Raw genomic sequence first — 72,089 nt, 5'->3', positions numbered from 1 at the left:
TACTAGCCATAGATTCATCAAAATAAGCAAACAACACACGAAAAACAGAATCTGTCAAAAACAAATAGTCTGTAGTAATCTGTAACTAGCGCAAGATCTGGAACCCAAACAATTCTAAAATAAATTGCTGGACGTGAGGTATTTATCTATTAATCATATGCAAAAAGAATTAACTAAATAGCACTTTCCAAATAAAAATGACAGCAGTTCTCGTGAGAGCTAAAGTTTCTGTTTTTTACAGCAAGTTCAATAAGACTTTCCCCAAGTCTTCCCAACGGTTCTACTTGGCACAAACACTAATTAAACACAAAAAAACAACCAAAACAGAGGCTAAATAATTTATTTATTACTAAACAGGATCAGAAAGCAAGGAATAAAAATAAAATTGGGTTGCCTCCCTACAAGCGCTATCGTTTAATGCCCCTAGCTAGGCATAACAAGCAAGAATAGATCTAGGTATTGCCATCTTTGGTAGGCAATTATTCAATGAGGCATCTATGTCCCTTAGGAATTTATTTCTTTATGTTGATTATCAAACTCTTAGGCACAAGATCAAAAAATGCATTTGTAGCAATTGGTTCCTTAATGATAGCAAAAAGATTGGGATGAATACTTATAGATTTAAGATCCGCAGTTTCCTTACTAGATGGTTCACCCTTATTTTTAGGGACATACATAAGCTTGGCAATTTTAGTTGGAGGACTTGGAGTATTCTTTACGGAAGAAAAAGCGGTTCCCAAGTTCGTAATGATACCCTCAAGTTTATCGATTCTAGTAGAACCTAAGTTTATTTTGTCATTAACTATGGGTTCCTTTTCCTTAATATTTTTCAAAGTCATTCCTACCTTAGATCCATATTGGGTAATTTGATTGTGGATCTTTTTATCTAGATTTTCAATTAATTCAATAGTAGCAACTTTATTTTCAATAATTTCAAGTCTTTGCTTAACATGCTCGTAAGTTAACATAGTTCCATTAACCAAAAGAGGTGGTGAGCCAAATAAATCTAACATAGCATTATAAGAATCAAAAGTATGGCTACCCAAGAAATTCCCTCCGGCAATGGTATCAAGGATATATCTATACCAAGGACTAGCACCTACATAAAAATTGCGGACAAGAACTGAAGTAGATTGCTTCCTAATAGATCTATTTTGAGCATTGCAAATTCTATACCAAGCATCTTTTAGATTTTCTCCCTCCCTTTGTTTAAAATTTAGAACTTCATTCTCGGGAGACAACGAAGAAGATATGAGACTAGCCATGATGACAAGCAAGCAAACTAACACACACAAGCAAAACAAAAAGCAAACGGGCAAAAAAGAGGCAAATAGAGAGGGAGGATAGAGAGAGGGCGAATAAAACGGCAAGGGTGAAGTGGCGGAGAGGAAAACGAGAGGCAAATGGCAAATAATGTAATGCGGGAGATAGGGATTGTGATGGGTACTTGGTATGTTGACTTGCGCAGACTCCCCGGCAACGGCGCCAGAAATTCTTCTTGCTACCTCTTGAGCACTGCGTTCACTACAAAAAAAAAGACACATCCGTGACATTTTGGGCCGAACAAAAAAAAATTCTGTCATACATATGACACTTCTATGACGATAATTGTGACAAAACCCGGTATCATCATAGATGTGGTGGGCTCCTACTTCTATGACAAAAAATCATGACAGAAAATGGGCTTTTCGTTCTGGGCCGGCCGGAGACGCAGTTGCATGACATTCTTTGGGCCGTCCATGACGGAAAAAATCGTGGTAGAAGCGAGGGGGAGGAAAATTTCGGGGAGTTCCCGGTTACGGTGGGAGGTCGAGGGCCGAGCGATGCGCGCTTCTCTCGTACACGTACGCGCGTGTGTGTGAGGCGTTGGCTCTAACTAAACCCGAGCGAGGCGTTGGGCTCTAACTGAACCCGGGCGATTGCACTGCAGGCTACGCGTTACTGAACTAGAGCGATCGATCGATGGCTGTTAACTGAACCCGATCGAGCGATTCCTTCGCTACTGCTGCTAACTGAAGCCGATCGATGTTGCCTCTAGATGAACAGTGAGCGTTGCGGGGGGTTTGGATGAACAGTTCCCAGTGGGGGTGGATGAACAGGACCCCGTGGTGTTGCCTCTGGATGAACAGGACCCCGATCGATCGAGCCGGTTGGGGCTAGATGAACAGGACCCCGTGGAGGGCTGGATGAACAGGACCACCCCGTGGAGGGCAGGATGAACAGTAGATGGTGGAGGGCAGGATGAACAGTAGCCCGTGGAGAGGGCTGGTTAAACAGTAGCCGGTGGAGTAGCGCGCGGTGGAGGCTGGATGAACATGAGCCCGTGGATGAACAGTCGCAGGTGGAGGCTGGAGGAGGTCGATGGTGGATGAACAGTAGCTCGTGGAGGCTCGAGGGGGTCGACGGTGGAGATGAACAGTATCTCGTGGAGTACCGTTTTGCGGTACGCCACGCCCCTCCCGATGAACAGGACCCCCGTTTCGACCGTAGCGCTCCCACACAAGTCCGTTTCGTCAGTTTTGCGGTACGCCACACCCCTCCCGATCAACAGGACCCCCGTTTCGACCGTAGGAGGTCCGTTTCCTCCGTTTTGCGGTATGCCAGACCCCTCCCAATGAACAGGATCCTGTTTCGAACATGGTCGGTTGAACACAAGGCCATTTCCTCCGTTTTGCGGTACGCCAGGCCTCGTTTCGATCGCCTGTTACGTCCAAGCCCTCCCGATGAACACGACGCATTCCGTTGCCTCCCCATGAACATGACACATTCTGTTGCCTCCCCATGAACACGACAACGACGATGTTTCTCCGTTCCGACCCAGCCATGTACACGAGCCCTGGTCGTACGTATGCGTGAGTAGGCGTGTGAGACCCCGCCCGTATGTACACATACGTGGCCGTATTTTTCTTTCTTGCACCCTGGCCGCTGTACGTACGTGTACATGCTACGTGTGTGCCTCTACTACGTCACGTGCGCGCCTCTACATCGACTAGTATATATGTACGTACACGTTCGTGACCAGAATGACAACGCTACATACGCTTCGACCAGGTGGGTCCCGACTGTCAGGCACTTCCTTGCGTGCGAAGATGTAGCTGGTGGGTCCCAGAAGTCAGGGGCAAACATTTTTTTCGCGAAATATGGTGGCCCATCCGATGGGTCCCCGCTGTCAGGTGGAGGAATAATTATTTTGCGCGTAATAAGGAGGCACTTCCTTGCTGTGGCAGTGGACCCAGCTGTCAGCGTCTCCACGCACAGTACTCTTCCGATGGAAGTCAGTCGTTGACCATATTGACCACGCCGCGCCGAGAGCACCACGGCGGTGGACGACGGCGAGGCCTAGGAAGGGGATGACCCGGAGCCGGGGAAGATGCGGTAGTGGAAGCCCGTGTGGAGAGGAGTACGAGGGTTCACTGGTTCGGTTGCGGTGTGAGGCTGCCGTCGCCGCAGGTCCTGGCCAATGGTGGGAATAGTAGGGGGCGGTGAGGCCTCCGCGGTAGCACAGCCGGCCACGGGAGGCAGGAGCATGCGGCACGACCAGTGCAGCTTTGGGCGGCTGGAGCAAGAAGACCAGAGGTTGAAGAAGCACTACGGTCGTTGGATGGACATCGTATGGTTAGTGGAGCTAGAATCGTTCATATTGACTAAGTTGACAAAGCCCTTCATCCCCATCAACTTAGTAGGCCCACAAGTCAGCCTCCCTGCAAGGTGGGTCCCAGCTAGCCGGGGGAGTATTCATTTTTTAGTACGTAATAAGGAGGCACTTCCGGTGGGTCCGAGCTGACAGCGGGGGGACGTTTTTTTCGCGAAATACGGTGGCACGTCCGGTGGGTCCCAGCAGTCAGGGGAAACGTTTTTTTCGCAAAATACTGGTGGCCCGTCCAGTGGGTCCCCGCTGTCAGGTGGAGGAATAATTATTTTCCGTGCAATAAGGAGGCACTTCCTTGCGGCTGTCGTGGACCCAGCTGTCAGCCTCTCCACGCACAGTACTCTTCCGATGGAAGTCGGTCGTGGACCACATTGACCATGCCGCGCCGAGAGCACCACGGCTGGTGGACGATGGCGAGGCATAGGAAGGGGACGGCGCGGAGCCGGGGAAGACGCGGCAGTGGATGCCCACGCGGAGAGGAGTACGAGCGTTCACCAGTTCGGCTGTGGTGTGAGGCTGCCGTCGCCGTAGAATAACAGGGGCTGTGGGTGAGTAGAGGGATGCCCTGGCCAGCGGTGGGAGTAGTAGGGGGCGCTGAGGCCTGCGCGGCAGCACAGCCGGCCACGGGAGGCGGGAGTAGGCGGTCCCACCGGCGCTGCTTTGGCGGTTGGAGCAAGAAGATTAGAGATTGAAGAAACACAAGGGCCGTTGGATTGACATCCAACGGTTACGTCTGCTAGAATCGTTTGTTGATGTATATAATAACTAAAAAAATCTTGCATACGCGTCAACTAAACAGGCCCACAAGTCAAACACCTCCCTCTTTTTTAATAATTTATATATAGCTCATGGCAACTTCTTATGCAATTTATTGCAGTCATTTTTTTTGGTTGGCCAGGGCCAATTTCGCATATTTCTGTGGGTTCCAAACTATTTTTAATACCGAAATGTCCAGCCAGATTTAAAGTACTTTGAAGATATATTTAAATTAGGTTAATGCCCAGTGAAATAGGAATCTGGATATGTAATAAAATTCAGAAATTATGAAGTAATTGCCGATTTGTCATCTGTTTTTATATTTACAACCCATTTCATATTACTTTCAAGATTTGTAGACGTCTTGAAAGAGTTGCAGCCCATCAGGGCGTAGAAAAATAAGTAGGCCTGGATTGGGTATTCTTCAGAAAAAATAAACTGGGCTCATTTTCACAAAGAAAAAATAGCTGGGCTGGTCACATGGTGAACATAAAATATAAGCCTGGGCTAGACGGGCCACAGCCCAGTTCAAACCCTGCTCCGTCTCAACAATACCAAACAAAAAACTACTGCTCGAGTAGCTACGTCCTAGGTGTCAGCCGATCTTGTGTTGTTCTCTTGTCTATTGACTATATACGCTCATAATGTCATGGGTCCCAGATGTCAGGAAAACACTAGGAGGAAGCATTTTATTTTTCCATACGCTGACGTGGTGGGCCCCTACTGTCATCCTCTCCACGTACTTCTGTCGATTCCTGTTGTTTGTTGACCATGTTGACAACGCGAGAGTGCGGCGCCGCGGCGAGCGCACCAAATCGCGCGGAGGACATCGGCGTTAACGATTTAGGAGACGGTGGGGCAGCGATGCGTGCGCTGAGGCGCAGCCAGCCGTGGGAGGCGAAAGCAGGCGGCCCCGCCGGTGCTGGTTTGGCTTTGGCGGCTGGAGGAAGACAGGACTAAAGAAACATGACAGAATGTAAAAGCAGCAGGAGTACTTAACTACCTTAACTGAAACCAGCAGGGGCACTTAACAACCAAAGCTTAAAGCGGTATGAGTACTTATACAGGTTCAACCATACAAAGCACGCCTCGAACAGTGCTACTTTGACTACAGTTAACCAAGGGTGAGGCCGCCAAGCCCCAAGACAAGGCCCAGGTGCCACCCCGCGCATCCACAACCTTCTGAAAGCGGCTTCATCTCGCAACGTGGTCAATAAACAGGATATTCGCTTTAGAGCCATGGAAAAGCATGAACATAATCTTCTGTCCTATTCTCCAAGATGGACGGGCCTTCATTATTTGAGACCACCCATGAATAAGTATATTTTCACCTCCAAGGGGAATTGAGTAGGTCGACATAAACATCATGCTGTGAGCAAGCGCAAGTCTGACCGGACCATGGTCAGGCATCTGTATGACCTGTTCAACGAGTGCAGCAGTGGCACACATATCCCACGTGGCCTTCCACCATTGAAACGCCCCACAAGGACCTCAAGACGATCAATAAAGTGTAGGAACTTGTGGATGTCGATCCAGTCAACTTCAGTGCCATTAGTAACAGCCGAGTTATTACAGAGTAATAAACGAGCAGACTGCTTAACTCTGAAAAAACCTACACGTGCCACCAATTATAAGAAAATATTAGTTAGAAGTAGCATCTTCGTGAGAGATTCATTGCTACTTCTAAAGTTTAATTGTGATTAGTTAGACAGAATAGGTGGATTAAGAAGTAATCGAGGCAACAAGCAAGAACCAGATACAAAACTAACATGGATGAACAATTGGAATGATGGGGGGTGGAAGATCGCAGTGAAGATGAGACCAGGTTCTGCTATTTCCATCAACATTCGTGCGCCAACTTTCAGTCGGTAACACTTGAGAAAGTTTATCCAAGTTCGGCCATAAAAAAAGCAGTGATCTTCTTGGTTCATGAACCCAACTCGGAACTTATATCCATGGCTTGTCTTCACTGTGACCATTAAACTAGTGTATTCAGTTATGGCAAGGCCGAGCATCTTGAGTACATGTGTTCTGGCAGAGCAAATAATACACTGTAGGAAAAATAATATGAGAACACATCATGTTCAAAAAAACCCCACCCTCCCAGATAGAAAAGAGGATTCTAGGAACATACTGTGTGCGTTTCAAAATGCTGTGTTAGGATGAGAAGGAACAAGTGTGGCGTCTCGCCAAGGGCGCAGAAACCTGTAGGGTACTCGCACTTCGGGCACTGCAAATGAAACACACTAGATTTAGTAGGAAGAAAAATGCATCAACGGCGGCGGCTGCCATCCTAGGATTACCTGCGACCAAGGGACTTGGGTTTATTGGGGATGGATGAAGAATTCATACCTGGTTCTCCATGAGAAAACCCTATGCAATCGCCGAGAGGGTTTTTTCTCTAAACAAGCAGACGAGGGAGAAGGGGATTCAGGCCCAGTGAAATATTGCAGCTTCGTCCGTCCAGCTTACTGCTAAAGCTGGAAAGGGGGGTTGTGATTTGATGGCTCATTGGGCATTACTGCGGCGCTACGACCGGGGTGTGTCTACCATGAAGTTGTGCACTCTAATTTGTGTATATGGCATGTGGACCCCGTTGCCGGTTACCCCACATATCAGCGAAAGGAAGTAGAAAGACAGGAGTAACTAGTTACACATCAATATATATTTTGACAGAGAGATACTCCCTCTGTAAAGAAATATACAAATCTTTTATATCATAGGCTCACCTTGCCGAGAAATATACTCCCTCTGTAACGCACGGGCATTACGGGGGTTCAGCTGAGAATATAATACTCCGATTTTTTTTTAGGGATAAAAGCTGCTTTATTGAAGATTAACAGTCATAGGTATACAAATAATTTCGGGGGTTCCTATGAGCCAAAGATGGCGTCCACAGGGCAAAGAAGTAGCAGCTTTTGCGAGCACATGCACTTCAACATTACACTCGCGGTTTTCATGTATGATCTCCATGATTTGGAACATATTCTTCTTCATCTTGATCTCGTCCATAATAACTTTGCTGGGCCCCAAGTATGCCTCTCCGATATGCTTGACTGTTGCTGAACAATCAGTGCTAATCTGAACTTATTGCAGGTTTAAGTCAAGAGCCAGAGATAGCCCCTCGCAACATGCCATTGCCTCTAGGATCTCTGGATCAGTAACACTTTCGCACACTAGTGCCGATGCTCCCAGGAAGAAGCCTGTATGATCCCGGCTCACAACTGCCAGGGCTTCCCTTTCACCATTGCGAGATAGCGCAGCATCAACATTCATCTTCGCCCAACCCACAGCAGGAGGAGGACGCCACTTCTGCACTGAGCTAGTGCTTCTCGAAACCAGGTTCTAGACTTTGGGCCGCAGGCCGACCCTGCATGTTTGGGGGGCCATGTTTTCTACCTCAGCGCTTTTCCTATTGCAAGTGATTGGTACGGCGCTGGTTTTAGATGCTGTCGCAAGGCGAATACACAAAATTGAATAAAGCACGGCAGCTGTTGGAATGAAATCGAACGACAGTTCCTAACTAGCAATCAGAGTTGCAATTCTATCAACGATATACCATGTGATAAATAATACTATCATACTACTTATACACACAGGACACTTGTTTCACCATGCCAGATTATTACATCAAAATCTCTCGGAGGATAGATCAGTTAGGCAGTTGCGTGATGCTACGGAAGAATTTCAAAGTTGATTTGGACCAGCTCTCCTTGCTGAGAAAGTTCGATTTTGACATCATCCCCTACCGCAAGATATGATTTAGATTTGAACCTTGACCATCCTTTAGCATCAATCATCATGCGACCATCCTATGTACTTACGATATATTGAGCAGGTTCATTCACACCAAGGCTGCGCATGGTAAGAGAAACTTGGCCGCGGTCGCCCGGATTGTTGAACGACTCCCTCATTGCTCCAGGATTTCTCTGTTTGCAAACAAGAAGACATACCCAAAAAGTTAGATCAACACAGTGAATCATGTGAAACAACATGCAAAGAAAAAAGAACGAAGCACTTGGGCGGCCAATGCTTACCAAGAAGGTGGACATGTCGGTTTTTGTAAGGACTTTGGTATATGAAGTGCGAACTGCAGCCCAGTCTGTTGCCGGTGCAACTGCACGGGCCGGAGCAGATGCAAGTGCAAGTGTTGGTGCAGGTGCCGAAGCCGCTGCTGCTGCCGGAGATGGTGCTCCTTGTAGAGCTGGTGCCGGTGTCGGAGCAGGAGCCGGTGTCGATGCCCGATCCTCCGGTAGATCAGACTGATGCGCTGACGTGGTTGGTGCCCAATCCTCAGCTGGATTAGACTGAGTTGCTGCCGCTGTCAGTGCTAGAGCAACTGTCGGTGCTTGATCTGTGCGAGACAACGGCGATCGTGTCTGGTCTGCTATGATCAACTTTCTAACTTGACTAGGATCTGTGAGCGTGATCCAGTTTTTTTCTTCATTTCTTTTAAACGCGAGAAGGATTAATTGTGGCGTTTTTGTTAAACCAAACTACAGTTCATCATAGGGATTCAGCTTGTACTCACACAACAGATTGATCCAATTTTTTCCAGTAATATAAGTGATGGACAGTGCCTTCGTTACTGACACGACATAAGAAGTGAAACCTGCAAAAATAGCCATCATACAGCAAACCAAACGGTTTATTCTGTGATGAATGTCACATGGCAAAACCTACATCGTAAAATTGCAGGAAAAGAAAGAAAACATGGCATTAAATCAATAAGATTTAGACAGTAAATCAATAAGATTTACTTGATGTGACACGAGTGAATCCTTACCAAGAAATCACTATGTTGAAGTACTAAACAGAAGATTGATCGTCCAACTACGCGTGGCATGCACGAGCCCCGCCTACTCCCACAAGCAGGACAGTCCAAAGGTCGTGACAAATCGTATGGACCGAACATCCATGGGGCTGGAAATCCTGGTGGGTGCGATAAACCTTGCAATGCATACAGATAATGGAGTGTAACCATAATTGATAGACCGTCCTCACAAAAAATATGATATGGATACTTCAAAATATACAGACTGAATTGAGTGGACAGACATTAACATAGACCGTTCTCAGGACTGACCACACACCAAAAGCGGCAGTACTAATAAACAATACAGGGTTCACAAACACAAATCAAGTACTGAACAATAGTACTTACTATAGACAAGCAAAGTTGCACTAACTAAACTCTGCAAACTATTTTTTGCCACCGACCTACGGGATGAACCCTGCATAACTGACTAGGCCATGGACTTTGTGTGAGATGTCTACATGCACCATCACCATCTTGTCAACCTTGGAGAACCTAACAGAGTGGTCTTTCCACTCATAAACATGATGATGAAGATAAGCTGCATCAGATTTGTTGGGAAGCTTTACAAGAACCACACCCTTCGTAAGCGAAGGCACAACGAGGAAATTGTTGTGGTCAAGTACAGCCTCAAGAACACGCCTGACAACAATGCTACAGGAAAACACTAGTTCAAGACACGTGGCGACAAGGACACAGCAGCTGGATAGTTCAGCAGTAGAACTCATCATCGGGTCTTCCAGTTCACACGGCATGACTTTGAGAACTTCATCTCCACCGCAGACCTGGTTCTAATTCAAATGGAAACCATATTTTATTACTACCTCCGTTCAGAAATATAAGATGATTTTTGATATTATACTCCATATATGACTACATATACACACAGAAATGAGTGAACAAAGACACTAGAACATGTCTTCAAAGGCATGAGAGCAGAGGGATTACATGCAATATCCATAACACAAGTTACTGAAGCAAATATACCCTCTTAAAAGGTAGCATTGATGTTCATAAAGTACTCCCTCCGTCCCAAAATTCTTGTCTTAGATTTGTCTAGATACGAATGTATCAAGTCACATTTTAGTATTAGATACATCCGTATCTAGACAAATCTAAGAAAAGAAATTTGGGACAGAGGGAGTAGTTGAAAGTAATCTATAAGAAATCAGTGTCAACCTCTCGCATGTTTTGGTCAAAAGAGGAATTTAGAACCGTCATTTGGCACACAAAAATCACATGCAAGATCACCCACAAAGTTGTACTACTAGTACTAGTACTGCGTGTTAGATGAAAAAACACGATCAAGATCGAGAAAAAGATCGTCAAGAAGAGATATTACCTGGACTTGCTTAATGAGGGATCCCGAAGAGGGGGGCTTGGACAGGGCGATGGCTTTGAGCTTGTCTGCGGTAGTCTCAGCGGGGTGCTTGCGCTTCTTCGTACCATGAGCCTCGACGGTTTTGGCCGGAGCCATAGACATCACTTCGACCGGTGCTCCAGCGTCCATCAAGAAACTATCAAATAGAAATAAAAGAAAAGAAACCATAATCACAAACCCAAAAGAAGAAAAGAGAGGGAGTTATAGGATCAGTCTTGGGGTTGCAAGACCGGGCTTTGGCCAGAATCAACACCATTGATGCGCTCACCTTTCCTTCTTTGGGAGAGAAGAACAATGGCAGAAGCAGGTCGGGGTTTTGTTGAAGAAATGAGGAACAAGACGAGGCAGAAGAAAGGGTTGGGTAGAGGGGGAGCTGAGAGTGAAGAGTGAAATGATGGTTGCTTCGTCCGTCCAACTTACTAGTGGAAAGGAGGGGGTTTCGTGATTTGACAGCTCATTGGGCATTACTGCGGTGCTTCGATCGGGGTAATCTACCGTCACTCTACTACGGAGTAATTTAGTGCATGGCTGGTGGACCCCGATGCTGGCTGGCCCACACATCGGCGAAAGTGAGTAATTTAGTGCATGGCTGGAGGAGGATCTGCACGGTAGAGCGTGTCCACTGTTTTTCAGAAGAAAAAAATGATTACAGCAAGCGTTTCCACTATTACGACGAAGGAGTGTGAAACACGGCAGCCACTTGAACATACACAATGCTCCTACTACTAGGCATGTGCAGTGGTTCATACTTCAGTACTACACAATCTTGTTGCTAGTGTAGTAAGATATGGCGATAACAAATGATGTTGTGCGCATGTCAAATACTCCTATATGTAACATAGTACCGCTTTTTCGACTGTCCGGTCGAGAATGGACGGTGAGATCAATGTTAACAGAACTAGGTCCACAGTGCACGGAGAGTACGGCGCTACAGTACTCCACGAAACATGGACCATATGAAGCACGAATAGTGTTAGGCAGGGTGTATGAAGGGTGCACGGGATGGGAGCAAAAGTTCCCTTCTCGACCCACTTTTGGGTGTTTGGCAGAGTGCATGAAGGGTGCATGAGTCCACACTAGTAGGTTGACAAAAATACACGAAGAGGAAACAACTATATTGAGATGAGAATGCAACCAAACACACCCACACGCTTTGTGCTACAGTGACTGATCTGCACCGTCTGAGTTTGATCCAACGGTCATGTTGCGCCGAGACATGGACATGCCCATGCAGAGGGCGCCTAAACACCACCGAAGTCCCTCTGCTTCTCGAGGCGCACGACGTTGGTGATGCAAGGTGCAACCGCCCGCAGAGCCCGCTCCCGGTCGATGGGAGCCAGCTCGTCAAAGACGGCGTCCAATGGCACGAATGGATTCCGGTGACGGAGCCCTGAAAGGATTCGCCCGGCAACGTCGACGATAGTCCGCAACCCCTCCTTGTCCAGCTCAGCCCCCACCATCGCGTGGAGACGGCTCAGCTCCTCGGAGATATAGGTGAAGAAGGAGACCAGGTCAGGAAGCCGCAACTCGTTGAAGTCGACCGGGTGGTCGAACGGGTTTAGCCCGACGGCCGGCATCGTCGCGCTGACACGACGGTAGGCATTTCTCGGCCGCAACACGTGTGTGGCAACTTGGTTCACCAAGTGGTTGAGGCGATCTTGGACCTCGTCACGATCGGCCCGCTCGCGCTCCAACCGGCTCCCCTGACAGCCTATCGTATCTCCCGCTTTCTGCAGCAACGCCGCCGACGGCTCGAGCATCTTTGTGGTGGACTCCTGCCGCTTTTGAAGCTCCGTGAACTCCCGCACATAATGGAGGAGCATGGCACTCCTCTCCTCCTTGAGCTCACGGAGCTCCACGTCCTTGGCCCTGAGCTCCGCATCCTTGGCATGGAGCTCCTGTGTCAGGAGCCTCACCTCGGACTCCATGATCTGCTGCGCCGCCATGGCACCAGGTAGAAGCAATGGGGAGAGGAAGCAAAGGGGGCGAAACGGCTGAAAGGCAATGCAATCTACGGGAAGGCGGAGGGAGCGGGGAATCTTTTGGTTTTCACCACGGTAAAACACCAGCCGACGACTTCTCACATCAGGGAGCAGTGGGTACAGGCGGAGTCATCGTGACTAATTGCTACCGCGCCTGCTCCCGTCAATCAAAAAATTAAAAATCCTGCCGCACCCAAACACCAGAGCAACGCCGCGGTGGATATTTAAATTTACCTGCCGGCAAGTAGATAAAAAAGGGGTGAAAAAACAAAAGTGGCGGCGGCCTAGCTAATCGGTCGAACTAGCCCAACTAGGTAGCCACCGTGCTTCACTGATGTACTCGGCGGGAAAGGTGGTCTTTCGTGATTTGACGACTCATTTACTTGCTTCGGTGCTATGACCGAGGAGGACCCAGAAAACGCGCGGTAGGGCGTCGTCAGGAAGAATATATGCGTGCACCACCCGGGAGGACCCTGAAACCGCGCGGTAGGGTGTGCCACGTTTCGGCACGGAGGAAAAATGTGCGTGTAAAAATATACTATATCAGACGTAGTACCTATGGTTCGACCTCGGGACCCAGCCAGTCGGTTGAAAACAGCCCACTAGCCACACAGCTTCATCATGCAAACGTGGCATGGAGGATAGATGTGGTTAGCTCCGTCTCGACCAGCCATAACGTCTCTTGTTCTAGGCGATTCTTCTATTTTCCAAGTTTTTTTAGTTGTAATAACACCACGACAAGCTAGCGCCGCTCTTCGTGTGTGCCCGTGCAAAGGTTAGATGATGGAGAGAAGAGAGATTGAGATCGCAGACCTAGGACCCACCAGTAAGTGAGATAACGGTCATGCACGTGTTGACGAGGCACTCCCTCTACTCTACTCAACGCAAGTACTGTATAAAATCAAGTTATGGGACAAAGCCAACAACCGTTCGTTTTTTCAGGCTATCGACTTACACTTTGTAGTCCAGGTTGCCAGTTCGAATCTCGTCTTTCAGGTTTGTTAGTTTTAGGTCCAAATTTGATTAATGACAAGTGGGACCCCCGTGTGTTGTTCCGATATTTCAGTGTAGGATGGTTTTTTTGAACAAGCACTTTGCGCGGTTAGACAAGTAACGGCACGAGTTACACATTTTTTGCAAGTTTACAAACAAAAATGACAGTGGCATAGAATATCACATCCACCCCATAGCTTAGATACTATGGTGATACGAGTTTTTAAACCGTTGGAAGTGAGATCCAATGGCTTGGGAGTAGTCTTCGTAATTATGCACAATTTCCAAACTCTCTAAAGGTTTTTTTTGCAAATAAAACATTCAGGCCTCGTGTGTGCCGCTGCATCTTTGATCCAATGGCTCCCCGGTGCTCATATTAGGTGCTCCCCGTAGCTTAATTACCCGCTATGGTGATTGGAGTAGTTGTGGGCCGAATGCTACGAAAATATAATCTAAACCGACCGGAATAAATGCCTACACAAATTAATCCAAGGTTGGAGTGCCCCTCGCAATGTAAATAGCTCCGGCTTTGCGAGGGATGGAGAGGTAGTAGCTTCAACGCATGGAAGATACGGTGTGAGAAAGCGAGGTCAATCGAGAGACATATAGATAGAGAGACAAAGTGAGTGTGGTCCGACATTCATTGAACAAATATATATGCTCTGGAGAGATATTGTCCGATTGAGCTTTTTGGCAAGGGTGGGGGTTGTAAGATAGAGCTTGAGAGATGATCCAGTCACAGACGTGTAGATATATTTTGTGGTAGGAGGAAGCAAGATCAACCGATCACATAGGGTCGCCGCGCGATCGAAAGAGTGAGATGGGTTGGAGAGAGTGACCTAGATAGCCGATGTGCATGAGAGAGTATACAATGTGAATAGGTCGAATTGGGCTCAAACATGGTTGAGGGAGTCCTGGATTAGGGGGTGTTTGGGTAGCCGGACTATACCTTCAGCCGGACTCCTCGACTATGAAGATACAGGATTGAAGACTTCGTACCGTGTCCGGATGGGACTTTCCTTGGCGTGGAAGGCAAGCTTGGAGATGCGGATATTCAAAGATCTCCTACCATTGTAACCGACTCTGTGTAACCCTAACCCTATCTGGTGTCTATATAAACCGGAGGGTTGTAGTCCGTAGGCAATCAACTCCATACACAACAATCATACCATAGGCTAGCTTCTAGGGTTTAGCCTCCTTGATCTCGTGGTAGATCTACTCTTGTACTACCCATATCATCAATATTAATCAAGCAGGAGTAGGGTATTACCTCCATCGAGAGGGCCCGAACCTGGGTAAAACAAAGTGTCCCCTGTCTCCTGTTACCATCCGGCCTAGACGCACAGTTCGAGACCCCCTACCCGAGATTCGCCGGTTTTGACACCGACAATGGTGATATATCATTTTTGTCCGAGAAATAGGGAGGTCAATCGAGACATACGGAGAGAGAGAGAGAGAGAGAGATTGAGTGAGCGTGGCCCACCATGAGGTCGAAAGAGTGGTGGCGGCTTGGATGGACTGACCTAGATAGACAATCTGCGTGAGAGAGTATAGAGTGTGTCGGTCGAGGCCCGAACAGGGAGATATATCATTTGTGTGTGAAAGAAAACGAGGTTAAATGAGACTCGGATAAAGAGATCGAGATTGAGCGAGTGTGGCCCGCCGTGCGGAAGAAAGAGTGAGACAGTCTCGAGGGAGTGACCTAGATATACAACGTGCGTGCGTGCGCATGCACGAGAGGTTGGGGGCTAGATAGGCAATGCATGTATTTAGCGCGAGAGGGTGAGAGGGAGAGGGGAGAGAGAGAGCTCGGCATGGGGTGCAATGGCGGGTGTGTGAGGTAAATACATTTGGTAACAGAGTGGAAAAAGGGGTTCTATAGTTGAGAGACTTAGAGATCGAAACATGGAGAGAAAGAATGAACGTGTGCTGGAAACTGATAGCTTCCTAAGGTGGTTAGGAGAGGAAGATTGACCGATACAGGAAGTATGTAGCGTTTGTGCGGGGGGGCTAAAAACAACATTTGAATGTACATAGTACAAGACTTAATATTGATGTTTCAATTCGGTGTACATTGTAAGATTTGAACCAAGGACCAGGCATACGGGTAATTATTTCGAATTCATGCCATACTAAGTTTCGAAAAGTTGACATTGACTCAGTTTGTTGTACTATTTTGTAGGTCATATGTTTGAATCCATCCAAAAGTTTTCTCACTACCATGGTGTTCATCATATACATGTGAATTTGTATTTAAAAAGTAGCATGGATATAGTGAAATGCGAAATCCACGTTAGAATTGGAGATCGCTACGTGACACACACTCTAATTCAAATAACTAACTACGTGACACACACTCTAATTCAAATAACTAATTATGTGACACACACTCTAATCCACGTTAGCGTGGGTACCGTTTCGATTTTTTTTCAAATAACTCCTCATTAATTAATTTATAGTACTCCCTCTGTTCACTTTTATAAGACCTTGAAGACATTTCAGACAATGTGCAAAACAGTTCATTTTAAGTTGTCTGAAATGACTTACAAAAGTGAACAGATGGAGTATCTCATTTCGAATGACTAATTATTGCAAGGAAAACACAGGCATGGTAATACATACAGATTCGTTTGCAAATGAAAGAAGATTCGTTTGCATTCTCAAATGTAGGCGCACCAGGCAAACCAGGGTCGTGTCGGGGTGGACGCTGCTTCGGTGCCATAAAGGCAACTGCCTTTGGGTCACTGACATGTGGGCCAGCCACCTGTTGGGCCCATATGTCATGGACACAAAGGCAGGTGCCTTAAGGCACCGAAGCATAGTCCTGTCGGGGTGGTCGCGTGTGTCGGACGGACGCGTAGCACCCAGCCACCCACCCCCTCCCACCCCCCCCAAAAAAGGACGACGACAATATAAGTTCACGCTTCCACATTTCGGATTGAAATATCTGGCATCCCCAATTCCAGCCCTGCAAAATCTCTCTTCTCCACTGTCCCCTTCCGTGCCCAGATTGCTCAAATCCCTAATTCGCCGCCAACCCTAGAATCACCGCTCGTCTCGTCTCTTTCCCCACCGTTCCCCACCTTTGTGCCGGACGACGACGACGAAGACAACGGTCGCGCTTCACCACCGCACCGGAGCTACCTCATCTACGCCCTCGTCCACCGCACCGGGTGGTCCACCGACAACGTCAGCCGCCGCAACCGACGTGCCTCACAGACACCGAGTTCCGCCACATCAGGTGCGCTTCACCGATGTCGTATCCCAGCTCACCGGGGGCTACTTCACCGAGCACATCGTCGCACCTCCGCCCCCCCGAGGCCGTTGGGGCTTCACCAACGGTCTCGACCACCGCATCGTAGCGCTCCGCTGCCACTCAAGATCTGCATCCGTGCGTGGCCAGCCAACGCCAGCGCATCACCCTCAACGGCTCTGAAGTGACCCGCACTCTAGCTAGGCGAGCATGCCCAAACGCCGACCCGAACTAGGTATCCACACATCACTCCCTTGTGCACTGTTCCGACGATGTTTGGACATCCTTTCACTGCTCTCTTAGCTTACACGCCTATGCAACTCTGACCTTAACTCTTATTTCTTCTGGAGATAACATCTGAAGCAAGCAAATCCATATTTTAGCGAAGCATGACGGCGCTACGGGATCTGGTACACATCCTGCACACCCGTATAACCTTGTAATTATCTGTCCTCCGGTACAACATCAAGGTCGATTCCTCTTATTTGATCAACCATTCGCCGTGTCAAAAATGCAGAGGGGGATGCAAGGAGCACAAGGCCTGCACATCCAAGCAAGTGGTAACATGGACTTGTACATGGAACATCCCAAGCGCAAGTAGAGCTACAGTGAGCCTGTACAACAAGCTAGCGTAAGTCCCTGCATTTCATTTAATTCGTACTTGCATTCATGTATGATTTGTGTGCAGTGGCTGATCCATGAATTCAAGTTACCAGGGGCGAACATTTAACTTAAAAAATACGAAGGCACTTGCACTCCGAAAATCAACATAACTTGAGAAATGTGAAGCTACATGCACTTTGAAAACCAGCTAATGATCCAAAGTAGTTCAGATTATAAACACTAAATGATGCAAGCACCAAAAAACACAAAATGCAACATGGTGTACAAGGACTACAAACATGGTCTGTACCTGCTTGAATTATTCGTTCTCTGGCTAAAAATATCGAAGTGTAATTGCACGTATAACCAGTGCGCAAACTGCATATCAATATATCTATCCTGCACAAGTATGCCAATAGTTTCAAACAATAGATTAGAAAAGTATTTATGCTATGTTGTCATGATACGGGGACTTTCTGGTAGATGGCCTCGACGTTTCCTCAAGCTATGAAAATGCACTATAATTTGCTTGTCATCAATGCCTGCAAATCTCTGTCTCTCTCAACATAGTAGATCATCATTAGACACTAAATCCTTCAATGAGCTTGCAAAATGCTTGCATTAGATCCCTTATTAGACACTATATGTTCATCACCAGGAGCATGTAAAATGTTTCCATCAAATCCTTCATTAGCAGTCTGTTCATTAGACACTTCAGGCTCAAGAACAACATGAGCTTGTATGTTTGCACCGGAAACTTGATTAGATACATCAGATTTAGTTAGTTCAGTATTGATTGGGGGAGTTATAAAATAAGTAGAAATTGGTTTCATTTTCTCATAGATTCCCTACATACAAGCAGTTTTACAACACTGTCAGGTTTAACTATTGGCCAGAAATTGAAGAGTTGAATTAGATATAATCAGGGATGTGATGTACCTGCTCGTTGTCCATGCTACTCTTGCAAGTTGTGACTGTCCGTTTGCGCAAGCTCGATGCCATGCCCGTGTTGCCGCCGCTGCCTCCCACGCAGGCTACAACCAGGGTTGGATCTTCATCTTCTTGTCCTTCCGTTCGCTTGAAGCCCGGCGACCGCCCTCCAACGAGGGCGCGAAGAAGTGCTGTGTCGGTCTGTCCAGCGGCGGCTAGGTTAGGAGCGAACCAGACTGGAGGCTGGAGCGAATGAATTGGGATTTTCCTGGTGTCAATCTATATGGGAGGCGCTCGTTTGGGCCGCGAGCCTGCTATAGGGCCTGCCTTGCACTTATGTTATTGGTCCATCCAAATTGAAACATTTTTCTTCATTTTTTACATTGCCTGCTCGTGCGTTGGGACGAACAAAACTAGCATGGGACAACCTGGACGACTCAAACTAGGTGCACACTTTCCAGCCACCTGAGGCGGCCGCCCATACCAGCCCCTATGGTGGCGTCGCCCCTTTTTGCGTGTATGATTGGATAGTGAAAAATATTCCAGTGGTGCTTTTGATTTACCCACAGAATGGTTGAATTGCTTGTTTCTATGAACTGAGTTCGCCAATAATGTGAAGAATGCCAGTCTTTTCATCCTATTGTAGATTGCTTAGATCTCGATATGCCAAAAGTAATCGCATGAAATATACAGTAAAAGCCAGTGTAATGTGTTTGGCTACAACTAGTCTGACTACACGTCCTCATATAACATATCAAGGACACACCATCTTACCAGATTAACCATTCGACTTACCCATGCAGTGTGGGAAGAAAGAAGTATTGGGACTGCGTATCCAAGCAATTGATGCCATGGACTCCTTCGTACAACCTTGTAAGCGAAAAAGAAGTTGCAGTGTGCCTGTACAAAGAACTAGCGTAAGTTCAGTTACCTGCTTCTCGGAATTTTAGTTAGCCACTTATTGCAAAATTGCTCAATTACGTTTCTTGGCTTAATTTAGTTTGCTACTGATTACATAATGGCACAGCCTGTTAATCATATTGTAGACTGCGCCTATCTATGTGTTTGATACTTACTGTTAAGAATTACCTGTTTGCCTTAACTTAAATCTCTACTTGTTTGTTTAACTGATTTGCTGCTGCAACAGCGGGTTACAATGATGTTAATAACTACTTTTCAACATTCAATTGAAACTCTTTAATTCCTTGTTTGTTTAACTAGTTTGCTGTTATAACTCCCAGTAGAGATGTTTTGCTAACTTCAACTTTTCTAAATCCAATCGAAACTTTAATGGCAAAACAGGTTAGCCCAAGATCAAAGAGCGAGGTCCCCATGGACGTTGCATCATCCCACAGCAGTGGCACCGGCCCAATCGTGCATTATGAATTGCCAACTGCTGATGCTCTAGAGGCTAAACTAGTGGTAGAAAGAGATTCTGCTTCTGCACTTAGAGATGAAGTTGACATGTTGAGGAAGCAAACAGCACAATCACAAGCAGTACTCAAGACAACCATTAAATATTTGGTGGATTTCAAAACGAAGCAAGCTGAGACTGACCAGATTGTTAAGGTCCTGAAGGAAAAAAGGAAATTAAATTCCTACTTGGTAAATCATAGGTGAAATGTTCTTTCCATAGTTGAATAACCTTTGTGTTGTCTGTTCATGTAATCAATCAAACCATTTGTTTTAGAGATCATGTAATAATTGTTTTTTTGTTTGTAATTTTATTTGAGCACAAGTCTGTATTAATTGATAAGACTCGGAGACATTTCATTTGGATTGTTGTGCCAGACCTACAAATATGCCAATCGGGCTGAATGTGCATTCAGCAATAGTAGTATAGATGGACCATAAGTGGCACGCATCGGAAAGGGCCAAGATGCTGGCTAAAAAAAGGATGCTGTTGTAGCCAAAAAAGGTACAGCGGACTGGCTTATGTATGTTAGTTGATATTATTGATCCATATACTCTATAAGTGTTTATATGTTTGTTAGTTCCGTACATTCTTGGTTGATTGACTCGGTATTTGAATCTTGATACATCGCTTGTGTACATATCTAAATGGGAGTACACATTACGCTGCGTATGACATTTGAGTTGGACATGAAGTGTTCCAAATATTCGAATTCACCGTAAACTGGATTCTAGTTTCTGAATTTGAGTATCGGCATTTGTAAACCATATTCATATATGACAGTGGAATACATCTTTGTCGTCCTTTTGAAGATATATAAAAACACATAGAATGATTTATAAAGATTCATATAGGAATACAAAATGGATTCGAGTTTAGTTGCCAGGGTAAACGTGGATGCTTATTGTCCCAAAATTCGAAAGAAATAGCAAAATGTCCACTCCCACATCGGCTGCCCGAAGCCAAGTGTTTGGGAGATGGAAATTACTGTCTACCCATTACACTGACAATCCATCGGCCCGATTTCCACTGCTCTAAATGGGGGTAGGTTAGTAACTTTAATTAGACGTGACACGACTGCCTCTGAGCCCATTCCGACACGGTGGGCGGAAAAACTCATTTGATTCAAGCTCGTCCGAAAGACCTCTGTTTCTCCCTCCATTCCTCATTCATACACAGTGGGCAGCAAAACACCCTCTCCTTGTCCGAAATAGATGTAGGCTAATATTTTAAATAGGGGCAGATGTGTAACTTCCATCAGACGTGACACAACCGCCCTACCTGTCAGCCCCGTTCATACACCATGGGCGCCAACCGTGGGCGGCAAAACACCCTCTCCTCGCCCGAAATAGTTACTGGCAAATATTTGGGAGATGCAAGATTACCGTCCTATCCCCAACCGATGAGACGTCCAAATTTGAAACAGGGGATAAGTTCGTAACTTTATAATATTTCAGACAAGCGCGTCCCAAAAACATGGTTCCCCGTACCTCTCCCTCCATTTTCCCATTCATACATCGTCCGCACTAGAACACCCCATTCCCACACCAGCCTCCGTCCGCCACCCCATCCATCGCCGCCGTCCTCCACCACATCCATCGCCATCGTCCTCCACCATGCCGGAGCGCCTACCAAGACCGCGTCGTCCACTGCTAGAGATGGACGTTCCTCATCCACGGCGACGGACCAATAGCCTTGCATCGCGTCCTCTCGCTTCATCGGTGTCGTCGTCCTCTTTGCCGGGGCCGCTCACACGACCTTCTCTTCCACCGCAATGGGACTTATCCCCCGATGCATCCGTCTACCGTCGCAGATCTGCTTCAACGCCACCGACAGCCATCGCACCCCCGATGCCTACACGGCGCCGCAAGAGAGGTGGTACTTCATATCTCCTCAACTTTTTGATCTCAACCAGAAAATAGATCTTAACTTGGTTACTCTGCTTTCTTTTCAGCTCTTAGAATTTAGTTCTTAGTTCGAAGCAAACAATGGATGCTAAATATCATTTCTCCGGTTTGCAGCTTCAAATCTGCCATGGCACAGCCATAATACGGTTTAATTGATCATGCTTAGGGTTTAATTCATCATGTTGGTTCCGTGGTGGTTTCTTTAATAGAAATCAGAGGGGAAACCCTCTTTTGCTAAAAAATATATGCTTAGAGTTTCCCCCTTTTATGATCACTATACAATCAGAATACATGCTTCGTGTCATAATAACACTGCTCCACCTCAAGCTAAACAAGCTTAGTTGTTCAAATACGAATCTGATATTATTAAAACAGAGTTGTTTAATGGTCAGCTAAATGTTCCGAAATTAGTTTCGAAAATGCATGTTCTCCGCTCGGGTGTGTGTCTCTGTGTGTGGTATGGTCAGCACGGTTGGGGAGGTGAACTTTGCATATGCAGGGGTATATAGGGAGACACTCTCCGAGTTGAAACCGCAATGCATTCCATAGATAATCTGACTACATTTTATGTTTTCATGAATCTCAGATTCTAAACAGCATCATAATGATTATGAGCTTGCGCGCATGAAAAGAATAAAGCAGAACAATGCCATGGCTGTCAAACTTGGCATTAATGGACTGAAATCAAGTCTGGATGCAATGCAATGCAAACACTCTCCACCTATAGATTCATGCTCAAAATGTGATCCTAACAGTGATTCTGAGCTAGAGGGAGACCTAAGTCAATGTAGCTCCCTAGTGGAGGAGTCAGAGGAAGATGCCCTATCTTATTCACCCATCAAGGTACTTTCTCTAACTTTCCAAGGTTACATTGCTCGCACATATCTTGCAACTGATGCTTTGCATTGCTTCTACTTTGTTGAACTGCCGTTAGCTTAGTTTACACATAGTGTATGTGAATACGCCCTGCCTATCCATTTTCAGTACATATTCCATCTGTCATCATACCATATTTATCCATTCAAATGTTGTTCTTGTGTATCAGACATTCAAAAGGAAGAGGGCAATTGCTGATGGTGGAAGAGCACAAGCAAAGTATTTGGAAAAGGTAGTGGCACCTGATAAATCAAATAGCCCATTAGGTGTAGTTGCAATATCACCTGACCCACAAAATACCCCAACTCTAGCAGACTCTAGCCCTACTACACTGGTCATTTCTGATGCCCCAACTCAGCAGACCCCAGCTGCAGCAAAAAGTATGATTATGCCAGTTGACATAGCACCAGCTGTACGACGCAAAACCCCCATTCCAGCAAAGAGTACACCAAATCCAGTTGCCAAATCCCTTTACGAACCAGAGAGAGCCCCAATTGCAGCAAATAGGACCCCTGTTCCATTTCTTCCCAGTTTAGAAGACGAAGCTTATGTTGTTGTCAGGAACTTTGTGCGCATCTTTCCTTCATGGAAAGATTATACCACAGACACAGAACAATTTCCAGTCTTCCTTCGCAACTTACGCGTAAGTAATGTACTAATGTTATTCATGGTCATTACTGCATATGTTTCTGCTGACAGAAGACACAAGATTTCATTCTTTTAAATAGGCAAGGCGCAAACTGGATTGTGATGACGAGCAAGGGTTGGTTGCGCTTTTCAAGCACTCGTTGATGAAGTATCGTTCCTACCTGAGGCAAGCGCACTTCGATGGCAAGCCTCTGAACGAGATTTCTGTAAAGTCTCCGGTGCTACATTTATCCGACGGTGACTGGAATAATCTTGTTACACATTGGTCTCGGCTGTAGCGTAAGGTACTGTCTATGATATCACATCACAATTTGAACTACATTTCTGCATTTCCCTTAATGTCTCACTTGTACGAAAACTGTTAGCAGAAGAACATTCGTTCTCAAGGGACCATGGAATCTCACAACTATACTGCACACTGCATTGCTCTTGTGAGTACCTCTTGCCCTGTATGACCATACTTACTTTCATAGCTGTTTGATTATGTAGCATCACTGCACATGTTAGCCTCGTAATCGTCCATTTGGTGGACATTATAAGATCCATATGGACTCTTACATAAATTTAGAATCAACCCAATGCTTTTGAAGAGGTTTAGCTCTGCAGTCCTCTTGTAAGGACTGAACGTGGTCCGAGGAGTATCGTATCAGATAACAGTTTCGTTCCATGACAACAGTAACGAAGTTGGAGACCGTCAATTCTTTGGACCAGATTTGATTAAGGAGTCTGAATGGAAGGTTAAGTTGATTCGCGATAGGCTCAAGGTAGCCCAGTCTAGGCAGAAGAGCTACGCAGATTCTAAACGCAAGGAGATAGTTTATGAAACCGGAGACAGAGTTTACCTTCGAGTATCCCCACTTCGAGGAGTTAAGAGCTTTGGAGTTAAGGGAAAGTTAGCACCGCGTTTCGTTGGACCGTTTAAGATCGTGAAACGTATGGGAGAAGTCGCTTATAAGTTGGAACTACCAGAAGGACTGTCAGGAGTTCATGATGTATTCCACGTTTCTCAGCTGAAGAAATGTCACGCCGAGATGGCGGAGGTACCGCTAAGAGATACTGTACCATTAGAAGCGATTCAGTTAAAGGATGACCTAACATATGAGGAGAAGCCAGTCAAGATTCTCGATGTTGCCAGTAGAGTTACTCGCAGCAAGGTTATCAAGTTTTGCAAAGTTCAGTGGAACCACCATTCAGAAGATGAAGCCACCTGGGAGAGAGAAGAAGATTTGCTCAAAGACCACCCTCACCTATTTTCTAGCCAACCCGAATCTCGAGGGCGAGATTCATCTTAAGGGGGGTAGGTTTGTAACATCCCAAATTTTCAATTTGGAATGTTATACACTAGATCATATGCATATCATATTTTCTTGCATTTTGGTTGATCCTAGAAATTTCACGCAACTCAAGGACCCTCGGAGAGAGTTGGAGATTTCGTTATTTTCATATTTGAGAGTTCTCTCGAATTTTGAAAATAGGATCATTTGATTTATTTATTTTATCTTCAATAATTTTTCCGGTGTCAAAATATATGAGAGGGAATAATATGACTTTCCCAAATTTAGGAAAAATGAAGATATAATAAATAGATCAATTTTGCTTTCCGGTGTTTATTTGCATTTTATTTGGATAGGGAAAAATGCGCGTTTTCAAAAATTGCATTTTAGGTCCGGAGAAAAGTTCATTTTGTTCGGCTCATTTTTAGGAGTCGGGGAAAATTTACTTTAGATTTTTCGGAGTTCGTTTAGATCCCTTTTTGTTTTTTTTTCTGCGCGAGGAAACTATTTAAAAAAAAATTGAGCAGCGCCTTGGGCCAAAGGCCCAAGCCAAGCCACCTACCGCCGCGCTCCCAGGCGCCAGGCGCCGAGCCAGGAGCCGGTCGGCCGCCGCCGCCTCTTGCTAGGACCGAATCCTTTTAGGATTCTAGGGCGCCCCCTTGTCCCCTTTTCCTTATTTCGTTTTCTTTAGTCCTACTCCGTTTATTTTCTAGATCTTTCCTACTCCTATTCTAATTCCTTGTCCTCTACCCCAAGTAAACCCCTCCTCTCCCCAATATAAATACCCAAGCACCCCCCCCTCTAAACACATCAAATCAAAGCTCTCCTCCACACCGCGCCTTGCACCGCCGCCGCGCCGCATCACACCGCGCCCTGCGTCACCGCCGCCGCGCCGCCTCACCCGCGCCGCGCCGCCACCCCACACCCGCGCCGCCGCCGCACCGCGCCGCCGCCGCACCTTGCCGCCGCCGCCCCACACCCGCGCCGCCGCCGCACCTTGCCCACGCCGCCGCCCTACGCCGACGCCGCCGGAGCCCCTCACCGGAGACCTCGCCAAGGTTGCCCCGCGCTACATCTATTATTTTCCTCGGATCGTTTTCTTCTAATCGTTCCGATTCTTTTCTTCTCTAAACCGTTCCGGTTTTCTAGATCAGTTTTTCGATCGGTTTTCTTCTCCAAAACCCTAGATCGGATTCGTTTTCTTCTCCGATTTAGTTGCCTTTGGACCGTTCGCCGGACCGTTCGTCCTAACGAACGTGATCACCGGATTCTTCTAGGTTAACGACGTCCGTTCGTTTAACCATTCTTCTTTTTCTTTTCGTCGGATTTATTCCGCGATCGCGATCTCAGATCCGATCTTCTTCCTAGTCTATCTTTCCGCTCGCTTATCGGAATCAGGTGATTCAAGCGCCTGGAGTTTCGTCTCGAAACCGCCGTTCCGTCTAATCAACTTGAACAAGCTTTTGTTACAGTAAAATTTTGACCTAGATTCAACTTGCTAGAACCGAGTTGTTTTCTTCCGCCGTTTGTTTTTCGTTCTTTCTTTGCAACCGGAGTTCTTAAGTTGAACTACTTGGTTCGATCTCTTGTTCGAGTTTTACCTGTGCATTAGATGAGTACTTATTGTATGCTTGTTGTTTGTATGCGATAGATTACCCGGATTGCGCCGCTTGTTACTTCGAAACCCTAGGACTCGCGGATCATCAGCAAGGCAAGTAACACTTTGATCATACCTTTTCTACAACCCACGTTTTACTGCATTAGATCAATCCTCACACACTGCATGATTAGGATCTAATTAAATTGTGGGATGGGAAGTAGATGAGGTAGTACCTATTACCTGTATTATTATGAAACCTTTGGGAGTTACTTCTACGTTTGCTTATTATGCCATGCTATGCTAGTAGACGTGGATTGGGTGAGTGATATCCATGACAGATGTGAGATTGATAATTTTAATGGTTTATCTAAGGTGGCAACTTAAACACACATCTGGGTGGATTGAGGCACCTGATGTCTATCAGGACTTGCCTGTTTTTTTTGGACCGCCACCCAGGCTCAAAGGGATCATAAGATAATTCATGCTAGAAACTTCCGTGTGCAGCCACATGCTACTATGGGCTCTAGCATAGTTGACTAAGTCGTGCGAACTCTTACGGGGTGGACTAGCAGATGTAGGGGATGTAGGTGTACCGGTCTACCCCACATGTAAGGTGCTAGTGCTTCTGAAAGACTATGTCTCGGTCATCAGTTTCTCAAACACCATGTAGTGCGAGAAAACAAACGGAGGCGATCGAGTCATGTGGGGAAAAGTGCGCAACCTCTGCAGAGTAACAAACTAATCATGATTAGCCGTGTCCCCGGTTATGGACAATTTGAGTATCTAGTACTTGAATATCATTGTGAATCTCAACATGTTACTTCTAATTAATGTTGTTGGGTTTTTAATTACTTTTAATTGGGATTGAGAATGCTGTCAACCATTCTCAATGTTTCACAACCACCATGATAGTAAATAAAATTTATTCCTTTGCAGTAGGGAAAAACTGGCTTTACGCAAAACTGTAACCATAGAGCTTTCCACCAGCCATATATGCATATAGTATAGCTGTTTCATTCCATTACTCTCTATGTGTTACTTTGCCAGCATATTCCATGTGCTGACCCGTTTTCGGGCTGCAACTTCTCATGTTGCAGACTTTTCAGACGACGAGTAAAGAGCGTTTAGGTCGTGGCCCTATACTCAGTGATGCCGCTGGAGTTGATGGACCCATTTATCTTCCAAGTCTTCCGCTGTTATCTTTAAAATATGGCCTTAAGTCATATTTATTGTAATAAGTTCTTTTTGAGCCATCGATGTAATAAGTGTGTGATTGCAACTCTGCTATAAAACCTCGATGTACTGTGTGGTGTCAGCATTACTGATCCAGGGATGACACCGTAGCACAGTAGACGTGATCCATTCGGGTCAGGTCGCTACATATTATGGGAAGAGGGATTGGTTCATTTTGTGGCATTTTGCATCTTATCTCCCTCGCCCACCATTTACTAAAAAAGATCAGATCTATATTTAATCTTACCAACAAGTAGAATACACAGACAATGCCAGTGCAGAAGTGTAGTCCATTGCTTTTGTCAGTACATTTTGTCCTGTAACACTTGTACTTCCAGGGATTGGTAGTTGATTATGTAGCATCAATCTGCATCTTATCTTCATTATCCTCTATCCCTTCCAGTATTATCATATCTATAATTATTCTCTACAAAATGTAGAGTACAGGCAATGCTTATGAAGAAGATTTTGTGCTGAAATTCTTGAGTTATCCTTCCCTTGCCATGGAGAAGGGCATTATAAAGATGGTGTTAACTGTTAATGTAAGTCAGTCCTTCTAAAGCCTTTATCCTTAACTGCTGTTTAATTTGCTCATACTCCCTATCGTTTACTGCTATTTAGTTTGCTGTTTCTACCAAAATGCATGTTCTTAAGAACTGTAAGTTCTAAGTTTTACTTGTAAAACCAAATTCCTTATTCATACCATGCACATTACTTAATACTCCCTATATGTATGCTTGTTTTTGTGGATCTATAATCCAGTGTGTGGTGAAGCAGCCCACGTTTGCACCTTGTCATCTCCTGTTTTATCTTACTGATGTGGCTGATGATATGAACAACATGCCATGCACATTATCCAAAATAGATACAATGATTTTCTTTGCCCTTCATCTATGCTTGTTATGTTGACATGGTAATCCAGTAGTGTGGTGAAGCTCCCCGCATTATGAACAATGCCAAATTATGCTATTGATATTTTGAACATACTCTTTATTTTCTAATTTGAAATTGGATAGAATTGACAGAACAGTTATCATCTTTGTTTATACACGTGCAAAACCTGTCATCTCTCTGCTTTGTTTCAAGGTGATATGCCTGATGGCATGCACAAGTCTGTTGAAGGCTGTGAGACAAACCCAACATATATTGCAGCAAAGAAGGCAAAACATCTTGAAGATAGCGAGACAACCCCAAAGTCTTGTCTTGATGCAGTGTTAAAGTTACTTGAGACTAACAGTCAGACAAGCTCACAGAATTCGTTGTCTGAATCAGTTCGACTTCTTTAGTCCCAAGTTCTAGCAGAAAGGCATTCTGCAACTCAACTTCGACTTGAAGTCCTATCTCTAAGAAAGATTGCGGAGAACACCAATGAGAACCTCATCGCTAAACAGCTACACCTGGAAGCTATGACCGACATGCTAGGCCGGTCTCACAGCCTTGCTCAGCAGCTTGCACAGCAGTTCCCCCGCAAGGCTAACCTTTCTTGAACTGTCTTGGAAGTGGTCTTGGTTCAGTATTATTTTGTTACGCTGCAATGGTTCCCAGTTTTTGTAATCTGCTTCTTCGTTGCGCTTTATGATCACTGGTGGCGAACTTTGATGCCCAGTGGATGTAATATACCTTAAATCCTTTATTGTGTAGTGTAGGTTTATTCTTAGTTACTATGCCATAATTTCTTTATTGTATAGAGTAGGTTTGTTCTTAATTCCTACTAGTTACGCAGCAGACCGATATGAACCCCGGCCCATGATTGTGCAAATCAAATCACGGGCATTTAACATGCCAAAATTGTTTGGGTCCTTGTTTGGCCCAATCAGATATCGGCTGCGAGCAGGCCGGATGCAAACCGGGCCGTAGTTAGGCCCAACTATATGATGGGCTTTTAACAGGCCGAAATTAATATAGGGCTGAAATGTTAAACGGGCCCTTAACAGGACAAAACTAATATCAGGCCGAATTACTAAGTGGGCCTTTAGCAAGTGGGCCCAAAAGCATAGTGTCTAGTTGACGGGCCGAATCTGATATGGGCCATAATTGAGCCCAAAGCCTCTTAAAGGGTCGGACCTGATCTGGGCCGTAATTTGGCCCAGAACGTGGTAGGCTTTTAACGGGCCGGATCTCATATGGGCCACTATTAGGCCCGGAGCGTGGCAGGCCATTAATGGACCGGATCAAATATGGGTCGGCATTTGGCCCAAAACATGGCAGCCAGTTAATGGGCCGGCCTACTAGGGTCCTCAAAATCTTGTGGGCCTACAGCTGGGCCGGCCCATTAATGTCGGCGAAATCTCGTGGGCCTTTAGCTGGGCCGGCCCATTATGACCCGCAAGAATCTTGTGGGCCTTTACCTGGGCCGGCCCATTATGGCACACAAAAATCTTGTGGGCCTTCACCTGGGCCGGCCCATTATGGCCCGCAAAATCTTGTGGGCCTTTAGTGGGCCAGCCCATTATGGTCCACAAAGTCTCGTGGGCCTTTAGCTGGGCCGGCCCATTATGGTCCGCAAAATCTTATGGGCCTTTAGTTGGGCCGGCCCATTTAAACTTGTTGGGTTGTGCCACATGTCGACGTATCATAGGCGCCTTCTGTCCAGTGAGTGGATGACATCTGTCCCGACGATGAGCCGACACGTGTTTCCTCTAGCCAATGATGATTTTACACGTGGAAAATCCCCATTGGTCGGGGCTGTTAACGGGTTATCGGATCCAAAACCCGACCCGATAGCTTAACGGCGTTCCGTTACGGTGGATGCCACGTGTCGGTCACCCTTGATGAAAGCACTTCTGTGACGCGCGATTTATCGTCATGGAAGTGGACACTTCCGTGATGATAATTTTGGTAATGTCATGGAACACTTCTATGATAGCACAGGTATGACTATCTTGATTCTGTCATAAATTTGTCATGGATGTACATGCATGACAAAAAAAGCGACCTATTGTCACAAACACGTATCATCACGGAAGTGTATTTTTTTGTAGTGGTTGGATTTCCCCGAAGAGGAAGGGATGACGCAGCAAAGTAGCGTAAGTATTTCCCTCGGTTTTTGAGAACCAAAGTATCAATACAGAAGGAGGCTATGCTTGAGTCCCTCGTACCTACACAAAAACAATAGCTCAACGCAACCAACGCGCTTAGGAGTTGTCAATCCCTTCACGGTCACTTACGAAAGTGAGATCTGATAGAGATGATAAATAATATTTTTTGGTATTTTTGGTATAGAGATGCAAAGTAAAAAGTAAAAGCAAAGTAAAAGCAAAGCAATAATAAAGTGATGGAGCTTGATATAATGAGAAAGAGACCCGGGGGCCATAGGTTTCACTAGTGGCTTCTCTCAAGAGCATAAGTATTCTACGGTGGGTGAACAAATTACTGTTGAGCAATTGACAGAATTGAGCATAGTTATGAGAATATCTAGGTATTATCATGTATATAGGCATCACGTCCAAGACAAGTAGACCGAAACGATTCTGCATCTACTACTATTACTCCACTCATCGACCGCTATCCAGCCTGCATCTAGAGTATTAAGTTAAAAACAGAGTAACGCCTTAAGCAAGATGACATGATGTAGAGGGATAGTTTCATGCAATATGATAAAAACCCCATCTTGTTATCCTCGATGGCAACAATACAATACGTGCCTTGCTGCCCCTTCTGTCACTGGGAAAGGACACCGCACGATCGAACCCAAAGCTAAGCACTTCTCCCATGGCAAGAAAAACCAATCTAGTAGGCCAAACCAAACTGATAATTCGAAGAGACTTGCAAAGATAACCAATCATACATAAAAGAATTCAAAGAAGATTCAAATATCATTCATAGATAGACTTGATCATAAACCCACAATTCATCGGTCTCAACAAACACACCGCAAAAAGAAGATTACATCAAATAGATCTCCACGAGAGAGGGGGAGAACATTGTATTGAGATCCAAAAAGAGAGAAGAAGCCATCTAGCTACTAACTATGGACCCGTAGGTCTGAAGTAAACTACTCACACTTCATCGGAGGGGCTTGGATGATGATGTAGAAGCCCTCCGTGATCGATGCCCCCTCCGGTGGAGCTCCGGAACAGGCCCCAAGATGGGATCTCATGGATACAAAAAGTTGCGGCGGTGGAATTAGGTTTTTGGCTCCGTCCCCGATCGTCTGGGGGTACGACGTCGGTGGAGCTTTGAGGGGCCCACAAGGTAGGGGGCGCGCCCTAGGGGGGCGCCCTCCACCCTCGTGACCACCTCGTGGCTTTCTTGATGGAGGGTCCAAGTCTCCTAGATCTTATCTGATGAGAAAATCACGTTTCTGAAGGTTTCATTCCGTTTGGACTTTGTTTGATATTCCTTTTCTTCGAAACCCTAAAACAAGCAAAAAACATCAATTCTGGGTTGGGCCTCCGGTTAATAGGTTAGTCCCAAAAATAATATAAAAGTGGATAATAAAGCCCAATAATGTCCAAAACAATAGATAATATAGCATGGAGCAATCAAAAATTATAGATACGTTGGAGACGTATCATGTGTTAAAAAGTATGATCCAATTGCTTGGCTTGTCATCGGGGTAGTTCATGATTAATACTTTGTGTTAGGAAGACCAAGCATGATAAGGCTATATGATTTTGTAGGAATAGCGTTCTTTAGCATTTTTATTTTGAAAAGCATGATTATTTGTTGGTATGCCTGAATATTGATGTCTTTATATCAAATTCTAGACTATTGGTTTGAATCACTCGGATCTTAATATTCATACCGTAAAAGAGATTACATGATAAACATGTTAGGTAGCATTCCACATCAAAAATTCTGTTTTAATCATTTACCTACTCGAGGATGAGTAGGAATTAAGCTTGGGGCACTGATATGTCTCTGACATATCTATAATATTTTATTATTCCATGCTATTATATTATCAATATATGATGCTTTATATGCATTTATATTCTATTTTATATCATTTTTTAGGGCTAACCTATTAACCTAGTGCCTAGTGTCAGTTCATGTTTTTTGTGTGTTTTTGGCTTTTTAGAAAATCAGTACCAAATGAAGTCCAAATGTGATGAAACTTTACGATGATTTTTTCTAGACTAGAAGGGCCCCTAAAAGGTACGGGAGGAGGCTAGAAGAGTGATGAGAGAGCCACAAGCTCACAGTGCGCGTCCCCCGAGCTTGTACCCCCCCCCCCCCCCCCCCCCCCCCCCCCCCCCGTAGCACCCCTTGACCTAATTCCACCTCTATAAATTCAGAAATATTCCCAAACCAACAGAGAGCCACCTGAAACTCTTTTTTCGCCGCCGCGAGCTTTTGTTCTTCCATGCGTCTATAGGCCTTTTCATACTCTGTCGGAGGGGGGATTGATCACGGAGGGCTTCTACATCATCCTTGTTGCCTTTCAATGATGTGTGAGTAGTTCATAATAGACCTACGGGTCCATAGCTAGTAGCTAGATGGCTTCTTCTCCGTCTTTGATCTTCAATACAATGCTCTTCTCAGTGTTCTTGGAGTTATATCCGATGTAATCTTCTTTTGAGGTGTGTTTGTTGGGATCCGACGAATAGTGGGTTTATGATCTGAATATTCATGAGAAGTAATTGAGTCTTTTTTGAACTTTTATGCATGATTGTTGTAGCTTTGTATTTCTCTCCGATCTATCTATTTGGTTTGGCCAACTAGATTAATTTATCTTCAGGGGGAGAGGTGCTTTGTGACGGGTTGAATTTTCGGTGCTCATTATCCCAGTGACAGAAGGGGACAAGACACGTATTGTATTATTGCCATTAAGGGTAAAATGATGGGGGTTTTCATATTTATTGGATTTACCTTTTCTACATTATGTCATCTTGTTTTGGGTGTTACTCCATTTTCTATGAACTTAATACCATAGATGCATGCTGGATAGCGGTCGATTGGTGGAGTAATAATAGCAGATGCAGGTAGGAGTCTGTCTACTTGTCTCGAACGTGATGCCTATATACATGATCATTGCCTTGAATATCATCATAATTATGCACTTTTCTATCAATTGCCCAAGATTAATTGGTTCACCCACCGTATGCTATGATAAAATTGCAGCAATTTATCCATCTACCACTACAAGATTTGATCCTTGCAAGTAACAAGTTCAATGGGATTGACAACCCTCTTGCCTGCATTGGGTGCAAGTATTTGCTTTTGTGCGTGTAGGTGTTGTTCACGAGGATTTGCGTGATTCTCCTATTCTTTTGATCAACCTTGGTTCTCACTGGGGGAAATACTTATCTCCTATACTGCATCTCCCCTCCTCTTCAGGGAAAATCCCAATGCAACTCACAAGTAGTAATAGGAAATAAGTTGGGCTTAAATGTGCTTGCCATATGATTCATGATGCTCTATTACATGTTTCAATTACTATTCTTATGTGAGTATCATTAAAATCATCATGCCTAGCTACAAAGGCATTAAATAAAAGCGCTTGTTGGGAGACAACCCAATATTTACCCCTACTGTTTTTATGTGTCAACATGATTAATCTATTGTCGTAATCATGTTTTGTATATTTTCTTTCAATAATGTGACAAAGTGAAGCCTTTGGGATAGTGTGGATGCAAGTTGAATTGATTCTGTGCAAAACAAAAACTTTTGCGCCCTGTGCGAGAATTTTTATCATTTGCTAGAACGTGATCTTAGTCTAATTTTTTACATAGTATTGATATAAATTTCCAATGTTTTCCTAATTTTTCAAAAAAAAATTGGAGTTACAGAAGTATGGTTTTAGTTCAGATCATTACAAATTGTTCTGTTTTTTGACAGAATCAGTTTTCAATGCATTGTTTGCTTGTTTATAGTTTCTATGACTTATATTGGTAAACGTAAATTGTATAAATAATAGAGTACAATAAGAATTATGTAAGAAAAATTATGAATCTTGTCTTGACAGTACCAAAGTGAATGATTTATTCTTTATCATACTAACCTATCTCATGAGTTTTGTTAGGTTTTCTGTGATTGAAGTTTTCATGTTTTTGTTGAGATATCGATGTAAGGAGAATAAGGAGTGACAAGACCCTAAGATTGGGGATGCCCAAGGCACCCCGAGGTAATATTCAAGGAAGACTCAAGTTTCTAAGCTTGGGGATGCCCCAGAAGGCATCCCCTCTTTCATCTTCAGTCTATATTTTTATTTGTCGCATAATATTCGTTTGCTTGGAGCGTCTTTTTGTGGGTTGTTTAATAAGCTCATTAGATCTGAAAGTTTTTAGTGGGAGAGAGTCTTTACATAGATACTTATTTATTTTAACTACTCATTGATCTTCACTTATATATTTTTGTGAGTAGTTTGTCATTTACTCTTGCGCTTCACTTATCACTATCAGATCTCATCCTTGCAAGTAACCGTGAAGGGATTGACAACCCCTTTATCGCGTTGGGTGCAAGTATTTGTTTGTTTGTGCAGGTGCTATCATTGGAAGCTTGTGTGTTCCTCCTACTAGATTGATACCTTGGTTCTTAACTGAGGGAAATATTTATCTCTACTTTGCTACATCACCCTTTCCTCTTCAAGGGAAAAACCAACGCAAGCTCAAGAAGTAGCAAGCTCCTGCGGGAACTACTGACGCACCATGGGGATGGCAGCAAGGATGATGTAGATAGCCTCCATGATGGATCCCCCCTCTGGCAGAGTACCGGAAAATGCCTCCAGATGAGATCACAAAAGAACAGAGGCTTGTGTTGGCGGAAGAATTGTTTCAGATGCTCCCCTGGGGGTTTATGAATATTTAGAAATTTATAGCGTTGGAATTAGGTCAGACGGAGCAACAAGGGACAACAAGGGGGCATGTCACGCCTACCCCCTGGGCACGCCCTGCTGCCTTATCATGTCCTCGTTTGTCATCTGGACTCCCCCGAAGCTTCTAGGGTCACTTTGGTCCCCAAAAAATGTCAAGAAGTTTAATTATGTTTGGACTTCGTTTGATAGGGATTTTCTGTAAAACCAAAAGCAAGCAGAAAACAACAATTGACACTTGGCACTAAATTAATAGGTTAGTTCCCAAAATGATATAAAATGGTATATAAAGCATACAAGATTGATAATATAATAGCATGAAATAATCAAAAATTATAGAACGTCGGAGATGTATCAACATGCAGCAACCCCTTCCCCTACGCCACTACCCATCATCCCTACTCCATTTACCAAATGGTAATTAAGGGTTTCCCTATGGACGCAGCTGAGGCGGTCTCTGTTTATCTCTATTGCAATTGTCTAAGAAGGAGGGAGATAAGAACTATCACTACCGACCTCCGCTTCCCACCTTCACACTAGTAGTAATAACCTTTCATCCAGAGGAGGCATATGTTGGATGGTTGATTTCACCCAACATCAAGAAGATAAGTAACATAAAAAATATAAAGAGGATGCCATCATATTGTCATTCAATCTTAAACATACTAGGGTTCCTCCATATCCCCGAGAAGTAGGGAAACTTCTCGCACATCGAGGGCGTGAACATCATGGGATGAATCATGATGAACATGGGAATGGAGTCAAAGTAACTGAAAAGTGAATCCACACCGACAAATTTATTACAAAGATATGGAGATGGGATGGTGATAGCGAAGCCGGATGGTGAAGATGCCCTCTCGATGCGGTGATGCAAGGGCCGAGTCCTTCGATCAATTCCCCCTCTACAATCCTTCTGGAGGCTAGAGTTCTCCATTCTGGACGAGTTTTTGGTGGCTAGGCGTCTCTGATTACTGATCCGATCGCGCAGGGGTGAAATAGCTGACCATGCGACATTGACATTATGAGGTACGGTCAACGGTACGAGCGCTTGCACTCGTACCATGCGCCGTCGAGCGCTCTGTTGCCTCATATGCAACTTCTTTCTTCTCGTGATAGAGGCGAAGATATCATGTATTTCTATGAGATGATAAACTGTCGTTTACGATGGAGTAGAATTGACGATCCGACTAAGAACATGTTGACAACCCACAAGTATAGGGGATCGCAACAGTTTTCGAGGGTAGAGTGATAATTCTTTCTCCCTTATTTTTTCTCCGAAAATAGGAATTTATAGTGCCAGGGTTGAGGTCTGCGGGGCCACCAGGTGAGTACAACCCACCTGGGCACACCAGGAGAGGAGGGCATGCACTGGTGGGTTGTGCCCACCTAGGGGCCCCTCTCCGGTAGGTCTTGGCTTCAGAAATTCTTATATATTATATATAAAATCCTTGAAAAGTTTCATTCCATTCTGAGAACTTTTATTTCTGCACAAAAACAACACCATGGTAGTTCTCCTGAAGACAGCGTCAGTCCGGGGTTAGTTTCATTCAAATCATGCAAATTAGAGTCCAAAACAAGAGGAAAAGTGTGATAAAAAGTAGATACGTTGGAGACGTATCAACTCCCCCAAGCTTAAACCTTTGCTTGTCCTCAAGCAATTCAGTTGATAAAAACTTTTACAAACTCTTTTGCTCTTGTTTGCATAAATAAGCTTAAACAACACCCAGGTTTTCAGCCAGCATTATAACAAACCATGTCGACAATAACTCTTAAAGATTATAATGACTCATATCAATGACATAATCAGCTAGCGAGCAATAATAAGATATCTCAAGCAGCAACATGTTGTCAAAACGACCATGATATAATATGACAATAATGGTATCTCGCTAGCCCTTTCTGGTACCGCAAAACATAAATGCAGAGCACCTCCAAAGTTCAAGCAGCGACTAAACATTGTAATTCATGGTTGAAAAGATCCAGTCATCATGCACCCAACATTAGCTACACACAATGCATAAATCATGACCGATGTGCTCTACTCAGTTTCTGGCGCTTGTTTTAGAGGGTGATGACACAACTTAAGAGTAAATAGATAGTCCCTTCGCAGAGGGAAGCAGTGATTGCAGAGGTGCCAGAGCTCAATTTTTAAAACAGAGATAAATGAAATTTTGAGACATGCACCCTTCTCATTTACTTCACGACCATCAGTTATCAACATCTTCCATGATAAGCACGCTAGTGGTGGTTCCCAAGCGATAAAAGTATAGGTTTACTCCCCCTCCACCATCAATCACACTCCACAGCTTGTCCGAAACAACGGGTGTCGTCCATACCAACATCAATCCCGGGGGAGTTTTGTTTAATTATTTGCATTTTTCAGTTCAGGACTGGGAATCCCTATTACCGCCCATTTTATCGTGCGCTGGCAAGTGAATAAACACTCGACCTGAGAATAACCCGCTTAGCATGGAAGATACCGACCACCTCCTGTCATTCCATGAACGATCCAGGCACACAAAACGGGTAATTTTTAGAAGTTTTTAGAGGTGGCACATGCAAATTTACTTAGAACGGCAGGGTAATACCGCATATAGGTAGATATGGTGGTGTCGGTGTCAAAACCGGCGGATCTCGGGTAGGGGGTCCCGAACTGTGCGTCTAAGGCGGATGGTAACATGAGGCACGGGACACGAAGTTTTACCCAGGTTCGGGCCCTCTTGATGGAGGTAAAACCCTACGTCCTGCTTGATTATTCTTGATAATATGAGTAGTACAAGAGTTGATCTACCACGAGATCAGAGAGGCTAAACCCTAGAAGCTAGCCTATGGTATGATTGTATGTTGTCCTACGGACTAAAACCCTCCGGTTTATATAGACACCGGAGGTGGCTAGGGTTACACAGAGTCGGTTACAAGGAAATCTACATATCTGTATTGCAAGCTTGCCTTCCACGCCAAGGAGAGTCCCATCCGGACACGGGACGAAGTCTTCAATCTTGTATCTCCATAGTCCAACAGTCCGGCCAAAGGATATAATCCGGCTATCCGGATACCCCCTAATCCAGGACTCCCTCAGTAGCCCCCGAACCAGGCTTCAATGACGTCAAGTCCGACACGCAGCATTGTCTTCGGCATTGCAGGGCGGGTTCCTCTCCAAATTTTGAATGTTTGTTAAGCAGTGTCCGGCCCCATAAATGTTGGACCTCTTGGCTTCTACGCCCAATAAGGGCTATCTCAAACGCGTTGAATGAATATGAGGAGCCAGGGCGTTTTTACATTCGCCCCCCTAGCCAGATAAATAAATTGTCTATTAAAGGGATGGGGATTCTTAGATCCAATCCACATCATCCTCCCCCGGCGAGAATCCATCGGAGCGCGCTTCGGAAAAATCCACTCCAGCATGGCCGACCTCCGCAGCTCCTCCTCCCGCCCCCGTAGCCCTAAGCCCGGTGATTGGGAGAGGTGTTCTGTCCCACACAGTCGATTAGTCAAACTACAGACTAAGGGATTTCTCCCTCCAGCGTATATGGTTCCCGTCCGAGCCGGGCTCGCCACCTACAATGGCGGGGAGCAAGCGGAGAGCTTCCCCAGCCCCTCTACGGGGGAGTGGGTATGCCTTGTTCCTTACTTATTAAGGGGACTTGGATTTCCAATTCATCCGTTCCTCCGCGGGCTCCTGGAGTTTTACGGCCTCCAACTGCATAATTTCACCCCTGCTTCCATATCACACATCGCCGGCTATGTTGCCCTCTGCGAGTTATTCCTGGGCTGCGAGGCTCATTTCGAGCTATGGAAAATGTTATTTTGCCTCGTCCCCCGCACACAGGAGGGGTCACTTTATCAAGTGGGCGGAGCCGAAATATGGCGCATCGCCAAAACCGGATACCTGTCCGGTACTCCGAAGAAGACGTCCGAGGACTGGCCTTCAGAATGGTTTTATATGGAGGACGTCCCCATTCCGGACCCTATTTGGTGGGGTCTTCCTGAGTTCAACAATGCTCCTCTGAAGAAACACCGAAGCTGGCGCCCACGGAGCCCCCAGGAGGAAGACAACGGAGAAGTCCTTTACCTGATGAACCGGATTAAAGCGCTGGCTCAATCAGGATTGATAGTAATCGATGTTATGTCAATATGCATAATGCGGGGAGTGCAGCCACTTCAATATCGAGGGCACCCCCTATGGTGTTTTAACAGGGAAGACGGTGCCACCCGTTGCGGACGTAAGGGTCCGAACAACGCTGCTGCTTTAGCAAAAATCCTATCCGAGCTGTTCAAGGGAGAGGATGAGGAGTTCATCCGCATCAAGCCACGGGATGGATTCTCCATGTACAACCCTCCAAGCTGGGTGAGTTATATCTCCTTACTCCCATTCTTCCCACATTCTTTGTCGTAGGTACTCACCTTGCCATTTTACGGCAAGAACTGCAAAAAGCCATAAGGGAGGTCAACAGCCCGTCCCCACAACCAGAGGACCCTGACCGGGCCCTCGGTCCCGGACTCGAAGAAGACCCGGACATATTCATGGAGCTGATAGACCGACCGTTCTATCAATTGAGCTGTGATGATGCCATGGTGGCCATTACGGCCGACTATCCCGGACTGCTCCCTGCGTCGCTCGTAAGAAAAACCAAAATCCCAACTCAAAAAACTAGGATCCCCTTTTAGATACTTCACCTACCATATACATATGGTGTTTTACAGGGAAGGCATTCGGGACGCCGTGCCGAACCCACAACAACTCGCCAACAAGAGGCATCGAGGCCGGGTAGGCCAAAAGGAAGGCGGTCAGGACAGAGACACCGGCGCAGAGGTATGACAAAAACCCCGCTCCATGGTTGTCGTCTTTCTCAAAATGTAATGACATCCATGTTTCTTTAATAGAAAAAATGCTCGCCGGATACTCCCCCTACATCCGGTGAGGCTGCCGATCATGGGGCGGACGCTGACATGGGGCGGACGCCGGATACTCCCCCTACAGAGGATGCAGATAGACTATCCGCTACAAATTCAGAAGTGGAGAGCGCCATGAATCATAGGCGTCGCCGGGCCGTACTCCGTGACGCTTGCTTCTCACCAGAGGCATTTGATGCCTTCAATTCTGGAGACGCATACCTCCGTGCTGCTCAAAATGGTATAGCCAGAGCCACGGACCAGTATGTAAGGGATGTACGGGTAAGCAAATCTAATGATTATATGTATCAGTAGCCCCTGAGACTTGAAACAGTTAGCAGAACTGATTTAAGGATCATCTATTGTGCAGGTTCTTACAGAGAAGAATACTCGACTGTCACAGGAGCTGGAGGAATGCAAGACCCAGCTTCGGGCCACCGTTGCCGCATTGAAGGAACCTAAAAAGTCCCCAGCTGGTAACATTTCTTTCAAAGAATGATAGGTACCATATAGCGTGCGGTGTGGCTGCCGATCTAACAATAGATATTGCAGATGAATCCAGAGAGAATCCGGAGGACCAGCATGTCGTACGACAGCTAAAGGCTGGCGAACGCGTGCTGACTGAGGTCGGGCGGGAGAAAAACAATCTCCAAGACGCCAATACCAAGCTGAGCGTGGAACTGAAGGATGTTCGAGCCCAGCTTGCGGACTCCGAGAAGGAGAATAAGCGGCTTCGACGCGGCATTTTCAGTAAGTGCTTGGATGAACCCTTAAAAGGGGGGCGGCGGAGAAGCTGGCTAACAGAATTATGTCTGCAGGTATGCTGACGGGTCATCCTGCGGAGGAGATGCCCAGGTCTGCGGGTGATCTTCTACCCGAGCTCTCACGACTGCACGAACAAGTTCGGCAGGTGATGTAAGGTATTGCCCAGGCCTTGTGGCCATCCGTCTCCCTGCCAGAAGGCATTGGAGAGCTTGCAGAGAAGCTCAAGGGAGCACGGCGGTGCTTCTGATTATGGAAGATATCGGCCTGCCATCAAGGTGCCAGGGAAGCCTGGGCCATGGTGAAGACGAGGTATACCAAGGCTGACCCAAACCACATGGCCGAGGTCGGACCTGTGGGGCCCGATGGGAAAGAGATCCCCGTTAGCTTAGTGTATGGGCAAGTAGAATTAGCCGCAAAGTATTCCCAACAGGATTGTAGGCTAGACAGCCTGTTGGATGGTATAGAAGAGGAATTTAGTCAGTCTACATGACTATGTAATTAAAGTGACATGTATAATGCCTTCTAGCCGGATTGTAAATCATTTGTCATGGCGGACCTTTTCGCTTCAACCTCAGGACCCGATAGTCCGGAGTGTGTCCGAATACCCGCTTAGTTATATAAGAACCGGGGTATGCGTGGAAACCAGGCGTAGGGGTCATTAGTGCTTGAACAGACAAGTACCCAACTAGTTATGTTGTATTACATGGGTAGTAAGAAACATCTTCCAGGGAGAATAGTTCCGTTAGGGGGTTCCTTTCCCTGGGTACGCATGCCCTAAAGTGCATGTCCGGACTGCGAGAGGAGACGCAGGCAAAAACATCTGGGGGCACATATGGAAAATAAATAAAAATCAACTTTTGTTCACCGACCGGATATTCCCTTAAGAACGCTAGCTTTCGGCTTCACCCAGTCTGAGGTACACATCCGGCTGACCCGGCAGTAACAATCGCAGAGGTGCTCCCCTTATGCCCTAGCCGAATTAACGGGAACGTAGGGCATAAATACAAGAGCCAGGCAACCCAGCTTGGCCAAAACTTAAGTCATATGATGCATATAATGGCGAAGAAAAGGTACATGCGGAAGAATAACACATGTGCGGGGTATGAAGCCCAGATAAATAATTAAGCTTCTGTGTAAGAAGCCCCCAGGTATAATGAGTGCGGTTAGCGCGTCTATAGTGTGCAAGCGAGGCACAAGTTGGCCCTTCAAGGCCTTGAGAAAGAATAAAAGGAAGAAAGAGAAAAAACACAGATAATGTACATGCAAAAAACGGACAAAGGAAAGAGACGAACATAGAGTCCGGCGCTAGGCATAGAATCTTCGGAGTCTGGCTGCGTTCCATGGGTTCGGCTCAAGTCGATTATTTGATGCATCCCGCAGACGGTACGCTCCACCGGTCAGAACTTGGTCAATAATGAAGGGACCTTCCCATTTGGGCTTGAGCTTGGTTTTTTTCTTCTCCGGCAGGCGTAGAACTAACTCGCCAACGTTATAAGTTTTGGCCCGTACTTCTCTGCTTTGGTATCTGCAAGCATGTTGCTGATAGAATGCGGAACAAGCTTTTGCCACGTCGCGCTCCTCCTCCAGGGTGTCCAGACTGTCCTGCCGATCGAGATCGGCTTCTCTTTCTTCATACATGCGCACTCGAGGTGAGTCATGAATTATGTCGCAGGGCAGAACCGCCTCTGTGTCGTACACCATAAAGAAGGGTGTGTGTCCGGTAGTATGATTCGGCGTGGTCCGCAGCCCCCAGAGTACGGAGTCGAGCTCCTCTACCCAGTGCGCATTAGACTCCTTTAAGGACCGCACTAGTCTGGGTTTAATGCCGCTCATGATAAGACCATTTGCTCGCTCAACTTGGCCATTGGTTTGTGGGTGATAGACTGAAGCATAATCAAGCTTGATGCCCATGTTGCTGCACCAGAGTTTTACCTCGTCGGCCGTGAAGTTCGTGCCGTTGTCAGTGATGATGCTGTGGGGGACGCCATAACGGTGTACAACCCCGGATATGAAGTCTATCACCGGTCCGGATTTGGCCGTTTTAACAGGTTTGGCTTCTATCCATTTGGTGAATTTATCCACCATGACTAGTAAGTATTTTTTTTCTTGTGGGTTCCCCCTTTAAGGGGTCCAACCATGTCAAGCCCCCAGACCGCGAAGGGACAAGTAATGGGGATTGTTTGGAGGGCGGTGGGTGGCATGTGGCTTTGGTTTGCAAAAAGCTGGCAACCGACGCAGCATTGGACCAAGTCATGTGCGTCTGCCCGGGCCGTCGGCCAATAAAAACCTGTATGGAAGGCCTTGCTTACAAGGGCCTGGGCTGCGGCTTGGTGGCCGCCGAGTCCGGCATGAATTTCTGCCAAAAGCTTCCGCCCTTCCTCTCCGGAGATGCACCTTTGAAGGATTCCGGTAGTACTTTTTTTATACAGCTCTCCCTCGTGGACCCTGTAGGCTTTAGATCGCCGTACTATGCAGCGTGCCTCATTTTGGTCCTCGGGAATTTCCTGCCTAGTTAGGTAGGCCAGGAATGGTTCTGTCCACGGGGCGATGATGGCCATTATTACGTGGGCTGAAGGTGTTATTTCGGTGGCAGAGCCTCCGATTATGTCAGAGTGTTCGGTATCGGGTATTTTGGCCGGGTCCGGACTATTGTTACCGGTGTCCCCTTCCCATACCACGGATGGCTTAAACAACCTCTCCAAAAAGATGTTGGGGGGATCGCATCGCGTTTTGCGCCGATGCGGGCGAGGATATCCGCCGCCTGATTGTTTTCCCGAGCCACATGGTGAAATTCGAGCCCCTCGAACCGAGCTGACATCTTTAGGACGGCATTTCGATAGGCCGCCATCTTCGGATCCTTGGCATCGAAGTCTCCATTTATTTGGGATATTGCAAGGTTCGAATCCCCACACACCTCCACGCGTTGAATGCCCATGGAAACTGCCATCTAAAGACCATGTAACAGGGCTTCGTATTCGGCTGCGTTGTTGGAGTCTATATACAGTATCTGCAGTACGTATTGGATTGTATCTCCGGTTGGGGACGTCACGACGACGCCAGCCCCCAGACCAGCCAGCATTTTGGAGCCGTCGAAGTGCATGATCCAATTGGAGTATGCGCCGTACTCTTTAGGTAGTTCGGCTTCCGTCCATTCGGCGACAAAGTCGGCCAATACTTGCGATTTAATGGCTCGCCGGGGTTTGTATGTTATGTCGAATGGGAGGAGCTCAATGGCCCATTTGGCAATCTGTCCCGTGGCGTCGCGGTTGTTTATAATATCATTAAGTGGCACTTCCGAGGCTACTGTAATCGAACACTCTTGAAAGTAGTGTCGCAGCTTCCGGGATGCCATGAATACCGCATAGGCTATCTTTTGTGGGTACCGTGACTTGCATGGAGTGAGGACAGTGGATACATAATATACCGGCTTTTGAAGGGGGAATTTATGTCCGTCTGCTTCTCGTTCGACGACAAGCACTGCGCTTACAACCTGACGAGTTGCCGCAATGTACAACAGCATTGGTTCGCCGATGTTCGGTGCGGCCAGGATTGGGTTGGTTGCCAGTATGGCTTTTGTTTCTTCCAATCCGGCTGTGGCAGCGTCCGTCCACTTAAAGTGTTCGGTGCGCCGAAGGAGGCGATAAAGGGGTAATGCCTTTTCTCCTAAGCGGGAGATAAAGCGGCTTAGAGCCGCCACACATCCAGTTAATTTCTGGATTTGTTTGAGGTCTGTTGGGGTAGCCAACTGTGACAGAGCTCGGATTTTGGCCGGATTAGCTTCAATTCCTCTACTGGAGACAATGAAGCCCAGGAGCTTTCTGGCCGGTACGCCGAAAACGCATTTTTCTGGATTGAGCTTGATGTCGTATTTTCGAAGGTTGTTGAATGTGAGCCTCAAGTCGTCTATTAGAGAGTCGACGTGCTTGGTTTTGACGACCATATCATCTACGTATGTCTCTACTGTTTTGCCGATCTGTTTCTCTAGACATGTCTGAATCATGCGCTGATATGTTGCGCCGGCATTTTTGAGCCCGAAAGGCATTGTGTTGAAACAGAAGGGGCCATATGGTGTGATAAGTGCCGTTGCGGCTTGGTTGGACTCCGCCATCTTGATTTGGTGGTAGCCGGAGTATGCGTCGAGGAAACACAATGACTCGTGTCCTGCGGTAGCATCGATAATTTGATCAATGCGGGGGAGGGGGAAGGGATCCTTTGGGCAGGCCTTGTTGAGGTCCTTAAAATCGACACACAGGCACCAGGATTTATCCTTCTTTGGTACCATCACCAGGTTTGCTAGCCAGTCCGGGTGTTTTATTTCTCTAATGAATCCGGCCTCTAATAACTTGGCTAGTTCTTCTCCCATAGCTTGTCTCTTAGGTTCCGAGAAACGCCGAAGAGTCTGCTTGACCGGTTTGAATCCCTTTAGAATATTGAGGTTGTGCTCGGCCAGCCTGCGTGGGATTCCTGGCATGTCTGAGGGGTGCCAGGCGAATATGACCCAACTCTCGCGCAGGAACTCTCGTAGTGCGGCGTCCACGGCGGGGTTTAGCTGTGCCCCGATGGAGGCTGTTTTCGTAGGGTCCGTTGGGTGAACTTGGAATTTGACTATTTCATCTGCTGGTTTAAAAGAGGTGGACTTGGATCTCTTGTCAAGTATCACGTCGTCCCTGTCCACTGTGGAGCGTAGCGCAGTTAACTCCTCGGCCGAAAGGGCTTCGGACAATGCCTCGAGGGCCAATGCGGCTGTTTTGTTTTCGGTGCGGAGTGCTGTGTCCAGATCACTGGCAAGAATGATGATTCCGTTGGGCCCGGGCATTTTGAGCTTCATGTACCCATAATGGGGTATGGCTTGGAAGATTGTGAACGCCTCCCGTCCTAAAAGGGCGTGGTATCCACTGTTGGGGAACGTAGTAATTTCAAATTTTTCCTACACACACACAAGATCATGGTGATGCATAGCAACGAGAGGGGAGAGTGTTGTCTACGTACCCTCGTAGACCGAAGCGGAAGCGTTGACGCAACGTAGAGAAAGTAGTCGTACGTCTTCCCGGTCCAACCGATCCAAGCACCGTTACTCCAGCACCTCCGAGTTCTTGGCACACGTTCAGCTCGATGACGCTCCCCGGGCTCCGATCCAGCAAAGCTTCGGGGAGGAGTTCTGTCAGCACGACGGCGTGGTGACGATCTTGATGTTCAACCGTCGCAGGGCTTCGCCTAAGCACCGCTACAATATGACCGAGGTGGAATATGGTGGAGGGGGGCACCGCACACGGCTAAGGAACGATCACGAAGATCAACTTGTGTGTGTCATGGGGTGCCCCCCTACCCCCGTATATAAAGGAGCAAGGGGGAGGGGGCGGCCGGCCTAGGAGGGGGCGCGCCAAGGGGAGTCCTACTCCCACCGGGAGTAGGACTCCCTCCTTCCTTGTTGGAGTAGGAGAAGGGGAAAGAGGGGGAGAGGAAGAAGGAAAAGGGGGCTGCGCCTCTTGTCCAATTCGGACCAGAGGGGGGGCGCAGGCCTCCTTCCTTTTGGCCTCTCTCCTCTATTCCCGTATGGCCCAATAAGGCCCATATACTCCCCGGCGAATTCCCGTAACTCTCCGGTACTCCGAAAAATACCCGAATCACTCGGAACCTTTCCGATGTCCGAATATAGTCGTCCAATATATCGATCTTTACGTCTCGACCATTTGGAGACTCCTCGTCATGTCCCCGATCCCATCCGGGACTCCGAACTCCTTCGGTACATCAAAACTCATAAACTCATTATATAACTGTCATCGAAACCTTAAGCGTGCGGACCCTACGGTTCGAGAACAATGTAGACATGACCGAGACACGTCTCCGGTCAATAACCAATAGCGGGACCTGGATGCCCACATTGGATCCTACATATTCTACGAAGATCTTTATCGGTCAGACCGCATAACAACATACATTGTTCCCTTTGTCATCGGTATGTTACTTGCCCGAGATTCGATCGTCGGTATCTCAATACCTAGTTCAATCTCGTTACCGGCAAGTCTCTTTACTCGTTCCGTAATACATCATCTCACAACTAACTCATTAGTTGCAATGCTTGCAAGGCTTATGTGATGTGCATTACCGAGAGGGCCCAGAGATACCTCTCCGACAATCGGAGTGACAAATCCTAATCTCGAAATACGCCAACCCAACATGTACCTTTGGAGACACCTGTAGAGCACCTTTATAATCACCCAGTTACGTTGTGACGTTTGGTAGCACACAAAGTGTTCCTCCGGCAAACGGGAGTTGCATAATCTCATAGTCATAGGAACATGTATAAGTCATGAAGAAAGCAATAGCAACATACTAAACGATCGGGTGCTAAGCTAATGGAATGGGTCATGTCAATCAGATCATTCACCTAATGATGTGATCCCGTTAATCAAATAACAACTCTTTTGTTTATGGTTAGGAAACATAACCATCTTCGATTAACGAGCTAGTCAAGTAGAGGCATACTAGTGACACTCTGTTTGTCTATGTATTCACACATGTATTATGTTTCCGGTTAATACAATTCTAGCATGAATAATAAACATTTATCATGATATAAGGAAATAAATAATAACTTTATTATTGCCTCTAGGGCATATTTCCTTCATCCACTACTGAACGGGGCCACTTGGAATGTGATTTCTTCGGACCTATAGTTCTCCGACGCGCCGAATACCACATCTAGTGTGATTTTCCCGGCATAGCGTGCTTCTCGACTAGGGATGATTCTTCTGAAGGTTGTGCTGCTTTGCTCAATGCGGTTCCAGTCTATTTCCATTTTTTGAAGAGTTTCCTCATAGATGAGGTTCAATCCACTGTCGCCGTCTATGAGTACTTTGGTGAGTCGAAAGCCGTCCACAATTGGACTGAGGACCAGTGCAGCTGGTGCTCGGGCTGTTCGGAATTTAGGTTCATCACTGGCATTGAAGTTAATAGTCGTGTCACTCCATGGATTCATTGCTGCCACGTGGAAGATTTCGGCGAGGCTGCGGACTGATCGCTTGCGCCTATTATTTGATGTGAAGGTTTCGAAGACTGATAATACTCTATTGTTATCCACGGGATGATGCTCTGTGGTATTTGGGATGAGAAGATCCTCACCACTTTTGGCCACCTGCCGGAGTACCCAACATGCTCTAAGGTTGTGTGTTGGTGTGGTATCCGCTGTACTATGAATTTTGCAGGGGCTGTTGAGCCATCCCTCCAATACGGTTCCATGCCCTGTAAAGGGTTTTTGTTTCTTTGTAACTAACTCGGGTGTCTTATGATAGTGCACCCCTTTACTTCGGACTGGGTGTATATTCCATCGCACAGTACTTTTGTACTATGGACGCCAAGTCAGCGAAGCGTGATATGTCACGGTGACTTAAGGCGTTGAGGATTCCCTTGTCCGTGCAATTATTGTAGAAAAATGAGACTGCGTCTTCCTCGCGACAGTCCTTAACCTTGTTCATCATAAGGAGGAATCTGGCCCAATAATGATGTACTGTTTCATGGGGCTCTTGCTTGATGTGGGAAAGATCGTTTATGTCTGGGTGGGTGGGTGGATTTGAGTCCGAACCCCTACCCGATCTGAGACCCAGGGGCCGAGGAGTTTCCGATCTTGGAAGTTCGGATTCCGGGATGTTGCCCGATAAGTCTGGCCCGCTACCTGACTCTAGGTTCAGGGCTTGGGTGATGTTCTCCCGTAAACGGGTATCCGGCTCGGAGAGTTCAGGAATCCGGACATAGTTAGTCCTCAAGATAGAGGAAGAATCGCCGCATTGTTCCTCCACCACCGCAATATGATGGGTGACCAGTGGAGAGTTAATCTCCCTTTGATCGGGTTTAAGCCCAATCCGATCATAGTCTGTAGCAACCCCCAGGGCAGCGATACGATCCAAGAGGTCGTTTAGGGAAGAGAGCTCCATTGGATCCATCTGCTCGGCAAATTCCAAGCCGAGGTGGAGGCTGTTTTTGATGACCCGAGAAGTCGTCGTCGGTGCAGCGGCCGAACGGGCGGTTATGATAAAACTGCCTAGCCGGAGAGTTTGGCCGACAGCCAGGGCTCCCTCGGCGGTAATGTTGTTTTTAAAAACAAGACGAGGCACAGTGGAACTCTCAGTGAAAGCACCAATGTCGGTGTCAAAACCGGCGGATCTCGGGTAGGGGGTCCCGAACTGTGCGTCTAAGGCGGATGGTAATAGGAGGCAGGGGACATGATGTTTTACCCAGGCTCGGGCCCTCTTGATGGAGGTAAAACCCTACGTCTTGCTTGATTATTCTTGATAATATGAGTAGTACAAGAGTTGATCTACCACGAGATCAAAGAGGCTAAACCCTAGAAGCTAGCCTATGGTATGATTGTATGTTGTCCTACGGACTAAAACCCTCCGGTTTATATAGACACCGGAGGGGGCTAGGGTTACACAGAGTCGGTTACAAGGAAGGAGATCTACATATCCGTATTGCCAAGCTTTCCTTCCAGGCCAAGGAGAGTCCCATCCGGACACGGGACGAAGTCTTCAATCTTGTATCTCCATAGTCCAACAGTCCGGCCAAAGGATATAATCCGGCTGTCCGGATACCCCCTAATCCAGGACTCCCTCAGGTGGACTCATCTGGAATAACTTTGGGTTCAAGGTTTTTGATGTACAAGCAGAATCCCCACTTAGTACAGGCGAAGGCTAGCAATTTAGATTGAGAAGCGGCCAGCTAGAGAGCAACAACGATCATAACCATGCATTATGCGTAAGTAACATTAGACACTAGCATGAGTAGGATATGACACCATGAATATAAACATTATAGAGGCTATGTTGGTTTTGATTCAACTACATGCATGAACATGTACCAAGTCAATCCACTTGAACATTCAGAGGAAGATACCATATCATCATACTACATCACAATCATTTTAACGCTATGTTGATATCCAAGATAAATCATTATCAACTCCCAGCTACTTATGCATGGCATGAGAAACTATAATCTCTAATTGTCATTGCAAACATGTTTAATCATAATGGGATGAAGCATGGATACTAGGTTAAACATATTTACACAGACAGGACAAGTCGAGTTCATACCAGTTTCTCTTTGCCATGGCCAGTTCATCGAATGTCGTCATTATTGCCTTTCACTTGCACGACCGGATGATATGAAAATAATAATAGTGCAACAATGCCATGGACTAAGCTGGAATCTGCAAAACATTTTATTCAACAGGAGAAGACAAGGTAAAATGGGCTCTTTATTAGTTCAACAGTTATTCATATGTGAAACACTCAACATTTTCATCATGGTCTTCTCCTCGGTACAACTCGAATAAAAGAAAAGAAATTCAGAGAAACACACTAAAATATTTTTGGAGTTTTTGGTTTTCTTTAGCAAGCAAAATAAAAGGGAAAAGCAAAAAACGAGAAAAACTATTTACACGGGAAAGCTCCCAACAAGCAAAAGAAGAACAAGGAAATCTTTTTGGATTTTCTTTTTAGTACTACTACTAAGCATGTAGAGAAAGTAAATTAACTACAACTAATTTTTTGGTTTTTCTAAAGTTTTTCAAACACATAAGAAGAAAGCCAGAAAAAAATCTAAGCATGGATGATACAATGAAAAGGTGTGAGCACCGGCAAATGGAATGAGTGAACATGAATGTAAAGTCGGTGGAAACACGTACTCCCACAAGCTTAGGATTTTGGCCTAACTTGGTAGTCGATCAGTTGCCTGGAGGCTAGTAGGGGTGCTAAGGAGCGGGCATCCACTCGTCCCACTGTGGAGGCTCCTCCTGTGTTGCCTCCTCAGCAGCCTGAGCATTCTGGTAGGCGATCATGTCTGCGGGCATGATCCTATATCCGCCCCTAGCAACAGGATCAAACAAAGCAGGAGCAGGCAATGGAATAACATCACGAGTCCTCACACTAAAAACCAGGTTATATGAAATAGGGATGTGAGGAGATTCAATATCGGTAAAATGGTGGTGATCCATGGCTGCATGGTCTAGGTAAACTTTGGTCAGAGGGAAATCATGAGGGTGTATCTTAACCTCGAAGTGAGCCGCCAAACGAGTAGCAAAAATCCCACCATGTATGTCACCCTGGGGTTTCTTAAGATGGAGGCATCGAGCCACAATAGCTCCCAAGCTATGAGTGTTGTCTCCCTCTAGTGCTCGGCGTAAAACAGCAAAGTCTGGTGCACTGAGCGCACCTACTTTCTTTCTAGCAAGAAAGCACTTAGCAACAAATAAAGCAAAATAATGTATGGCAGGAAAATGTATGCTAGCAGTCGTGGTGGCTGACACCCCGCTCTCATCTCCCACTGTCAAAGTGCGATAAAAATCCTCAAACCCAGCCGGCCTAGGCTCAGCCAAGCTCCCATCAGACGGGATCATGCATATGTCACAAAACTCAGTAAGTGGTATCTGATGGTTTTCAACATATAAATCAAAGCTCACTTCAGGAGGATTATTTCTAGGCAAGAAAGTAAAGCTCTGAGCAAAGATGTTTGTGAAGATGTGGTGCTGGTCACACTCATCTGCGATGAAGTCGGTGAGGCCGGCATTAGCAATATATTGCATGAACTCCTCAAGAATTCCAGCCTCTTGCAGGAACGGGGTGTGCGGCCATTCGCACAGTCGTATCTCCGCCAACCTTCGGGGTGGAGATCACTGTCAGAAGACTTCCCAATATCCCCCTTGGAGTTCTTCTTAGAGACAAACTTCCTGAAGATATTCAAGTCTGCGTACAATTTTCTAAAAATAAAAATTTTGGAGTGACAAAATTTTGTCAACAAAACTTTGTAAGATTGGTAGCAACTACTCATAGGGATAGATAGAAGCCATAGCAAGCATTCAAACTACTTAGAACACTAAGAATTTAACATGCAAGCACATCTACAGCAGCACCAAGAGTACCTAATTATTCAAAATATAAGCCACTAAAACAAAAACTAATTGGACAAATGGTGGAGTCACATACCAAGCAACAATCCCCCGAAACAGTTTCGGAAACGGAGCTTCGAGCAAAGATATCGAAATCCGCGGGTTTGAGCTCAAGAACACGGGAGAGAGAGCAATAGGGGTTTTTTCTGGAGGTAAGTGATGATGTGGGCTAAAGAGATAAGTGAGGGGGCCACGTGGGGACCACAACCCACCAGGGCACGCTTGGGGGTGCTGGCGCGCCCAGGTGGGTTGTGCCCACCTGGTGCACCTCCCTCTGATGTTTATTGCACCAAAAATTCTCAAATATTCAGAAAAAAAAATCATGTAAAATTTTCAGGGCATTCTGAGAACTTTTCTTTTTGGGAAATTTTTTATTGCACGGGAAATTCAGAAAACAGACAAAACATGGCATTTCATAAACAGAGAACAAAAAGTAGGGACAGAAAGTAGTGCTTACTAAATTCATCAACTTCATACCGTTCAAAAATGATCCATTGATAAGGTTGATCAAGTCTTATTAACAACCACTTTCAATTAGCATGAAACCGAAGAACTTTAGTAAATCACTAAATTACCTCAATGGGGATATGCATTTCCCCAACAATAAGTATTTCATATTTCTTTTTGACAGTAGGTAGAGGTATTTGAAAACTTCCAATAGTGATTGTCGGAGATTTTTCAATAACATTAATACCATTCACTTGGAATTGTTTCTTCAGAAAGTGCACTGTATGCTCATTACCATTGATATGAAAAGTGACCTTGATTTTATTGCAATCAATAATGGCCCCTGCAGTATTCAAGAAGGGTCTACCAAGGATAATCGACACGTTGTCGTCCTCGGGCATCTCAAGTATAACAAAGTCAGTCAAAATAGTAGCATTAGCAACAACAACGGGCACATCCTCACAGATACCGATAGGTATGGCAGTTGATTTATCACCATTTTCAAAGATATTTCAGTAGGTGTGAGTTTATTCAAGTCAAGTCTTTTATATAAAGAGAAAGGCATACCACTAACACCAGCTCCTAAATCACACAAAGCAGTTTTCACATAATTCTTTTTGATAGAGCAAGGTATAGTTGGTATTCCCGGATCTCCAAGTTATTTAGGTACTCCATCTTTAAAAGTGTAATTAGCAAGCATAGTGGAGATTTCAGCTTCCGATATTTTTCTTTTATTTGTGATGATGTCTTTCATATACTTTGAATATGGAGGCATTTTCAAGATATCAGTCAAGCGAGTACACAAAAAGACTGGCCTCAGCATTTTAGCAAAGCGTTTAAATTCTTCATCATCATTCTTTTTAGTTGACTTGGGTTGAAAAGGCATATGTTTTTGAACCCACGGTTCTCTTTCTTTACCGTGTTTTCTAGCAACAAAATCTCTTTTGTCATATCTTTTATTTTTAGCTTGTGGGTTATCAAGATCAACAGGTGGTTCCATCTCAACATCATTATCTAGTTCTTTATTATTTGGTTGAGAGTCTTCATGAACATCAGCATTATATTTTTCATTATCACTAGGTGAGTGGTCATTACCAGATTGAGTTTCAGCATCTGAGATAGAAACTTCATCTTCATTATCAAGAGGTTTTTCTATTTTGGGTTCACTAGAAGTGTGCAAAGTCCTATCATTTTTCTTTTTCTTCCTAGAAGGACTAGGTGCACTAGTGTTAGCTCTTTGTGAATCATGTCCAATTCTTTTAGGGTGTCCCTCAGGATAAAGTGGCTCCTGAGTCATTTTACCTCCTCTAGTTGCAACTCTAACAACAAAGTCATGCATATTATGATTCATTTCATCAAGCAATTCTCTTTGTGATTTAGCAACTTGTTCTAATTGAGTTTGAACCATAGAAGCATGTTTTCCAACACCTCTAACATCATTTGATATTTTAAATAATAAATCACTCAAGCGAGCAATCATATCAGAATTATATTTCAATTGTTTCATAACATTTGCATTGAAGTAATCTTGTTTTCTTATATAGTTTTCAAACTCATAAAGGCATTGACTAGGATGCATATTGTGAGGATTATCATTATCATTGAATTTCATAAGAGAATTTATCTCTACCACCTTAGGCAGTGGTGGTGTATTAAGCCCATGTATTTCTTCAATAGGAGGTAAATTTTTAACATCCTCAACTTTAATACCTTTTTCCTTCATAGATTTCTTTGCCTCTTGCATATCTTCAGGACTGAGATATAATATACCCCTCTTCTTCGGAGTAGGTTTAGGCGGTGGTTCGGGAATAGTCCAATCATCATAATTTTTCAATATGTTATTCAATAATTCTTTAGCTTGTCCAACAGTTCGTTCCCTGAAAAAACAACCAGCACAACTATCTAGGAAGTCCCTAGAAGCATCGGTTAGTCCATTATAGAAGATATCAAGTATTTCATTTTTATTAAGAGGATGATCAGGCAAAGCATTAAGTAACTGGCAAAGACTCCCCCAAGCTTGTGGGAGACTCTCTTCTTTAGTTTGCGAAAGGTTAAATATTTCCTGTAAGGCAGCTTGTTTCATATAAGCAGGAAAATATTTTTCAGAGAAGTAATAAATCATATCATGGGGACTACGCACACAACCAGGAGCAAGAGTATTGTACCAAGCTTTAGCATCACCCTTTAATGAGAAAGGAAATAATTTGATAATAAAGTAATAGCGGGTTTTCTCATCATGAGTAAAAAGGGTGGCTATGTCATTCAACTTAGTAAGATGTGCCACAACAGTTTTAGTTTCATAACCATGGAAAGGATCAGATTCAACCAGAGTAATTAACTCTGGGTCGACAGAGAATTCATAATCCTTGTCATCAATAAATATAGGTGAAGTAGCAAACTTAGGATCACATTTCATTCTAGCATTCAGAGATTTTTCTTTATACTTGTGTAGTAATCTCTCTAGATCATCTCTATCAATACAAGCAAGAATATCTCTAGTTGTTTATTCACTCATTACAAAACCTTCCGGTACCTTAGGAAATTCATATCTAGGAAGGCTAGTTCTAGCAGGTGTTTCAGGAGATTCAGTTTCAAGCTCGTCATCAGATTCAACAACATCATGTTGTATAACTCTAGCAATTTGTTTATCAAGAAATTCACCAAGTGGCACATCATCATTATCAAGCAAGGTACTAGCATCATTCATAGTAGAAGTAGCACCATCAATAACTTGCTACATATCAGAATTAATAGCATGTGGTGGTGTTGCAAGTTTATTCATAACAGAAGGTGAATCTAAAGCAGAACTGGATGGCAGTTCCTTACCTCCCCTCGTCCTTGAGAGAAATATCTTAGTCTTTGGATCCTTCAGATTCTTCATAGTGATAATATGATAATAATCCCAAGTGACTCAACAAATATAACTATGTTCCCTGGCAACGGCGCCAGAAAAAGGTCTTGATAACCCACAAGTATAGGGGATCACAACAGTTTTCGAGGGTAGAGTATTCAACCCAAATTTGTAGATTCGACACAAGGGGAGCCAAAGAATATTTGAAGGTATTAGCAGATGAGTTGTCAATTCAACCACACCAAGAGATTAATTATCTGCAGCAAAGTGATCAGTAGCAAAGTAGTTTGATAGTTTTGATAGTAGTAGCAGCAGCAATAGTAACAGTAACAGTGATAACAGTAATTTTGTAGCAAGTGTAACAGTGATGATAGCAGTAGTAACTTAGCAGAAACAATATGGAAAAGTTCGCAGGCATTGGATCGGTGACTTGTTGGATGATATTCATCATGTGACAGTTATAACATAGCGTGATACGGCACTAGCTCCAGTTCATCGATATAATGTAGGCATTTATTCCGTAAATAGGCATACGTGCTTTATTAAAAGAACTTGCATGACATATTTTGTCCTACCCTCCCGTGGCAGCGGGGTCCATATTGGAAACTAAGGGATATTAAGGTCTCCTTTTAACAGAGAACCGGAACAAAGCATTAACACATAGTGAATACATGAACTCCTCAAACTACGGTCATCACCGGGAGTGGGCCCGGTTGTTGTCACTCCAGGGTTGTCGGATCATAACACGTAGTAGATGACTATAACTTGCAAGATCGGATCTAGAACATGGATATAATGATGATAACATAAACGGTTCAGATTTGAAATCATGGCACTTGGGCCCAAAGTGACAAGCATTAAGCATGGCCAAGTCATAGCAACATCAATCTAAGAACATAGTGGATACTAGGGATCAGGCCCTAACAAAACTAACTCGATTACATGATGAATCTCATCCAACTCCTCACTGACCAGCAAGCCTACGAAGGAATTACTCACTCCCGATGGGGAGCATCATGGAATTGGCGACGGAGAAGGGTTGGTGATGACAAAGAACGAAGACCCCCCTCTCCGGAGCCCCGAACGGACTCCAGATCTGCCCTCCCGAGGAAGAACATGGCTTGGCAGCGGCTCCGTCTCGTGGATCGTGATAATTCTTTATCCCTATTTTTTCCGAAAATAGGAATTTATAGTGTCAGGGTTGAGGTCTGTGGGGCCACCAGGTGGGTACAACCTAGCTGGGCGTGCCAGGAGAGGGGGCGCGCCCTGGTGGGTTGTGCCCACCCAGGGGGCCCTCTCTGGTAGGTCTTGGCTCCAGAAATTCTTATATATTATATAAAAATTCCTCGAAAAGTTTCATTCCATTCTGAGAACTTTTATTTCTGCACAAAAACAACACCATGGTAGTTCTACTGGAAAACAGCGTCAGTCCGGGGTTAGTTTCATTCAAATCATGAAAATTAGAGTCCAAAACAAGAGGAAAAGCGTGAGAAAAAGTAGATACGTTGGAGACGTATCACATGTGGAGACATCACGCCTTAGCAATCGCTAAACCAACTCTGAGAAGTTATTGATCACGCTGGAGCACGATCAAGCTGACCACGAGGGTCTATTTCCTACATGCAAACGGAGAACAAGCAAGAAATAGAGATTGCAATCTGGATATTGCAAATGTAAGAGGAAAGCTTTATTGAGGAATGTGGGGTTCTGAAATGTCTTGGCATGGTCATTGGACACAAATGAAATATGCGAGTTGCAACTATGGCAAACTTTAATCTCAACAAAAATCAAGTCTAAACAATGCTTTAAGGGTTGTATTTATAGAGGGGATTTCATCCACCCTTGGCAAGGTGGGACTAAAACACCTCCTGAGTCATTTCCCCTACAATACGGACTCTAAAAATAGCCTATGAAGTAGTATTTTAAAATTACATGGCATGGCCCAAAATAAGGTGTCGCAACACCTATAATAAACTATGGACGAAATTTATGAAAGGTCATCTTGTATATTTTGTCCCATGTCATTGTGTGTCATCATGGTGGCTTTAAAGTGCAGAAAACTCCACTGGAAACTCCATCCTTTCTTCCTTCGCGTGCGCCTTCATCTCCACGCTTGACCGTACTCCAATGTTCATTCCTCTTGTCTATTCTAGGGCCTTCATTCGTAAGCAAAACAAATTTATTCAATCTAGGCAACACCATATTCTCATGAACATTAGAATCATTACCAAGAAATGAAAGTACCTGCTATTTGAATTGGCGTGCGCGAGCTCTAGTAATTGGTCCAATATGTGTAGCAGCGGGGGTTATGGGTGTAACTGTGGTAGCGATGTCCTCATCATCTCCCTTATTCTTTATTATTGTATGGTAATGTAATATCACATTGACTAGTGTGATTTCATTACCATTTCTAGGTGTTATTTCCCTAAACTCGAATATGCTCCCATGTCCCGTATGTGACAACCTGGCGAAAACATATAAAAGAGGTGCACGGATGCAATAAAATCCAAAGAATCTTATAGAAACAAAATGAAATAAGAGATGCAAAAAACACAAAAATTGGACTCATCAACTCCCTCAAACTTAGAGGTTTGCTCATCCCCCAGCAAATGATGCATCTTATACAAAGATAATTACCAAAATCACACATGAGGGTTGCATGCACTTTCACCTCTAACCTAAAAGCAACTCTAGCAGAGTCATGAGATACCTCCCGAACCGATTGACCCGGTCTAACCGATTGCCTAGGCCTACCTCTAGACTCCTCTAAAATTCAGTTTATGGTTGCTAAACCATGCCATGCAATACTTGTTTCGAAAAATAGCTATGAAAGAAATAATAAGGTAAACTAGGCAACATCAATTCGATAATCCATAGCTGATCATGAGCACAGATGCTCTCGGGTGAAGAGTAAAAGTGTGTAAAATGGTGAAAATATGGAATTTGTACACATCAAAGATGAAAAAGTTTTCTAAGGGCGTGCAGAATTCCACGGCGATTTGATATTGGAGGAGCTTACGATGGGAAAAATCATTGCTCCAAAGACGAATTTTTTACCCCTTCTCAAAACGCTGATTTTTTTTCTACAACTCCTCCGATGCCCACTCGCCATGAAATCTTGTATGCCCTTTAAAATCTTATTCATCTTTTATGCCAATATAATTCAGTTTTTTTAATTTTTTTACTATTACTTCTAATTTTAGTGTTCATCATAGGGAGCAGATACTCCCTAGCACCTAAACGTGCTCCTCAAATCAATTAGGTAAATTTCGGACTCCTTTGATAAAGGATTTTCATAGGAATTTTGGAGGATTAGAATCCTTAGGATTTTTTCCTATGTTGGTTGTTTGGTTCATAGGATTGAATCCTATACGAAATTTTCCTAAGGATATTTTTATATTACTTCCCATAGAATTTCTAGCATTCACTCAAACATCATTGAAAGAATCATTTGCTTTTCCTACGATGCAATCAAACAACCAAAATGATGTAGGATTGAGATGAGCATAACATTTTAATCCTATGTTTTTCCTATTCCTGTGTTTTTAGAATCTTGTGAATCAAAGAGGCCCTTCTTGTTTGTCAACTAGGGAACTGTGTTTGTTCTAATCCTCTATAACACTATGCTCTCTAGTTTTAAAGAGCTAACATTTAATTGAGGTCTCCAATTAGAATTGGGTCACCCAATTTTGACCGGGTCAAGAATTTCTCAAAGCTCTCTCATTTAATTATTTTATACAATATACTATACTTTCTAAATTTTAAAGCCTCAAAATTAATCAAGATATTCAATTTAGAATTATAATTAGGTCACCCGATTTTGACCCGGTCGAAAATTTGTCAAAGCTCTCTCGTTCAATTCTTTTATATTATACACTATGCTTTTTAATTTTTAAGGCCGAACAATTAATTGATATATTCAATTTAGAATTAGACTACCCGATTTTGGTAGGGTCAACAGTTTCTCAAGCTCTCCCATACGGTTCTTTTAATTCACCATGTTACCTAATTTTGAAGTTTTTTCATTCAACTAAGGTATTCAATTTTCAATTTGGTTTACGATATTAATCAAGCCAACGATTTCTCATATCAATCAGCAGCAGCCGGCCTATAAAAACATATCAATCCGGCGCACCCTCCCACCACCTACAAAAAAGAAGTGTTACCATGTGATATTGTAGCACCATTATAGTACATGCAGCCACCGACGCGGAAATTTCCCCACATAAATATATGTTGGTTAGTGGATAGCATGGAATCACACCACAAAAGGCCCATCAGATCACCACATTATAAATAAAAATAAAACACACTCTATCATCTCGCCCACCCACCAAACTAAATATTCCATCAATTCTAAAATATAAGGGGTATTAGTTTTTTGGAAAGTCAAATTTCTTTAACTTTGACCAAGTTCAGAGTAAAAATACCGACATCCACAATATTGAACAGAACATTATGGAAAGTCATTGCATAAGGAATCTAATCATACCAATATGATATTATTAATTGTGATATATTTTTTCTATAAATTTGGTCAAACTTGAAAGGTTTGACTTTTGAAAAAACTAATACTTCTTATATTTTAAAACATGGTGATTTTTTTTAAGAAACCCAACAACGCAGCAAAGCGCATACAATCCTTCTAGTATGTTTGAATGTCAAACGGAATCAATAGCGCCACACTAACTTAGCAAGGAGGCTGTTGATAAAAATAAAAAGAAAAACATTGCAAGGAAACCATCACACACAATGCATCATAACCCTAGTCTCTCCGGGCCCTGTTCCTTAGCGATTAACTCACATTTTAGCTCGATACAATTTTGTCTGCAAATGTCCAAACATAAAGTTGTGAAACATAAAAGTTCAAATTTAAATTCAGTTGATTTAAACACATGTTCTGATTGTCCATATGAAATTCCAACAAATGCTCAATCAAATCATCCTAAAGATGTGTATGAGTTCCTTGATTATGAATCTGATGTTGCAGTTCCATAAATTGCTCAAAATTCACCGGATTCTGTTCTTGAAACTGGATAGGATCACCCATCTGTTGAAAATCCTAACTTTGACGAATTGTCTCGCCCACATCCTTCAGAATCATGTTATGCATGGTCACACAACATGTCATAACCTCACATTGTTTAGCAGGTCTATAAACAACTACAAAATGGTCTTGGAGCATCCCAAATGCCCTCTCCACATCCTTTCTAGCACTTTCTTGTATTGTACCAAAGTGAAATTTTGTGACCTATTGAATCGGAGATGGTCTTGACATAGGTCGTCAATGGAGGATAGATAGCATCAAAAAGATAGTACCTCTTGTTATACCCATGTCCATTGATGATACAGTTGCACGTAGGGGCTTTGTAAGCACACAATCGTGCAGATAATGGAGACCATTGTAGCATGTTGATGTCATTGTGAGCCCTGGCATGACAAAGAAAGATTTCAAATCTAGTGATCGTGATGCAACTACTTCAAGAATGAAGAAGGGCTTTTTATGGCTCATACTTCCCTTGTTGGCAATTCTTCATTTTCTAGTTATCAATCTAGGGATTCGAGCATAAGAGCATCTCCAGTCACGCCCCCAACAAGCCCCCCAGGGCCCTTTTTTATTGCCGACGCCCAAAATCGGCCCTGTCATGCCCCCAGAAGCCCATTTTTTGTTGGTTAGGGCTGAATTTGGCGCCGGTGAACCCAGGCCGAACCCGGCACGCTGGGGGCGCCATGGGAAACGTTGTTGGCACGAAAACCTGGCGGGCCCGCCGAGTCAGTGATCGGGCGCGTTTCGTCTACCTCATCGCCTCGGTTTCCCGCAGGGAATCAATGCCAAGGTTGTCGCCGGTCAGCCTTCCATTAATTCCTCACGGGTGGCGCGGTGGAGCAGCGACGCACGCCACGCGTACACACGTCTGTCGCTCCCCACCGCTCTTAAAGGCGCCCCCTCTCTCGCCGGTGGAGATGGAGCGCCAGCACCGCCCCCTCGAGGAGATCGCCGCTCGGCGCCGCGCCGTGACGAGGACGGCGTTATCATCCTCGAGGACAGCGACGACGAGGTACCGCCGTCGACCAAACCGGTCCCCCAAGGCAACTCGGGACAGGGGTGTACCAAGGACAGGGCGGCAGCGTGAAGAAGGAGGCAGAGGACGACGACGGCGGCGACTACAGAGCCTTCCGGAAGCTCTTCGGCCTGTAGGCGCGGCTGACGGACGGCGCGGCGGGCGGCGTCGCAGTAGTCATTGTTTTTTTCGTTTTTAAATTATGTTTTCAACTATATGTAAAAAAACTATAGAACGCCTAAATTTCGTCGAATATGTGTTGTGTTTGGCCGAGTATTATTTAAAAAAGGGCGTCTGGGGCGAACGTGGGGAGGCGGCTGGAAAACCTCCCGCCCCGGCGCCAAAATTATCGCCGGTTCGCCCCTAGGCGGCGCTATTTCAAGCCCTTGGGGGGGGGCGAACGGCTAGAGATGCTCTAAATGGAAATCATCTAGATTCTCCATATGCCATGGGCATTATTGTGTCTTCAACATTTGGTTCTCTCAAGTACTCCGGTCCAGACCATTGCAGTAGAAAATTTAACCATAACTTCTAGCGTGTGCTCTCAGACATCCGGAGGTACCTCTCCCACTCTGCAACGGTGCCATACACAAAACATCCTCATTGCATCGGTGATTTTCTGGAGACCAGAAAACCAAGGCGACCAATGGCATCCATCTTTGTCCTGACGCTAGTAGAAAACAGGGCTATGGTCCAGGCCGGCTCAGCCCATTAGTCCCGGTTCAGTGTAGAACCGGGACCAATGTGGGCATTGGTCCCGATTCGTGAGCCCAGGGGGCCGGCCGGGCCACGTGGGCCATTGGTCCCGGTTCGTCTGGACCTTTTGGTCCCGGTTGGTGGGATGAACCGGGACCAATGGGCCTCGCTCCTGGCCCACCACCATTGGTCCTGGTTGGTGGCTTGAACCGGGACCAAAGGCTTCCCTTTAGTCCCGTTTCATGTCACCAACCGGGACCAATGAGGTGCCTATATATACCCCCTCGCGCAAGAGCAGAGCACAGTGCTCTGTTTTTTCTGGCCGAGGGGGAGAGGGCTTTGTGGTGCTCTAGCTCACCTCCTATGCACATGAGGTGTTCGATGGAATGCCCGAGCCACACTACTTAAGCTTTCTCCTCTCAAAACTCGACCTCCAAGCTCCATTTTCCTCGAGATTTGTCTAGATTTAGCGGTCCATCACGCCCCGTCCCCGTCTTCACCGCCGTCGATCACCCACGCCGATCTCATCACCGACACCACCGTGGTGAGCCTCTTGTTCTTATCTTCTTTCTGAAAGGAAAAATATTCTTACTTGTATGTTTAGATAGATACTTGTATCATTTTCTTACATTTATTATTGCATCTTATATAGTGTGATGGTTTTGGTATCCGCCCCTGTCGGCCCTCGTCCTGTCTATGATTCGGATTTGGTATGTATATTATCTTTATAACTATTGGTTCATTTATTGTTTATGAAAATTATGCCGACCAACGTGACATAGATTTTATTTATCTAGGATGTATGTGAATCGGAAATGCCAACCGACCCTATTGTCGAGAGGTTAAATTTAGTTGAAGAAGAAAACAATTTGTTGAAGGAAAAAATAAAAAAAATTGAGGAGGAGAAGATGATATTGGAGTTGCATGTTGCGGATGTCGTCGATGATCACAAGATCAAGATGGATGCAATGCGCTTGAAGATTAGAAAGATTAGAAAATAATGCCATTCATACCGAGGCTTGGTATCATTATGCCGTTGGATCAATTGTTACCTTGGTTGCGATTATGATCGCATTTGTTTTCGCATTGAAATGTTTTACATAGTTTCAATGTATGGTTTAATTAATTAGATGCTCTGGAGAGCTATATGTTATTAGATGAGAACTATGTATGCACTTTGGTTTTAATGTGATGATGAACTTCTATTAATTTGGACACTTAATTATATATAATGCACGCAGATGAACCGGCAATGGATGTACGGTGACAGACACACCCGTGAGTACATTAAGGGCGTGCATGAGTTTCTCGATGCGGCTGAGGCAAACAAGCAGAATGGTTTTATGTGTTGTCCATGCACTGAATGTGGGAATACGAGGTCTTACTCTAACCGGAAAATCCTTCACTCCCACCTGCTTTACAAGGGTTTCATGCCACACTATAATGTTTGGACGAGGCACGGAGAAATAGGGGTTATGATGGAAGACGGCGAAGAAGAAGAGTACGATGACAACTATGTGCCCCCTGAATACGGTGATGCTGCAACGGGGGGAGCTGGTGAAGATCAAGAGGAACCAGACGATGTGCCCAATGATGCTGCCACGGGTGAAGTTGCTGAAGATCAAGAGGAACCAGACAATGTGCCCGATGATGATGATCTCCGCCGGGTCATTGTCGATGCAAGGACGCAATGCATTAGTCAAAAGGAGAAGCTGAAGTTCGATCGCATGTTAGAGGGTCACAAAAAAGGGTTATACCCCAATTGCGAAGATGGCAACACAAAGCTCGGTACCGTACTGGAATTGCTGCAGTGGAAGGCAGAGAATGCCGTGGCTGACAAAGGATTTGAGAAGCTACTGAAAATATTGAAGAAGAAGCTTCCAAAGGATAACGAATTGCCCGACAGTACATACGCAGCAAAGAAGGTCGTATGCCCTCTAGGATTGGAGGTGGAGAAGATACATGCATGCCCTAATGACTGCATCCTCTACCGCGGTGCATACAAGGATCTGAACGCATGCCCGGTATGTGGTGCGTTGCGGTATAAGATCAGAAGAGATGACCCTGGTGATGTTGACGGCGAGCCCCTTAGGAAGAGGGTTCCTGCAAAGGTGATGTGGTATGCTCCTATAATACCACGGTTGAAACGTCTGTTCAGAAACGAAGAGCATGCCAAGTTGATGCGATGGCACAGTGAGAACCGAAAGAAAGATGGGAAGTTGAGAGCACCCGCTGACGGGTCGCAGTGGAGAAAAATCGAGAGAAAGTACTGGGATGAGTTTGCCAAGGACCCAAGGAATGTATGGTTTTCTTTAAGCGCGGATGGCATTAATCCTTTCGGGGAGCAGAGCAGCAATCACAGCACTTGGCCCGTGACTCTATGTATGTATAACCTTCCTCCTTGGATGTGCATGAAGCGGAAGTTCATTATGATGCCAGTTCTCATCCAAGGCCCTAAGCAACCCGGCAACGAAATTGATGTGTACCTAAGGCCATTAGTTGAAGAACTTTTACAACTGTGGAATGGAAACGGTGTACGTACGTGGGATGAGCACAGACAGGAGGGATTTAACCTTAAGGCGTTGTTGTTCGTGACCATCAACGATTGGCCCGCTCTCAGTAACCTTTCAGGACAGACAAACAAAGGATACCACGCATGCACGCCTGTTTAGATGACACTGAAAGTATATACCTGGACAAATGCTGGAAGAATGTGTACCTGGGCCATCGTCGATTTCTTCCGACCAACCATCAATGTCGAAAGAAAGGCAAGCATTTCAAAGGCGAGGCAGATCACCGGAAGAAGCCCGCCATGCGCACCGGTGATCACGTGCTTGCTATGGTCAATGATTTACACTACGTAATCTTTGGAAAGGGTCCCGGTGGATTAGCTGTTCTGAATGACGCTGAGGGACACGCACCCATGTGGAAGAAGAAATCTATATTTTGGGACCTACCCTACTGGAAAGACCTAGAGGTCCGCTCCTCAATCGACGTGATGCACGTGACGAAGAACCTTTGCGTGAACCTGCTAGGCTTCTTGGGCGTGTATGGGAAGACAAAAGATACACCTGAGGCACGGGAGGACCTGCAACATTTGCACGAAAAAGACGGCATGCCTCCGAAGCAGTATAAAGGTCCTGCCAGCTACGCTCTTACGAAAGAAGAGAAAGAAATCTTCTTTGAATGCCTGCTCAGTATGAAGGTCACAACTGGCTTCTCGTCGAATATAAAGGGAATAATAAATATGCCAGAGAAAAAGTTTCAGAACCTAAAGTCTCATGACTGCCACGTGATTATGACGCAACTGCTTCCGGTTGCATTGAGGGGGCTTCTACCGGAAAACGTCCGATTAGCCATTGTGAAGCTATGTGCATTCCTCAATGCAATCTCTCAGAAGGTGATCGATCCAGAAATCGTACCAAGGCTAAGGAGTGATGTGGCGCAATGTCTTGTCAGTTTTGAGCTGGTGTTCCCACCATCCTTCTTCAATATCATGACGCACGTCCTAGTTCATCTAGTCGACGAGATTGTCATCCTGGGGCCCGTATTTCTACACAATATGTTCCCCTTTGAGAGGTTCATGGGAGTCCTAAAGAAATATGTCCGTAACCACGCTAGGCCAGAAGGAAGCATCTCCATGGGCCATCAAACAGAGGATGTTATCGGGTTTTGTGTTGACTTCATTCCTGGCCTTAACAAGATAGGTCTCCCTAAATCGCGGTACGAGGGGAGACTGACTGGAAAAGGCACTCTTGGAAGAGACTCAATAATATGCAGGGACGGATATTCTTGGTCTCAAGCACACTACACAGTTCTACAGAACTCTACCTTGGTGACCCCGTATGTCGATGATAACAAGAACAGTCTGCGCTCCAAACACCCGGAGCAGTGCGACGACTGGATTACATGTGAACACATCAGGACTTTCAGCAGTTGGTTGGAAACACGTCTCAGAGGTGACAACACTGTTTGTGATGAGTTGTACTTGTTGTCCAGGGGACCATCTTTGACTGTATTGACTTACAAAGGATACGAGATAAATGGGAATACATTTTACACGATCGCCCAAGATCAAAAGAGCACCAACCAAAACAGCGGTGTCCGCTTTGATGCAGCAACCGAGCGGAAAGGACACATATTATGGTTACATAGTGGACATATGGGAACTTGACTACGGACCTGATTTTAAGGTCCCTTTGTTTAAGTGCAAATGGGTCAATCTGTTAGGCGGCGGGGTACAGGTAGACCCACAGTACGGAATGACAACAGTGGATCTGAAAAATCTTGGGTACACTGACGAACCGTTCGTCCTAGCCAATGATGTGGCACAGGTTATCTATGTGAAGGACATGTCTACCAAAACCGAGAAAAAGAAAAGATAAGGAAGCGAATACATCATACGATGAGCCAAAGCGCCACATAGTTCTTTCAGGAAAAAGGGACATCCTGGGAGTGGACGGCAAGACAGACATGTCTGAAGATTATGAAAAGTTTCATGAAATTCTTCCCTTCAATGTCAAGGCTGACCCAAACATCCTGATAAACAATGAAGATTATCCATGGTTATGGCGCAATAAGCAAATGACACAAGCGAAGAAAAAGTGAAGACTTTCTCCCGCAATAAGCAAATGCTATGTGGGTGAAATTATGATACCATCCCAACTTTCAACTTTTTCAGAGTTCATTTGAAATGCTTTCATGTCTTATGGTTCGAAACTTTGATACTTCGAAAGTGATTGTCCATTTTGTACACGAAGTGCATCAAGTTTTTGTCGTAACCCTCTCTACTTTTTGGAACATGCTATGTGGGTGAAATGATGATACCATGCCAACTTTCAACCTTTTCAGAGTTCATTTTGAAATGCTTTCCAATTTCAGAGTCATTTAGCTCAAAGAATGATTTAATAGCAAACAGAATGAACTACAAAACTTTTATGAAAATAAAAACAATCAATTAAAATATTATGTTATGATCAACTAAAATAAAACTATAATATTCTTCAATAGCAAAAAGAATATAATTTTTGTGACCTAAAATCAAACTATAAGTATTTAATTGTAAGTATAAATAAAAAATAAATAGCAAAGAAGAAAAAAATTCTATTTTTATAGTAAAGTTATTCATAAACTAGTGATTCACACAAATTTTATAAAATTCCAATTTAAACTATTCAAAATTTTAAAACTAATGGCACTAACAGAAAGTTTATAATTTTTGTGACCTAAAATCAAAAAGAAATCACTAAAAAACTATAAGTATTTAGTTGTAAGTATAAATAAAAAATAAATAGAAAAAATTCTATTTTTATAGTAAAGTTATTCATAAACTAGTGATTCACACAAATTTTTAAAAATTCAAATTTAAACTATTCAAAATTTAAAACTAATGGCACTAACAGAAAGTTTATAATTTTTGTGACCTAAAAGCAAAAAGAAATCACTAAAAAACTATAAGTATTTAGTTTTAAGTAGAAATAAAAAAATAAAAAACCAAAAAAATGTAGAAATAAAAAAGAAAAAACCAAAAAAAATGCCTCCTACTGGGCCTCCACGGCCTGAATACGACTAGAAACCCTACATGGGCCAGGATTCAGGCCCGCAGAAGGCCCAATAGGCCCACAGGCAGTAGCAAGTTTAGGCCCGAAAGCCTGCATTAGAGAGGAGCTCGAATGGGTAGGACACCAGCGCTTATAAACCAGTGCCGGCGCCCTTCAGCTAGCGATGTGGGACTAAACTTTTGGGCTCGGGGCAACAAGGCCATTGGTCCCGGTTGGTGGCACCAACCGGACTAAAGGGGGCATTGGTCACGGTTCGTGGCACCAACCGTGACCAATGCCCCCCTTTAGTCCCGGTTGGTGCCACATAACCAACCGGGACCAAAGGCGCCGCTTCCCGCCCTTTGGGCTGCTGAAAATTGGCCTTTGGTCCCGGTTGGTGGCACCAACCGGGACTAAAGGGGGGCATTGGTCACGGTTGATTTCACGAACCGGGACCAATTCTATGGCTATATAAGCCAACACTTGTGAAATTCTCGATTCAGTTCAATCGATCTCCTCGTCCTCTCCTCCGACGACGCCGCCAGGCTGCTCCTCGTCCTCGTCGCCGCCGAGCCCTCCGTGAGCCCGCGCCGTCCTCGTCGCCGGCATCCCTGAGCCCGCCGCCCTCGTCCCCGTCGCCGCGTGCCTCCCCGAGCCCGCCTCCTTGTCCCCGGCCGTCACCGCGTGCCGCCCGGCCCGAGGCTGCCGTCCCCGTCACCGCATGCCGCCCCGAGCCCGCCGTCCTCGTCGCCGGACTCCAGCCGTCGCCGCCCCCTCAAAGTGAGCCCCCCTCGAGTGCCACTCTTGCGCCCGAGCGCCCCTTGCTCCGCCCCTTGCTCCATGGTCGCCGCCGGCCCCGATGCATTGAAGAGCAGAGTAGAGGAGAAGTAGAGGAGAGGAGAAGTGGAGCAGCAGCAACGCCTGTCCACTTTTCTGAATTTTTTGGAATTTCTGAATTTTTTTGTCCATATAGAAGGTGTTTGATGAAATGCTAGATGGCTTTGGGCATTTTTGGAATTTTAAAAATTTGTGGTGAGGTACTGATGCAAGACAAAGGCGATGGCAAATTTCAGAATTTTTGGAGAGGTTTAGAATAGGTTTTCAACAAGTTATTTGAATCCGATTCAAATTTCATTTGAATGAAATTTGAAAATTTTGAACTATGGATCAGAATATGCTAAATATGTCAAAAATGTTTTTTATATGATGTTTTTTTTCATATATGTATTCATTTTTTTATTTAGGTTGTTAATTAGTAGATATCGATTTTAGGTTAGTGTAGAGGAAAAAGTAAAATAAGGAAAAGGAAGAAAAGAGGAAGAAGGAAGAAGAAGAAGAAGAAAAGGAAGGAGTGGAAGAAAGGAAAATAAGAAGAGGAAGACTTCTTTTTTTCGATCTTCTCCTCTATTTTGTTTCATGGATATATGCTAAAGAAAACGAGGGGGGTGATAGATGATGATAAGGGGTCGAGAATGGGACGAGAGGTCGAGAGGTGTCGAGGGGAGAAAAAATATGTTATCAGGGACGAGGGTCATCGAGGGGTCGAGAGAGGGACGAGGGGTCGAGAGAACTAAATAAGAGAAGAAGAGGAGAGGAAGAGAGGAGAAATAAATAAGAAGAAGAAAAAAGAAGAAAAAGAAGAGGAGAAGAAGAAAGGAATAGTGGAGAAGAAGAGAAAATAGAATATATTCTATTTTCTCTTCTTCTCCACTATTCCTTTCTTCTTCTCCTCTTTTTTCTTCTTTTTTTTCTTCGACACGTGGGGGGGGTCGAGAACGTCGGACATTCATGAGAGAGGCGAGGAAGAAGAGGGAGAAGAAGAGGAGAGGAAGAAGAGGAAGTCTTCTCCTCTATTCTTTCTTTTCTTCTTTTTTCTTCTTCTTCCTCTTTATTTTATCGGGAACGAAGGTCGTCGAGAGGTCGAGGAGCGGTAGAGGAGAAACCCTAAATAGAAAGTATCGTCGGTGTGAGATACATGTACCGTCGGTGTCGGACACTACACCCACATCCCACAAGTGGCGCGGGCTTCGACGCCCACGTCACTTGTGGGACGTGGATGTAGTGTCCGACACCGAAGGCCACATGTATCTCACACCCACGATACTTGCTAGCTATTTAGGGTTTCCTCTACCGAAAAGAAGAGGATAAATAAATAAGAAGAAAAAAAGAAGAAAAAGAAGAGGAGGGAGAAAGGAATAGTGGAGAAAGAGAAAGCCTTCATTATTAGTCGGAAGTAACCAGGGCATGTTGGTACGAAGTTCTGCAAAGTTGTTTTGGAATGGAGTCCCGGATAGGATAATCCGCCTTTTGGTACGAATTCAGCAAAGGCCTTCCAAATAGCGATATTCGGAAGGCTCTTGCTGAACTTTGTACCAAAAAGCGAATTATCCTATCTGGGACTCCGTTCCACAACAAGTTTGAAGAGCTTCGTACCATCATGCACATGTTACTTTCGCCTAATGATGAAGACATGGTTTTGTTGAATCCCTTGACACTAGGCAACCTCCCGACCCCTCGGCGATCCTATCGAACATGAGAGGAAGAAGAGGATAAAAGAGAAGAGGAAGAAAAGAAAAAGAGGAGAAGAAAGAATAGAGGAGATCTTCTCCTCTATTCTTTCTTCTCCTCTTATTTTTCTTCTTCTTCCTCTTTTTTTTATCGGGAACGAGGGTCGTCGAGGGACATAGATGTAGTGTCGTCGTTGTCGATATATACCCCCTCCCGATAGCTTACTATGATTAGGTAGCTAGTTTACGTTTGGCACTAATATATCCATCTGTCATGTTTGAATAATAATTGCCATGTTGTAAATATTTGTAGAAACTATGGACACCGCCCTAGACGAAGCAACAAAAGAAGCGTTGTTGAGGGACATAATCGCAGAAGGAAGTGATGCCATCTCGTTGTTTCTCAACGAAACCGATGGTCTGGAAGGAGAGGGTGAACAAGCTGGCTACGGTGACCTAATGCCGGTGCAAGAAGAAGAACATGAGGACGGCTCCGGTGACCCAATGCCGGTGCAAGAAGGAGACCGTGATGACGGCTCCGGTGACCGAACCGAGTCCGGCCAGGTATATATATTAGTTAAGCCTATGCTGACTAGCTGATTGATGCATTCATTGTTTTGGTATGTACACATATTAATTAAGTCTTTGTTCTTTTTTCTAGCCCTTCGGATCGAGCACAACTTCGGTAAAGAGACGAGGCCCGAAGAAAAAGTTGAGCTCGGATGAAAAGTTTGAGATCATAGCAATCGCGCCCGACGGCCAACCTATTGAACCCCTCCGGACAAAGAGCGCATTTGTTGCTCAGTGCGGGGTTCTGGTTAGGGACAAGATCCCGATAAGCATCCAGCAATGGTTTAAGCCGGCTACAGAAGACCCTGAGGTCTCTTATGTCAATGATATGCAGAAAAATGATCTTTGGACTGAGCTGAAGTCAAATTTCACCCTACCGCCTGAGGATAATCCAGAGAACCCAGTTAAAGAGAAATTAATCAAGTCTTTTGCTCTGAAGAGGATGGCAGAACTATTCAGGAGGTGGAAGAAAGAGCTGAATAAGTTTGTCGAAAATAATGAGACACCAGAATTCAAGGGCAGATATGAGAAGATCAGAGATCACTGGCCCGCATTTGTGGCCCACAAGACATCGGAAAAGAGTAAGAAGATGTCGGCGACAAACAAGCAAAATGCTGCGAAGAAGAAGCTTCACCATCGCACTGGGGTCAGGTGGCTACCTCGATAGCCCGGCCTAAGGGTCCAAGACTGAGAATGATCTGGTTCATAAAGGGATCGAACCAGAGACAATTAACTGGCCAGACCGTTGCCGGACTTGGTTCTTCGGGGCTGGCGGAACACTGGACCCTGTAACAGGGAAGTGCATTTGGACGAACGATCAAATGGACATACCAGTCAGTAAGCTTAAGCAGTATATCGAAGCAGCGCAGGAAGGGACGTTCTTTCCAGACAGAGAGAACGACGAGCTCACAATGGCCCTCGGGAATCCTGAGCACCCTGGACGGACACGAGGCACGCCAGGCTCCATTCCGTGGAAGGTTGGGTTTCCGGACGCAGGCGGTTACAAATCCCATGAGAGGAGGAAAAAAGTGCAGCAGACCCAAATGCAGGCGCTGCAAGCAAGGGTAGACGCGATAGAGGAACGAGAAGCAAATCGCAGCAAACGTACTGCCGAAGCCTCCCCCGAAGCTACCCCGCCATCTCAGCGCAGAAGCAGCGTGGCTTCCACCGAGCTGCTTCAGCTGAGCATGCCTTGACGGCTCCTGCCAGCTATCCCGTGGATGCTATAACGGAGTCTCAAAATTGCCACCTTATGACGCAATGGATGAATTTGAAGGTCAAGGCGGCTGTTGGCTCTGTTTATCCTACTGAACCCGGCGCAACTTTTCACTGCCGGCCGATTCCAGAAGGATATGCTAGGGTGATGGTGGATGAGATAACGGAGGGATTTGAGGACCTCCAGCTTGACCACCCTACCGGTGAAGGGGAGACTCGGCTGGGTTCTGCTCTGAAGACTCCATGCCTATGGCGGAAGGAGCTCATCAACCTTCCGAACTGGACGCCTCCGCCTCCTCCTCCTCCTCCGGCGAGTCAGGGCACTCCGCCTCCTCCACCGCCTCCTCCTCCGGCGAGTGACGATCAGGGCCCTCGGCCGGCTCCTTCTCCGGCGCGTGGCGGCACTCCGCCTCCTTCTCCGCCTGCGGCGACGCGCCCGAGTAGCTAGCCCCCTCCTTCTTCGCCTCGTCAGCAAGGGCGGAAGAGACCTGCCGCCGCTCTGGCTGCTCCGGTGCGTCGTAGTCCTTCTC

This window comes from Triticum urartu, chromosome 6 (assembly GCF_003073215.2).
Source record: "Triticum urartu cultivar G1812 chromosome 6, Tu2.1, whole genome shotgun sequence".
Lineage (NCBI taxonomy): Eukaryota > Viridiplantae > Streptophyta > Magnoliopsida > Poales > Poaceae > Triticum > Triticum urartu.
Note: the sequence above shows the minus strand (reverse complement) of the source record.